We start from the raw sequence: 72,089 nt of genomic DNA on the forward strand, positions 1-72,089 counted from the left end.
ACATTATTATAAAGATTATCTTCTAAAACGAAGACCACTACCTGATATAAAACTCGTATTTACCGGTTCCTGGCGTAATATTTGATTTGCTAATTGTTCTTGATTTGCTAATTGTTCCTGACGCGCTAATTCTTGATTTGCTAATTTATTAATTTCCTGATTCACTAATTCTTCTAATTTCTGATTTGCTGCGCCATTTATTATTTTACTAATATCGCTAGGCATCACGTCGGTGCTAGGTAATTTGACCGGCTCAGGTGGTGGTTTTTTCTTTTTGCCTACTAATTTTAATATTTTGCCCTTAATGGCATCATAACCTTTACTTGTTAAATCACTGACTTCGGAGAGAACTTTTTCGCCAATGTTTCCCATGGCTTTCATTGCTAATTGCTTAGCGAGAGGTCCAATTTTAGGGGCGATTCTTGTAACAAAACTTGCTACGGTATCGCCTAATCCGTTGCCATGAACGTATTTGTATACGGGCAATCGGCAATTCACCACACGAATTTGCGCTGGTCTACGTTGATATTTGTGAACGATCATTATTTATTTACTCTAATCTAATCGCTGTATTCGTCGACGAGTTCATCAATGAGATTTCTGTAGATATGTACATCTATGATACCACCACGAAATAATCGTTGACAAATGTCCGAAGCTTCGTTGATTATTTCACGTGAGTTATTTCCGGCTCGTTTTCCCCCGATAAGTACTTCTAGTCGAGATACATCGTTGACAACGCTATCAGGACAGATTGTGTTATAACCACTGCCGGTTTTGGGAATAACTTTTCTCTCTCATTCTGAGTATATATTTTCTGAATCTTTTATATCCTATATCTTCAAGATCAACTTTTCGATTTTCAGAAGCAAAATATAACACAGGAATCCAGTTATCTTCACCAATATTTCGTCTTTCCTTCAGATATTTATGTTTCTCCTGATATCCAACTATGGCAGCATCTTCTAAATTGTCTTGTTCCTCTCTAATATGTTTGAGAGCCTCATCAGTAAAAAATTGAGCGGCCAGAGAATTATGTATCGTCGAGTTATCCACCGGTAAATCAGAAATATTTTCATTCTCATATTCTTCTTCTTCTTCTTCTTCCTCTTCTTCTTGTTTTTCCCGAGCTTCCTTTTCTTGTTGTTCTTGTTGTTTTATTTTTTTTCTAAAATTTAAGTAATCTGGATCTTCAAGATTAACAGATTGTTTCCTAGAAGCAAAATATACCACTGGAATCCAGTTGCCTTCTCTCATTTTGCCAACATGTTCTGATTTTAAATATTCATTTTTGTGATTGAAATCAATATTAATTAATTTATCCTCGTTTTTGAGAACCTCAAGAGTATCTTCGGTAAAATATTTATGAGGAAGAGGCTGAGATGCTTTTTTTTCAGGTTCAGATAACATTGGTTTTCGTTGAATTTGCACAGGTGGAGGTTTTATTGTTGGTGGGTCAATTTTTACTTCACCAGTTTCTTCCGCTGCTTCAAATTCATCCACGTAGTTGAGATATTCAATAAATCTGGGATCATTATTATTGACTCTATTAACGCCGTGATACACATAAAATATCCACTTCAGTCAAGTATTGCTAGATACAGGTTTATCGATGTATTCAAGTTTTAGAACATCTTTTCGTGATTTATAAGTGGACAAAGCAATAAAAGCTAATCGCCTGTAATGTTTAACCTGTCTAATTTTGGTGATAGTTTCGTCGGTGAATTTATCAATTGCACGAACTCCACCAACAGCTCCTTCTTCCTCCTCTGCTTGCTGAGGCACACCTTCGGCAGGTATAATTTGAACCACAGGTGGCGGCTGAAGTCGAATTCGTTCCTCAATATATTTTAATGCCGGAACAACACCGCGTTTTCTCACCTCAGGATCTTTAATATCTCCAAATATAACTTTCTCGGTGGTTTCAGTGACAGGCTTGAATATCTCCGTGGATAATTCACTGAATCCAAGTTTTGCATCTTCATATGCTCTTATTTTTCTCTTGACAGATTCTCTCACAGGAAGATACGCTTTTATCGCTGCTAATTTTTCTCGTGCTAATCTAGCAGAATGTGGCTCTCCGACGCTCATTATTATTTATGTATTAATTTATAACAATATTTTTTTTTCTTGACCGAATAAATTTATTCGTGCGCCATTTTGTTTCAAAAATAATTTGTCTGCGCGGTGATGTTTTTTATATACATAGTGACTGCACGTGGGTCTGTTAATATCGAAAAATGACCCTCGTAGCAGCCTTCAGAAATGAAAATAAAGGTCACCACGAAATTATTTCCTGTAGAAGTTTTCATTTTGGACGAAGAACCTGGTCTGTGATTACTTTCTGCTGCTTGATGTCCCTAAGCTTGTTGCTTTGAAAGAGTCATTCCTGACAATGATCGTCGGGATGCAATAACAGTTACAGAAATATAATTTCATAATATGTGCATTATGCCAAATCTTTAATGTACAAATACTTTTTGCAAAAATGTGCATATGTGAAAGACTGCTGACAAACCAGTTAATTAGTACGGTCAAATATTGTATTTGTGGTGGAGATGATGGACGTAGGATAATACTGAATGAAAGCGACATCATTTCAAAGAAGTTTTATCTAAAATTAAACATTAGCCTAACGGAGTATAACTTTGTACCAAATGTCAAAACTGATTACTCTTAAAATACTTTAGAAATATGAAAATATATATAAAAAATTGGCTTTTTAGCTTGAACTATAATCAGATGATTGATTTCAGCCCATGTAAATTCAAAATCATTATATGTTTCTACTTATTTGTGTATCCATTTCCTTATGTGTCTGTTTATTGATGGATCTATTTTTTATGAAAGAATAACAAAGATGGTTGAGATTTCAATGTTTTTCTTGAAGACAAAATGGGAAAAGTCACGCATTTGGTCTCGTGCAGTTGACATGTACAAGATATTGTGATGTTATATTATAACCTTGTGCACAAAATGAAACATACCTTCGTAATTATGAGGGATAAACAATGTTGGTAGTTGCTGTTTGGCGTGGCTAGACAATCAAAATGGCAGATATGAAAGTACACATGTTTTGTAACATCATGTGAAAACAACGGATAAATCAAGGACTTCATATCAGTGACCTAATTTTATCATTTGTATCAAGTCTAATTAGCTCAGTATCAATTCTTTTTCTTAGGTTGTTCATTCACTTTAAAAAATCTTTCTCAAATTCAGTCAGATTGTGTTCTTAGATTGGCACTGATTTAAATATATGGCACCATCAGTTTTCTTGATTAAACTGTAGCAATGTAAGCACCTTTGCTACTTCAATACGAAGGTATAGATATAATGATACATTTCTGTAATTAACTTTGCATTTAATATAACAACATAATTTCTAAGATTCTACTTAATGGGACATTTCATTCTAATATATCAATTTCAATTTTGGTGTTTTTTTAATCACAGTAGTTTTGTTGGATTCCAATAACAAGAAATTAGATCATTTGGGTTTTGAGGGTAATAGTAATATTTTGATTTGCCATGAACTGATGTTACACATCATAATAATAAATTAAGGTTAAGTAGATACAATATTGTACCACATAGTTACATAATTATTTCATGGATTTTGTTCTGCATGTAGAAATTTATATTTTATATGGTATTAAAAGTAAGGCAGTCATATTAATATCATCAGTAGTTCCAGGTTCTGATAATTAGAGCATAATTCCTACTATCCATTTGTTTGTGATCATAATTGCCATTATTATTATTATGGCATAAACAATTAAAGTCAGATGAAGCAAAAATTAGAACCTACATTTAAACAAACTCAGATAACACAATTATTTATTGATGCAAAAATCAAAATATAATTCTCAGAGCACACAATAAAAATAGTAACGTTTTGATGTTTAACAACTGAAAAAAATCCAGATTCTACTTCATCTTACCAAGGTTACATCTATCTGAGGAAATCTTACAAGCATGCATCTTAGAGGACAATTAGACAGCAACAATTTCAAATATTAAATAACAAGATGAGATATGTAAACAAGATCACTTCTTTGAAAAAGTAGATAAAAAACAGGACTTATATGTTATATGCACTCATGTGTAGCAGACACACTTGCACACGACCTAGTAATTAATTCTTATCCATGTTAGTGTGTCTCCTACACATGAGTGAGTAAAACACTGACTCAGTAGCATCATTTATTGGTGATGTATGCTTAGTCATGATCGAATATGGACTGGTGTCTGCAGGCAAGGCAACGGGTGCCGTTTCCCAGTGGACCTGGGTTCGAACCTCCATAGAGTATGAATTACAAATTCTCTAACTTGTATGATAGTATTATTTGTATTAAATATTAATTATGCCTGCTATTATCAAGCATTCTCCTATAGAATCCAGGGTTAGCCCTTTCTGTTCGGTTTGGTGTATATATATATATATATATATATATATATATATATATATATATATATATATATATATATATATATCTGATTGTTTGAAACTGTTACTTTCCAAATTGGAATTTGTTGCAGGTTGGTAAAGAAACTTATATCATGATGGTTTTAGGATATATATATATATATATATATATATATATATATATATATATATATATATATATATATATATATATATATATATATATATATATATTAATATGCTGATTTGCATTAGATCAAATTAGTTCACTTAAGGCTTAAGGCTATAATTATTATATAATTATGGTAAAACGTGTCTGATAGGTTTCTACCATCAAGAGCATGCTTAAATTCAACTGAGTGAGATATATGCATATTAATTATGCTTTTGTCTCTGAATATCATTGGCAAGGAAAGTGTGGTTAATGTATACTTTTAATATTGTCAGGACTAGAACTTTTGATGCTCTAAGGATATGTTCATTGACATATCTATCTATCTATCTATCTATCTATCTATCTATCTATCTATCTATCTATCTATCTATCTATCTATCTATCTATCTGTCTGTCTGTCTTCTGTATGTTTGTCTGTCTGTCTGTCTGTCTGAGGCATGATGTCATCTTTCTTAAGGCCAAGGTCATGGCAAGAGAAAATATAAATATTTGACCTCTTTCTATATAAAGGTATAATATTTGTGCCGCTAAGAATATTTGAATGAAACTTTACTTGTATAACTTGACTTGAAGTTTTCTAGTTGATTCACATGTTCTCAATGTTAAGATTACAACAAACCATAATGTAAAATCATTGGCTTGTTTCCTTATCCTGGCTTTGGCTTTATAACCGTAATAGATATTATGATGAAACTTTACCCATCATGCAGTTATGTTATTAACCCTTAGGGAAATGTCACAGGCAGTGATGGGTTCACATGACAAGACTGTCATGTACCCATCATAGAACATTTATATAAAAAATGTGTCACTTCATTTATATTAAGTAATTGATGGATAACCCTAAATATTGATTTGTTATTTCATTTCAGTAAAGTGAGTCCAGCTTCAGATGACCATTCAGATAGCAGTTCAAACAATGATGAAAATAGACCAATCCTGACTGTATCCGAGAAATTCCAGACTTTCTACAGAGCACCGATTATTATTTTCATGCATAATGTGGTATGTATTAAATATACAGTGTACAACTGGATCACTGTAGCCTCATTCTCATGAATGCATTTTAATAATACTGATGACATGACAATGTGTTTCATATCATAGCCATGCCACCAGTTACAAGTTCAAATCCAGATATATTTCTGTGATCTGTATCCTTGTCTTGAGAATTACATTTAAAATACTGTAGGCATTTGAATTAAACTCCAGCTGATTATGTATCATGTTTAGATGGTGTTTGCACCACAACCCCATCCTCAAGGTCATAGCAAGGGACATTTAGATATGTGACTTGTATTCTTTTATCGACTGTCAGCCTTTAAAACAGTGATAATAAAAATCTTTAGCTAACATAATGCCAGGAGTTGAAAATGTATCATGTACCATACCTACTCTGTCTGCTTCACAGTCGAGGTCATGGAAAGAGAAAATATTTCTTTGTCTTCTATAACTATCTTGAGAATAAAATGAAACTCAATAATCATAGTATAATGAATTTTTAGTCATTAAATGTATAGACATTGTGCTGCATGTCACATTGTAGCCCCTTGTCTTAAAATGAATTGTCAACTTGACTAAACATACTATTTCAACCAGTGAAGATGTTTTTCATGAAATGAAACTTTAACAATTTATATAACATGCATACGCAGTGTATCATATACCTTGCATTGATTTCTGTGGATATAACTTTTGATCCAGTGTGTGTGTGTGTGTGTGTGTGTGTGTGTGTGTGCAGTGGAACCCTGCTATAACATGATAACTGGGGTCCACAAAATTGGATCGCATTAATATCGGGGTCAAGCTAATGCGGGGTTTTAGAGTATTTTCCTTTTTTAGAGAACAACTCATTGGCACATATACCTGTATTCACGTCTAATGTATATGATGAACAGGGTATAAATACCATTTACTATCATGCCATCGTGGCATTCATTTCATCTATAATGCATTAATTCCATGGAAAATTTGCACACAGATTTACAATTTTCAATAATTTTGTCCCAGATCATTGTGTCTGAATTCAACATCTAATATACAGCATGAACAGAGTATCAACATCGTTTACTTGCCGTCTGATATCGTATCACCGAGGCTTGAAAATGATCCATAATATATGTAAATCCATTGCAAAAATTGCATACATATTTAAACTATTCTGTAAATTTGTCACACATCATTATGTGTCTGAATTCAATGGAAACATTCACAGCAAAATAAGGTTAGGAAAGACAAAGCACGTGTATGGTTCATTACGTTCCAGGATCTATGAACTGTGTCTGTACAAATTTCATGCTGCTAAAATTTTCTCATATTCGTTCCCGAGTACATTTATCCATTGCAAATTTCCAATAATTAATGTTTGTACGTCTATTCATTTGAACAATTACAGCAAGAATAATTACCAATCAACACATGCTTTCAGCATGCATATAACTTTTACTTCAGACTTCTATAACAGTAAATATTTTTTAAAAGAAAGGAAATTAATACCGAGTTCATAAACAAACACCATACCTATGTAAAACCCGAGAACTAAGTGCAGTAGTCATGCAATGGTCATGAGTCACTTTAACATAAAAAAAAAATAAGCTGAATGCATGTACAGTTTCATACCCTTTCAATTTTCAGCTAATAAAGAAGACATTATTTACTGGTCAACTGATTGCATCTAATAACACCGCCAAGCCCAGCAAACATGTTGGCGGCTCTTGTTTTTATGTTTATTAAATTGTGAGAATATTTTATTAATAACAAATAAATAATAATGTTTTTGTTGCGCAAAGTGCAGAGAACGATTTGCATTTGTGAACTTGCTTTTCCATAATGGTAAAAATTTTTTTAAAAAATAAGAAATTAATAACGAGGTCATAAGTAAACCCCACATACATGTAAACCCCGAAAACTAAGTACAGTAGGCCCGCAATGGTCACGAGTCACTTTAAAAATTTTTTTTTTTAAAGCTGAACACATGTACAATTTTATACCCTTTCAATTTCCAGCTAATAAAGTAAACACTATTTACTGGTCAACTGACTGCGTCTAATAACAGCGCCAAGTCCAGCAAACATGTTGGCGGCTCTTGTTTTTTGATGTTTATTAAATTGTGAGAATATTTTATCAACCACCACATTGTCTGCTGCTTGGTTGTATATGCATTTAAAAAAACATATGTTGGTTATTGTTTGAGTAATGATTGTATACAGAATTAATTGAAGACAGTCACAAAGACGACTTACTGGCTTTACGCATGTACCAGTAATTAGTTACATTTCCGATAATTTTTATTTTGGCATAACACTTCAAGAACCTGGTGATATTGTTTGATTTCAGAAACTACGCCACTTTCGTATTATATTAAAATTCATATGCGAACTCTTCCCCAAAATGATAATAAACGTTTTACACACTATTTCTTGTACTTAAAATTTCTGAATGGATGGTCATATCGGCATTGGGGTTTTCACTGAAATAGTTATAATGTCTTTTTGGTCCTAAATGAAAATGGTGCCCCTCAGATATCAAATATGGCTGCTACAGTTGCCCTCCTGAAAATCTTGCTATTAAAACTTAAATGAATGATCATATCAGCATCATAAATGAAAGGCTACTTACGATGTCTAGTTCATTATACATGAAAGTGGTACTAATTCTGTCATTGCAATTACATCATGGCCACCATAAGCATCATCTAGAAAATTCTCTCATTACTTCCCCTAAACGCTTGAAGAACCAAACCTTTTTGTTTTTACGAAAAGTCCTATGTTGTCTAGTTGGTCCTAAATTGAAATAGTGTCAGTTTTACATATTACAGTATGGCTACCATGGCAGCTGTCTTAACAATCTTAGTATCATGATACTCCCTAAAAACAGGGGCCCCGAGTGGCCGAGTTGCCAGTAACTTCACAAATGTCGGTGGTTCTTTCCGGCTTTTCCCAGGTTGTTCCTCCACCATTAATACTGGTCGCCATGCATAGCCTATTGTGTGCCGAAAAATGGCGTTAAGCCCCACAACAACAACAACTCCCTTAAAACATAAGGTCTATAGGTACTTATTAAAAACAAAGTCATATCAGCATGGAGCTTCTTCCAGTCTTATTATCATATAGTGTCTTGTTGGTCATAAACTAAAATGGTGCCAAAGTGACATCCAATATGTCCAACACAGCAGGGTATTGGAAATCTTGACGTTGCTGAACATTATAAGAGATTGTGTCATCCCTCTTTGAAGAAAGGAAGATAGGGTGTGCTTCTGAAATCCAGGAAATTCACTTCGACCCGAAAATCATCAGCCACGTTGAGGGACTCTTTATTTCTCCCTTTCTTGAACTGAATAAAAGTTTTAGCATCATGTTAGTGGCATGGCAGTTCTACCATATCAGGCAGTTACTTGGTAATGTTTCAATTAGTAGTTTCTATAGATTGTGTAAATATTTCCTCCTCTTCTATCAGTCTCTTCTCGAAATTCAAATGACACTTACATTATTGTGAATTAAGTCCCAAGTAATCTTAAATATCCTATCATTATTTCCGGGAAAATTTAATGTTTTGAACAAATTAAATTGGTCTTGAATGTCCTGACGTACCGCATTTGTGTAATCCAAAATATCTTTCCATGAGTTCTCAGTAATCCCAATGTAGTGTTTTTAGTCCAAAAAGTAAATGAGTACTTTGTGATACCAAATTCATACAGCTTGTTTTAAACTCAAAGACAGTGATAATATTTTTGTTTTATTATTTTCTTAACAAAGTAAAAATAAATAAAAGGATAATAATCTAGCAGGTTTAAAAAGAAAATAATTTAGGCCATGTACACTCTCTTTAATATTTTCAAAGTAGAGGGCAAGAAGTACTTGTCTCAATAGATATAATAAGAAAAGAACTATCTTATTTCAGATATCCTTCATAGCCTTTCTCCTCCTGTACAGCTACGTTCTGATCAGCAAGCTGAAGTCACAAATTTCAGCGTCAGAAATTATTCTCATTACGTGGGTAGCTTCCTTCTTCATTGGAGAGGTTATACAGGTTTGTACACTCTACTGTCTCACCTGTAATTGTTTGTGTGATTTATAGTTGGTTATCAAAAGCTGCAATACCTGTATAAAGGTTTGGATGGTTCGGGTGAAACCTTTCGTATAAATACAGTATATAGATTTGGTGCCTACATACTCATGAGTATAGACTGATATGCATCAATGTATATTGTATATGTTATCTACCTTATAAACATTTACACATGCATTCACTCATTATAGATCCTTTTCAATTAATTTACAGTTATAATCACAATTGTATGTAGGAACATATTAAATAATTGGTTCAATCAAGGAGAAAAAACATGATAATAACAAGCCATTATTAGCACCAGTATTTGGTTACATCTATCATCAGTACATGATATCCTTGATATTTTTTCACACAGTGTTTCAATATTTCTAATATTTTCTTCATTTTACCATTTGTGGAAAAGCTCCTGTACATGTGATGAGTTCAATTTCCAAAGATATTTGTTTGAGTTTATAATCAAGATTCCCAAGTTGACAGGCTTTTTCGACACAAGTTCCAATTTGTTAAGCCTCAGATATGTGAACTTTTGTACAAAGTTTCACTAATAGTACACATGAAAAGCCATTGTCCTGGTTTCTGGCATGACTAAAGTCTCCTGATTTTGTTTCCATTGATGTCATAAGATGCATTGCATCACTACAGATATCGATTAGCTAATGCATTATATTTGTTGCGTAAGGTCTCATTTCAGTCACCATTTGAGGGCATCTACATGGTCTATCTCCAGGTCGTCTACTCCAAATTCCTTTTTTTTTTTCATTTTTCATTTCTTCCAACTTATCTGTATCACTGTAGTTCCTTAAAATATTAGTTTACATGTCTCCAATCACCCAGGGAAAGACTGTCTCCACAAATAACAAATAATACAAAATTTGGTAAAATGCACTTAACATACTATAATGAAGGTGTAGGCTACCTATATATATATATATATATATATATATATATATATATATATATATATATATATATATATATATATATATATATATATATATATATATATATATATATATATATATATATATATATATAAACAGACAAAGAAATGAAAAGATATAGATTTACCTGATTTAATAATTGATTTTAATTTTAATGCTACTTCTTTGTACACTGTACATTTTATTATTTCAGGATAAAATTTTAGATTAAAGCTGATGATTTTAAAATATGATACAGATATGTTGAAAACAAACTTATATATGAAACAGTTTTAGTTTAAAGTCATAAACATTTTTACTAGAAAACCCATTGATAGCATTGCTACAATTAAAGACGTAAAACATAGTAGTAAAGTTAAAAAGTTGGGAGTAGAGATACAGACACAAAAGAGAAGAGTTTGGTTGAGTTTGGAAGCAGACCACTTTTGAATAGACAGATTGTCAGTAGACAAAATAAGACTGATCCAAATGTATAACTGCAGCCATTTTCCTTCCTCTGGGTATTGGTTATTATTTAAGCCATTTTGCAGTCTCTATGTATTATAACAGTGAATATTACATTTAATGTAGAGACATTTGATATAATATCTGTATCTGTGAAAATTGTCTTTTGTAATTTTTCAAAGCTTTTTTTCGTACAGCTAAAACCCATTATAATACGATTTATTATAATGCGATGGCAGCATGGCTCCTATTTTTCAATTTAAGGTGACCTCTCTTTTTAACATCCTAAATATATGCTCTTGGAAAAGCTGAGTATTTGTATCCCTAGCACATTTTTAATCCCAGCACTGATTTTAATACTGCCTTAACTTCCGATATTTACCCAAAACAAACAAGATATGATCAAGTGGTTAATTTCAATTTCAATGCACATTTTATATATATGGTGAAGCTTTTCAAACAATATGTTAATGCAATCATCATTATTTCGTGATGTTATTCCTTGGACCCTGAGCATTGCGTTAAAACAGGTTTTACCTGTGCTTTCAACTTCTACATGATTATGATTTCCATATTTTTTCCCATCAGGCCCAATTACTTGGTGCAAGACATTTCACTAAGGCGCATATTTACATATCTCTCACTGTAGGAGTGTCTCGTTTGATAAAAATCTACCACAAATCAACCCATTTTGAATTGCTCAGATTGCTTGTTCTGACTTCATTGAACAGTGTGTTGTGTGTTGGGTCATTTTGTACACAAAATAAACTTTATTATCTCTTGCATACACATTAATACAGATGCAGAATAAAAAAAGTGGCCAGATCCCTATTGAGAAATGTTTGTCATATATTATATACCAGATCAACAGGTACTATTGTTGGTCAATATTTTCATATAGAATAGTAATAGTACTTTAGGAAAATCAATATGACAATAAAATTCATATTTTTCTTTAACGCTGACTTTCTTTTGACAAAAGAATTCCAGATTTTAATTGTTATGGTGACCAATTAACTGATAGCACTGACTTTTTATAATATGACCGTAATTTCCCTTTGTATCATGAATTTCAAAACAAATATATTTGTACCTTAGTATTTTATCTGCCTCATGCAAATTTGAATTGATCATGTCTTTTAAGTACAATGATACAATTTTAGAGTTGCTACATACATTTGCTTTACAAATAAATTTATTATATTATAAAATACATGACACTGTTTACATATTATACAAAAACACTACGCACATTAATATAATAATAATAATAATAATAATAATAATAATAATAATAATAATAATAATAATAATAATAATAATAATGACCTTATTTAAAGAGGGTAACACAATTAGCTAAAAACTATCTATTTATTTAAGCTGCATCTCTGAAGCCACTGGATATATTGGGTTTGGAAGAAGGAAATAGAGTGGGCATTTCTAATCTCAACTGGAATACTATTCCAGATCAGAGTTCCAGAGTATTGGAAACTTTTTTTTTAAATAACTCCTTATTTGGTTTGGGAATTTTATACTGTTTGTAGACATGGAGCACTATTATGAGATATCCTGTACATTAATTTGGCTTTTCTCAAACATATTCGGTCTTTAATATGTAATATTTTTAACCTACCAGCTAAACGTTCCTTGCTTTCGTTCTGGATTGATATTAGCCCAAATGTTCTTTTTTGAAGATGTGCCAGCTTTGCTATGTTTTTGTCATTTGAATTACCCCATACTGTACTACAGTAGTCCAAATAGGGTTGTATGTAACTGTTATACAATATTTTTATGTGCTTTTCAGGGAGAAAATGTCTTATCCTACTGAGAAGCCATAAACTTGAATTGACTGTTTTACTGATATGTTTGATATGTTCAGTCCATAATAGGTTATTATCTACCAGAACACCAGGTAGTCTATCATGACAGACCATTTGCAGATTTGTATCCTTCCATGTCATAGTTCATCACTATCAAGAATTGTCCTTCTTTACCGTGCTGAGATAAGTAATATTTTAGTTTTACCAGTATTTACCACCATGCCATTACATGTGCACCAGTTTTGCTGTTTGCTTATGGCATTCGGTAAAGAAATTTCGAGTTCATGCTTTGTGTTTTGGATGTCTGACAATGTTGTATCATCTGCATAGAGATATGTGGATGATATTGAATCTCGTAGTAAAAGTGGTAGGTTATTAATAAATAAAATGAATAGCAATTGACTTAGAATTGAGCATTGTGGTACTCCATATCTAATTGTTCCAGGTTCAGACAGAACATTATTTATGTAAACATGTTGTGTTCTCTCATTTAAGTAAGAAGTAAACCATCTAATTGTTCTTTCATCACACTGGTAGATTTTCAGTTTCTTCAAAAGGATTTCATGATCCACCATGTCAAAAGCTTTCCTGAAATCTACAAAATCAGTACTGTTCCAACTATTCTACCTTGGTAAAGTGCTTGAAGCCATTTATCAGTTAGGGAGATCAAGGCAGTCTCACAGGAATGGTTCTGTCTAAAGCCTGATTGATTAGGGTGTAACACCAAGTGTTTGGTTAAATATGACATGAATGAGTCATGGACATGTTTTTCAATCAATTTTGACAAGTTTGGTAGTATCGGGATTGGTCGGTAGTTATCAGCATCATCCTTAGAAACAAATTTGTGAATAGGATTTACTTTTACAGTTTCCCATATTTTGGGGACAGATGAGGTTGCAATACTTAAATTAATTTTGAATGTTATGCTATCTACAATAGCAAAGGCAGAATATTTAATGAGTTGTGGACGAATCTCATCAAGTCCTGTAGCTTTCTTGGTATCAAGTTCACTGAGACTTTTTTGAACAAAGTTTTGTGACACTGGTGGGATAGAGAAACATACCTCCTTAGAGATTTTGCTGCTGCAGAACTTGTTCAGTTCATTAAAGTTGTTTTCTATCACTGGTTCTTTTAACTTTGTGGTAATGTTGGTGAAAAAATCATTGAAAACATTTGCAATGTCAGTTTCATCAGTGACTATGGTGTCATTTACCAGAAGTGAGTGAATTTTATTTGTCTGTTTTTTGTGCATTCCTCCAGTGAGTTCCTTGAAGACTTTCGAAATGGAGTTTATGTTGTTCGTTTTGTTTTCAAGCAATGATTGATAATAAGGTTTTTTTTTAAGCTTTTTTAATCATACTTGTTATTTGATTTCTCCATAGTTTATATTGTGCATGGTTTTCCATAGCCTTGAAATTGTCTCGTGTTTTCATAGCATCTAGGATTTCAGTAGTCTGCCAATTAGGTTGAATTTCAGTCTTTACTCAATGTACTTTCAGTAGTGCATGCTTAGATACTACATCCATGAATAGGTCAGTCCACACCCTCATGGCTTCATCTATGTCATCCAAATTTTGGATCATATTTCATGGAACTTTATATAGGTCATTGAGAAGTTGTTCTTCATTAAAAATTTTAAACCATCTGTAAGTGATCGTTTTATGTTTATTTTTCTTATTTTTCTTGCATTTAACCTTTCTTGTCAAAAAAGTAGGATAGTGGTCACTAAGACCAACATTCGGTACATTAACACAAGCCACATTGTCTGGTAGGTTGGTATAAATGTGATCAATAAGAGTGCTCGATTTTTGTGTTACCCTTGTAGGCTCATTTACCAGCTGTCTAGGCCTAATGATTCAATAAATTCCATCCAGTTGTTCCTTATTTGAGTATTGAGAAGGTCCTTATTTATATCTCCTGGTATATTTGTTTGTTTCTCTTGTGCTAGAACATTTTCCATTTGTTTAAAAAAGTTATCATTCCAAAATGCTTTGGAGGAATGTGGCCTATAAATGAAACCAGCTAGGAATGATTTTGCATTATTTTGAGAAATTTCCACCCAGGTACTCTCAATTTCATGTGACTCCAAGTCAAGTCGCCTTTCTGCATTTATATCTTCCTTAATGTATACAACGGGACCTCTCCCTGCATAATGGTTTATTGTAGCCTTGACAGTGAAATAGATTATCATTGTGGTTAGCATTTAATTTGGCTTCAGTGAGTCCTAAACATGTATATTAGTTTCCTTGGAAGACAACATTAACTTAATCTGGTCTATCTTTCCCACTATACCTTATACGTTTAAGTGACCTATGTTAAAACCTTTTGTATTTAGTTTCATATCAATTATATATATGTCATCATGCAATGGGGGTACTCACTGAGATTGTCTCCATACTACTCTCATCATTTTTACATCCTATTTCTATATTTAAATGTTCATATATATTCTTCAAAGTCACATACTAACCCTGAAATTCCATCTACATTTGCATCTATAATAGTGTCCATTGAATAGTTAGAGTCAAGAGTCACACTGGGTACATCTAGATTTTTTGTAAATGAAGCGTTGACATTCTCCTCTTTGCCAGCTTCCTAATATGTATACACTGATGGACAAAGTCTTTGTTTGTGTCCATATTTATGGCACCTGAAACACTCGATCTGTTTGCCATGATGGCATACCTGTGTCATGTGCCCAGTTTCTCCACCATAGAGACAGCACTCTTCATTAAAGTGCCTGAAAATGGGGGCATACATTTTAATATTTCTCAGTAGTTCAGATGTTCCTTTTCTGCTTAGATGAATTTGTCTCTGTGGTAGAGACTAAGGTTGACATCCTGATTCTGAAAAGAAAGATGTGTATTGTGGAATGTACGTTGAAGTCTTCACATAGGTCAATTATCAGATCATTGATTTCTTTGGCCTTGGTGTCCACACGAGAAGGTAGTATCATTATTGTACATGTATCTGGGCTGCAATATCTAGCAGCATACACTAAACTTTCAAAATCTGTTTTGATTTGATTTAGTGAACATTATTCATGTTAAAACCTGAATAAATTATTCTTCTCTATTATATATTTGATTATATATTTGTAGGATTTTCATGTGTGTCAGTACTCTTATTTGCATAATGTTGCTAATAAGTGCCAAAACAGTTCACTTTTGTGAAGTTCTAGGATCCCTAAGTACAACATGTGAATATAATACTGATAGTTGATAGATTCACGTCTCAGTTATGAGTATATACGTTTTTACTTTAATGTAAAAGAATGACAAAACAAATATTTCATTATTTCAATTGTGCATATCTATTACAACTCTATGGTTACAAACTAAATAACAGAAAGATGCAAAACCAAGTTTTATAAAACTTAACAAACAATTTAATTATCAAAGTTGTAAATGAAAATGTGAGCGAAACTTAAGGTATTATGATGTGAATCCAGAACAACAGTATCCAGACAAAGTTCTCTGAAAATCCTAAATGAATAAAGAGTTCTGAATAAATTTAAATAACATAAATGTCCTTTCTTCACCAAGAATCATGACATTATCTTGATAGCATTGCCCAGAACCCCTTTGAATTAATTCAATTCAGTTCCAGAATAATATTATAGTGCAAACAATGAGCACTTTTTATTTCCACTGAACAGTCCAAACAAATGTTTTTATTCTCAAATAATATCCAAGTACAACATAAATCATGTCTGCAGACTTACAACAGGAACAGTATAAGTGTGTATGATTCCAAAAATGGAATGAATCAGATAGCACAATTCTCTCCAAGACAAAACTGGGTAAGACTGAGGAACTAAATTCAAGCAACGACAATTGTTTTCTTGTATTAAAGACCTGCCTGAGTCTCTTCAGTTTAACATTGGGACCAGGTCAAACAACAAAATGTTGTTAGTAGTTCATAAAATGTCTAACATTTTCAGTTTGGATATTGTGAGTTCATTCTTTGCTAGTTTGTGAATTTAAATGATTTTTTAAAATAATCATTTCTCCAAAAATTACACATGCTGAAATTTATCAAGCTGGTTTGTTTGCAAATAATCTATAACGATATGATCAGTTTAATTGTGTTCTAATCCCCACAAAATGTGGGCATATATTCATATTCTACATTCCATTTTAAGTTTCTAAGTACTTACTCTTTCCAAACAGGTTTCGAGAAGACGGGAAACATCTATCTGCAGAAAGTTGATACTCTATATAACAGACGGCTGGAATATTTTAGACATGCTCACAATTTTGCTGTTTATAATTGGAATGGCATTTTTGATGATCAACCCTCAACCCCTTGCATTAGAAGCTGCTGAAGTCATCCTGGGAATAGATCTTGCATTCTTTTACCTGAGAATTCTTCATATTTTTCATGCGCAGAGACAAATAGGACCAAAGTTAGTGATGATCATTAATATGGTATGTAGTGACTATACCAGATTTTCTCAAATAAGTCAATTTTGTATCCGCAATGTTTTTTTTATTTACCTCACAATGTAGTCTTGGGATATAACAAATGTTATAACATCTGTCTGCTTGTCTTTGATATGTTTGTCTGTTTACCATGTGCAAATATTTTGTGTCAGCAGTAACTATGAAGTGTATTTCAACCACACTTGGTCTGTATGGTAAAAGAAGTGGTGTAGAGGCATACATTACATGCTAGAATTTTCCATTTCTAATATTTTCTCTGCAGACCTATCATGCAAATTTATTTTTAGGTTTGAAGCGAGTTTGCTGTGAAACTTTATCTTAAAAACTGCTCAGTAGAGATCAAGGATAACGAATATTTTCTGCATGATTCTTTGAGTTGTGACCCGTTATCATTCAGCATATGTACTGCTCATGCACTACAATGTGAACACTTGGCTTCAGTATTATTATTATATTTAACCCAAATGTGTCCTGAAACTTCATCTCAACCAGAGCTTGGATGGGTTTGTACAGAAGCACAGTTCTGCACATATAAAGTTATGTCCCTTGATCACATTAGCTCAGAAAAATTTAATGCACAACCATAGAAACATTCTAAAGCACTAATTTGTCTTTTGATTTAAACTAGATTTGATATAAAGCTTCATCTTATCGAGAGCTCATTGGCCTGCATTGCTTACAGGTATTTTGATCTCGATCGATTTTCGATTGGGCATCATAATGGATTGTGAACACTCCATCATTTGAACTTTTTGTTGGATTTCATTCATATTCACCCTGAATCTTTGTCTTAACAATAGCAAACATGATCTCACTGTTAGTTACATTTGTATATATTTACATTGTTAATGGCCCTTGAACAACTTTGATTCATTGATTGACTGATGGCGGATTTAACAGTGCATCAGCACTGTAGACTTTCTAGTGCCACAAGAAAGGTCATTTGATTAAATAGTATGTCTAAAGATTTATTGCCAATGAGCAATAAAAGTACAAGAACAGTGATGAAACTAGATGAAGCTTACCAATCAACGGAAGATGTGAATGGTGTGTATAAAGGGTAATTAAATAATAAAAGTTAAATTATGGTGATTAACAGTGCAAAGGCTGATTAAAAATACTCAAAGTAATCAGCATTGTACATTAGCAATATTTAAGAATAATTGTGAATTTCCTTCAAGAAATTTAAGATACAAGACTTATTTACTGTATCAAAAAGCCCTTTCTTGCACTTAAAACAATCTAGCATAAAGTGTTTAGCAGTGAATGGTTAATTGCAAGAATTCCAGTTGGGTGTGTCTTCGCCCTTTAATATATAGGAATGGATTATACAACTGTGACCAGTTCTAATTCTTGCAAGGATTACCTCGTCCTTACAGATGGTACGATGGAAAGAAGACCATTGGTGTGTTTGTTATTTTTAGCATCATTCAATGTTGCTGCCCAGTTAATAAACAAGGATTTGGTATATTCGGTTTAAAATAGGTGATGCTATTTTTAAATCAGTTGTTTGTACAAAAGATCTGTTTTAGCAGCATGGTGTATTTGATGAGAATATTGGTCAGTAATGGATTTTTCAACTCCTTGTTTTATAGTGACTGAAGTACTGATAGCAAATGATAGCATACGAGTTAAAGATATGTTTGCTTTCGATTGAATGACTGATGGATTTTAGTTTGATGGCACACCTGCACTGTAAGGCTATTTAGCATCACATAAAAGGTTATATGCTAAATGAGATTATTTACAGCTAAAAAGAGGATCATTTATGACCAGCGATAATAAGACCAAACAATTCAATGCAAAGCTATGAGATGGTGAGGGTAATATATGAAGATTCTTAATCAACATGGAATATACATGGTGTGTCAGTGAATAATTAGATAAATAAATGTATTTAAGATGAATGACAGTACATACGTTGGGTGAAAAATGCTAAAAGAGAGAGAACAAAAGCTATATTTTTGAAAAATGTTTTTTTTCTTCTAGAAATGTATAATGAAAGAGACACATTTACCGTATCAAAAATCTCCTTCATGTGCTGAACATTGTAGTAGCAATCACGTGTAGTTTAGATATCAAAATAATCTATTAGAAAGTGCCTTACGGTAAATAGTTCATTGCAAGTAACACAGTCTGGTGGATCATCACCTTTTATTATGTAGTAGTGGGTTATGCAAGTATGGCCAGAATTTGTGCAATAACCATTTCATCCTTATAAATGATTAAGGGAGGCCATTCCCCTAAGTAAGATTTCACCACGTGGAGCTTGTCATTGACAGCATTATTTCATGATGCCTGCCACATACTAAACAAGAATTGTTTGATTCCTAGTTTAAATGTTATTATAAACTCTGTTTTAGAGATAAGGTTAATTTGGCAGCACAGTCTGCTCTTTCATTATTTTTCATACCGACATGAATGGACAACCAAAGGTATATGATACTCTGAGAGTCACAAAGCTTGGTATGTTTAATGAGGCACTGGTCAGTAATGTGTTTTCCAACTTCTTTTGTGGAATGACTGAAGTACTGATGGTGAATCTGAAAAGATGAGTTTACAATATTCTTTGTTTTGATATATTTCAAAGCAAAGTCTATTGCTTTGCTTTCTGCTGAACATACTGATGCACCATCTGGTAAGGTAAGGTTTGAAGTTTGGTTTCCACCAGTGAAGGCTGCAGCAGCCGTTTCACAATCCATTGAGCCATCAGTATAAATTCTTGTGTATTGGTCAAATTTAGAGAAGACTTAATTATAAGAATTATTGAAAATGGAAGGATTTGTACACATTTGCTTGCCTTCATGCAGAGTAAAAAGTATTTAGGTTTGTTTAGAAGCCAAGGATATGTTTCAGGTATAGAAGATTTTTGTATTTTAAAAGGTCAATTTGTATATTGTCAATGTCGAGAGATATTCTAATGCCAAAGATAGGAATGACAATTGGTTTATTTTTGTATAATGTTTTTTTTATTGGGTTGGAAAATTGACACAAAAGCAGGGTTTAAAGGGTTAGAGGCAAATTGAAAAAAATAATGTTTCTTTGCAATATATAGAGGTGGTTCATTTGCTTCAGCCAGAAGGCTTTCACATGGGGATGTCCTAAACGCTCCAAAGTGAGTTGTATTGCCTGACGGTGAATTGGGCCAAACATCTTTAAATATGATTTTCTTGCTGAACCATAAGTCCATTTCAACAGATCTAATACGGGTTATATATAGATTATGAACTAATTTATATCAGATCCCCAGTCAGTGTGTACACCTTATAGTAGGTCGAGGGCTTTCAAGCGTTTGACTTTTAATTGCCTAGTGTGTGGAAAGAATAAGACTTTTCTATGTTGAAGACAATGCATACAAACTTTTTTCCTCAAGAATCATTATAGGTATTCCATCCAGCATGAGTTTAGGATCATGATTTTGTTTTCATAGCTTATAGAAATGCATGCATACTGTTCATGTTTTTGAGAAGTTAAAATCATTGGCTGTTACCCAATTTTGAAACTTGTTAATATTTTGTTGGAATTGTCTTTCAGTTGTATGTATATTTTAGGATCAATAACATTTGTAAGTCATCAACATGTAGTGAGTCATCTACTAAAGGAGACAAACACTTTGTGATTTTATTAATTATGGTGCTAAAAATCACACTGGAAAGAACACTGTCCTCAGGTACAAACACCTCTTCTTCATGCTTATCAGAGGGGGTGGAGCCTACTTGTACATGAACTTTGAATTCCTTATCTGAAACAAAGTTAGATATAAAAGTTGTTAGATGGCCTTTTAAAACTAAATGGTGCAGGTCATTCATGATTGCATACTTCTATGTTGTATCATAGGCCTTTCCAAGTTGAAGATAACAGATACCAAATGTTCCTTCTTGATAAAATCATCCGGGATGAATGTTTCCAGTCTAACCCGATGATTGTTGGTACAACAGCTATATTGGAAGCCGCTTTGGAAAAGTGATATTAAATTGTTAGTCTCCACACAAGCCTTGCACTGATCATTTGTTCCATCGTTTTACAAACTCATTTTGTTAGAGGTATGGGACAATAGTTCATAGGATCTGTGCCATCCTTGACTGGTTTAGGAACAGTTATTACTGAGGCCTCTTTCTAAGGTTGTGGTACGTAACAAGTCATCCATAACTTCTTGAAGATTTCCAAAACAGCAGTTAGTGAGAGTTCTGGTAGATGCTAAATAAATTGGCAATGTATCTTATCTGTTCTGGCACATATATCACGGGCCTTGTTTAGAGTATCCACAAGTTCCAGATGTGCAAATGGTTGATTATAATTTTCTGAATTTTTTTATGTGAATTTTAAATGTATCTTCTCTTTTTAATTTTTCAGTTTTTGAAATTATGTTGAACAATGAGACAATGATTATTTATTTTGGGCTTCGATACCTTTCAGGGCATGGTATACTGCCATGATTTTGGTTGAAAATATTGATTTACCATTTGGCAAGTGTATTTTGTTGTGTGATTTCCACTAATAAAGGCTGCATCAGCCTTTTCCTGAGTGTGCTACAATGTTGAGTGTCTAGCCTGAGTGTGCTACAACGTTGAGTGTGTAGTCTGAGTGTGCTACAACTTTGAGTGTGTAGTCTGAGTGTGCAACAATGTTGAGTGTGTAGTCTGAGTCTGCTACAATGTTGAGTGTGTAGGTGTAGTCTAAGTATGCTACAACATTGAGTGTGTAGTCTGAGTGTGCTACAACACTGAGTGTGTAGTCTGACTGTGCTGCAATATTTTGTGTGTAGTCTGAGTGTGCTACAATGTTGAGTGTTTAGTCCGAGTGTGCTACAGCATTGAGTGTGTAGTCTTAGTGCTACATCGTTGAGTAAATATTGAGTAAACCAAAGAGTATTCAAGATTTTTATATGTGGAATGAAGGTGTGCTTTTATCAAAGACAATGAATAAAATCTTTGTTTCTTCAACTGGTATAGGTGCAGCTTGAGTTTAGGATCATCATGATGTCTTCTTAGCTGACAAAAATATATGCATACTGTTTGCCTTTTGAGAATTCGGAACCATTGGTATTGGCCCAATTTTGAATCATGTTTACATTTTGTTGCAGTTACTTTTTCAATTTTAGTATGTGTTTTGATCGATAACATATTAGGAAATCATCAACAGTTAAGGAGCAATCCACACCAGGAACCAAACATTTGGCAATATATTAATTTTGATGTTAATGAGCATTACAGATTAAATACTGCCCTAGGACACACGCATCTCTTGCTTGTACATGTCCTGAGAGGGTGGAATCCACTCTTACCTTGAATTCATTTTTTAGAGAGAAAGTTAGATATAGAAGTTGGTAGACAGCTTTTAGACCGAGATCGTACAGGTTATTCATTAATTTTTACTTCTATGTTGTATCATAGGCATTTTCCAAATCAAAGAAAACCGTCATTAAATGTTCTTCCTTGATAAAAGCCTCATAAATGAACGTTTTAGGTTTAAACAGATGATCATTGGTTCTACAACCATATTAGAATCCACTTTAGAAAGGAGATATTCAATTATTAGTTTCCAAGTACCAAACAAGCCTTGCATTGATCATTCATTCCATTGTTTTACACACACAGCTCATCAGGGCAGTGGGATGGTAATTTGTCAGATTAGTGCTATCCTTACCTGGTTTGGGAATACGTGGCCTCTTTCCATGTTTTTGGTACATTAACAGTGGATCAAGTTAGAAATTTAAAGGTACCCTTACAATCTTTTGAGGAATATAACATCCACTCTTTATGTTTTATTGCAATAACATTGACAAGGAAGGCCTAACATAACGATTTTTATGTAATTTGAAGAAAACCAGACTTTGACCTTAAAGTCCTCAAATAACATTACATTGACCTAATTAGATTTTCACACCATTAGATCATCTTTTTATAATTTATTTACATTTTAAAAAACTTTTTGGAGCTTTTAGACAAAATCCATATTAAGTAATTAAGTTGACAATATAAGGCAGAGAAATGAAATTTAAATGGCTTACCTGTATTAACATATAGATACACTAGTTATAATTTCGGGGGCTGTACAACAGTTTTTATTTATTATTTGACATTTGTGTTCTTTCAGCATTTTAGCAAAACAGCTAAGTTGTTAGCAGAATTTATCAACATAAACAAATTAGAAAAAACTACATGTATATATATATATATATATATATATATATATATATATATATATATATATATATATATATATATATATATATATATATGTACACATAGATGACCTGATTAGATTTATATGACATGGCATCAATTTTCATAGTTGTCTACAGTGATGATTTGAACTGACTTGGTTATATAGTATAATTTTAATAGGCTAAGTAGTGTCATTTTATTTGGCTATGTAGTATAATTTTAATTGGCTATGCAGTATCATTTTAAGAGGCTGTATATTATCATTTTAATTGGTTATGTAGTATCATTTTAAGATTAAATGTAGTATCATTTTAATTGGTTATGTAGTGTCAGTTTAATTGGCTATGTAGGATCATTTTAATTGGCAATGTGATATCATTTTAATTGGCTATGTGATATCATTTTAATTGGCTCTGTAGCAGCATCATTTTAATTGGCTATGTAGTATCAGTTTAAGAGGCTATGTAGTATCATTTTAAGAGGCTATTTAGAAATATTTTAATTGACTATGTAATATCATTTTAATTGACTATATAGTATCATTTTAGTTGACTATGTAGCATCATTTTAATTGACTATATATTATCCTTTAATTGACTACATATTATCATTTTAAGAAGCTATGTAGTATCATTTTAAGAGACTACGTAGAATAATTTAATTGACTATATAGTATCATTTTAATTGACTATGTATTATCATTTTAATTGGCTTTAGATTACTTCTCAATAACTTGTTTTTAGGCAGATATATCATCTCAATGGTGGCTGAATGATGTAGCATTAATATTTTATTTGCAAGTGTATTATCAATTCAATAAAAGTTTCAAAAATAAATTATCCTCAGCACAGTCCCTTGATAAACTGGATCATGTGCAAACTCAAATTTATTTTATAATCTTATGGCTTTTGCTTGCCTTAGAATACTTTGAATCTTTTGAGACCCGAACAGCTCATCTCCACTTCTCTCACAATCACTGTCTCATATATTGTACATACAGGATTGTCACTTGAGAAGACCACTTGAAACCAACAGTTAAGCCATGGAATATGTGCCTTAAACACTAAAACAAGAAGATAAAAGAAAAGTTTGAAAGTAAACATTTTGTGACTGACTTGAGTGAAGTTTCATTGCCAAGAAGTTTGCCAGTTATTACTCCACCCAAAAGTAGAATGCATGAATCAACTATTACTTCATGATTGAATATTTTATACCATAAAGTATACAGTTTTCAATTCACAGGGAATCAGTGAGTCCTTGTATAAACAAGAAGTTATTTATATATCTATTTTCAGTGTTCACATTCAGCTAAAAATTATAGTACAGTAAGTCATAGTAGGACTTCATAGATAAATCAAGCACTAGATGCAAATATTGTGATGACCTCAAATGCTTGGAAATTCAGGCTTGTGCATGAATACAAATGTACAGATGTTATCACTTCAGTAAATATTTTAGTTCTGATCTCTTTGGAGGAGGACATATTGTAACAAAATACAATATTTTTTCCTGTCTCTAAAGTGTGCTGAGTATATGTAAAAATATTGTCATTGTGATATTGTTACAACACTTATTCTCTGCTCTCAAAGCAAGTCTAGTTTTGTTGTACATAGTAGATTTATATTATCTCATAAAAAATAACTAATGAAATTGTATTTTTCCTGCTTTGTTGTACCCTTATCATATGGGATGAAGGTCACGGTCACATTATTCCTTGAAACAAAATCATCAGGCATTCTTCTTACTGCAATCCTTCACATGTCAGGAACAATCTTTGGGACTGACTGTTTATCACTAATATGCTTATCATAGCATGAAGAGTAATCAGGGTAGCCTTATTGCTAAGAGTCAACAAAATTTAAACAGGTAATCATGGTTCAAGATTGTCTAATTGGTTAAATGTGTGCAAAGTGAAACCATCACAATAATTACAACCTGGCTGTACATATTCTGAGGTTTCTTGGGAAACCTTGGACAAATGTCCCTAGGAAAAAAACCTCGGGATATTGGTTTCTGTGGTAATAGTCCAAGAACATGTTTTTTATATAACAATGTCCAAGGTTTTTATTTTCAAATGTCCGAGTTTGACCTTGTATTTCCAAGGATTTTTGAAACCATTATTCTGAGGTTTCCTAGGAATCCTTGAACATCTCCATGGTTTTCAAGCATTCTGGCAATTCCTTAGACATACCACCCGATGATTCATTTTACATATTGTCCGAGGATTCATATGACATATTGTCTTAGGATTCCTCGGATATATCATCTGATGACACCTCACCACATCATCCAAGGATTCCACGGACACCTTCCTGGCATAAAGCATCAGACCAAGAATTGAAGCAAATATTATAGAACACAAGAATACATTTTATTTTTAATTTGTTCAACAGGTACAAATAAAATTTGAAAAGGTTCAAATATCAAGAATGCCCATAAGTTTCCTTTAGTGCCAAATTGTCCATTTAATTTTGAAAATCCATTCATTTATATCCTTGCTTCTTGATGGTTTTAACACTTGACTGACTTTTTTGTTCATCATCACCTCTTTGATATTCTGCCATTTCTTTTGGACCAGTTCTGCAAAAAAAAATTATTGGTTGAAAATAGAAAATCTGATGAGTTAATAAAATAAATAGTACGCATATAACATAACTGTTGTTGGCAGCCTTAAATTTACAAATCATGTTTGGAATCATTTAGTTCTGAAAAACAGAAAAGGCTACATTTCTATAACGGACTGTTCTTTGAATTTGGGACCATCAATCTAAATTGTTGATAACAAATAAAATCAAGATTATATTCTGTTCCACATTCAAGGACTTACAAGTTCAAACTAATGCATTGATTCAGTTATAAGATCCTGATGCATCCCTTAAAATTATTCAGAATTACTACCTTATTATTTCATTGTACTGTAATCAGCCCTTAAAGATATGACACAATGCTTGTTGCTTAAAAAAGTTTTTAGAAAGTTTGAATTTGCTGCATCTTTTTACCTCGGATTTTGTTGGTGTTACCGTTGATGTCTGTGTGGGTGTTGCCATCTTGGTGGTCTATTTTTTGCTACTGTCTTAGCTGTTTTGGTGGTTTTGGTAATTGTGGATTCGCATGTTTACTTGTTTCAACCCTAAATTTAAAAACAGTGCAAACTTTTAAAATAATATGCAATATATTCCATGCCATTTACTAGCAATGAGATTTGATTACTTGTGAAAAAATACATATATCCATGTTTATTGCTGAAAAAAAAATGGTTTAGCATGTTGACCTTTAAAAATAAAAATGATAATTCATTTTAATTATTTAACCTGACATCCTTTATAAAGTTAAGAGATCACTGATGCTTGCATTTTTGCAAATTCGTATGCAACAGGTAAAACAGAGCATGAGATTGGTATCATGGATGCCATATTTCCTTTTCAATTAGACAAACAAAAGAAAACCAATTGAAGTACTATTTAATATCATCAACATGTGACATGCATGAGCATTACTCATTTTGATATGGTGCACAAACTTACACCCAAAATGAAGAACATATACTCTCTAGGTTTGCAAGGTCAATAAAGTTGTTAAAGAGTGGCCATCATGTGATGTCATGAATCACTTGTAACCTCGTATCTCAAAGTTGAATGCAGCAGCAATTTCAGACAAACACATGATAATATGGCAGGCTAGTACAGTTTTTTAAATTATAACATATTGCAGTTAAAGAAAATGGATAAAGTAATATTGTTTTTATCAGTATACTAAAGTAGTAATAGATCTGATTTATTGCTTTGTAGATTTTAATGCTGCATAACAACCTAAACATATGGATGGTCTGTCCTAGTCTTACATGTCTTTAATACTATTCATAAACCTATTCTTCTGATTTAATGCACTATAATAATTATGTTCACAGTTATTCTAAGATCCATTTTTGATTCATTAAATATTTTTCAGATTTTATTGTTCTTTCAACGACTTTAAACATAAAATAATTAAAACCATTAATTCTTTTCTTCTAAATTTAATTAATGTTAATGGGTTAGTTTGCTTTACTCTATTCAAAATGGGTATAGTTAATAAATGAATCATTACTATATACTTAAGTCTTGTAATTCACTTCCAAAGAAATACAACTGAATCATGCAAAGGTAAAATTAGAATAACAACAACAATAATGAGAGATTATTATTATTTTTATTATTATTATTATGATTATTATCATGATTATTATTATGATTATTATCATAATTATTGTTATGATTATTATTATGATTATTATTAAGATTACTATCACGATTATTATTATTGTCATGTATCTATATGGATAAATCCGATTAAACAATACATAGAACCAGAAACAGTCCAATTTCCATACCATTGTTTCGGTACAAATATTTTAATTTTTTTTTTAAATCCCTATTCGATAATACACACAAACTATCAGTGAGATATAGATGAAAACAACAATAAGGATTACTGAACGTTGTAGGCCTACATATTTGTCTGAAAACAATACGGCTGATGGCGCAGTGTCTAGTGGGTTGATGACTTTATACAGTATTTATAGCTTGCTAAACAACCACAATTGCACCGAAAACAGGTGCAATTGACTGATACACTGATGCAGTGTACAGCTGACCATTGAAAAAAGAGACAATAAATGTTCTTATCTGTTTCAAATTTAATGTAATATAATTAAAAAAGAAACAAACTTACCTCCAATCATTCCTATAATTCCATCTGTAATCCCAAAACTCAAGAACCTTGCAAACACCAAATATTCTGACTTTGCAATCTATGATTGCCTTTCTCGGCTGAACAATATTTTAAAAAATAAACGATCCTTCATTTCCGGTAATAGGATCATCATGTACATATGCAAACAAGTTATGGTGATTGATGATCCACTCCTTCATAATCCAAATTTTTCACGAACCAGTTTGATTTCAACAAACCACTTTTGAATTTATCATTATGACACATACAAGATTGATTGATGAATAAGCTGCTGTGATTGGATAATTCCATGCTCTGCAACCTATCTAAGAATGCAAAAGAAATATTTCCCAGAACTTTCCACAATTTCTCAGTATTTTTTAAATTTAAAAGAGGTAAGTAGATAAGCACCAGTTACGAGCATTATGTAGGAGCCTTCAATTATAAAAAATTTGTTCTATAAGATAAAATTATCTCCCAGATTCCGATCATCGCAGGCTGGAAGTACCATACCAGACCAAAAAAAATAAAAGTTTCCTATTGACCAACCATCCCCGTTTAAGCTGCCAACCCTAGCACTTTTTCCCTGGGTTAAAAATAAAAAAGTGAAAATATTAAAAATAAAAATGAAAATTATATATATAAACAAATACACTATCAACCTACCCATTTTAAAACCAATGCAATAGGAAATACACATTGGGTGCGAGGGGGGTGGTCTCAAACATTCATATAAAGGAGGCTTTAAAAAAACACAGACATAATGAGTGTTTTTAAGACAAGAAAGGTCAAGAAGCAGAATTCATTTACAATTGCATTTGAAGAAAAGAAATAAATTGGAGAAGTAACTATTGATGTTCAGAGATACATCATCCACAGATAAACTTGCCATGTATTTGCAGTTAGGAAACTATTTGTGTCCAAAGGAAATATAAAGGGAGGAGTTCATCTTCAGGTGTTAGAATTGAGGTGTATAAATTAAAATCGTTATCAACTACAAGTACACTAACATAAGCTTGTGTTTTAATTTGATCCTTTACCACTCATAATTTAGCTACATTTAACTATTGACATACATTCTTGCTTGATCAGTGAAAGGATATATGTGGCTTTGAAAGCTGTTATTGTGCATTTAATGAAGAATCAGCTGAACAATATATGTTTTAAATGAAATTTGTATCATTTCACATGGATAAATAAAGTTGCTCCATAAAGAAACAGTCCTTGTCACAAGAAACATCTCAGGAATGAAATACAGTACTTTTATTACTTTACTATAAGTTCAATGGAATTATGAAATTACTCCAAAATGTCTAAATATTCTGTAGAATTTATAATGTTCACAGTTCATACGCCTGGCTAGAATAAGGATTGGAGCATTGTCTTTTGTTTCTTACATCGCTTTATCAATAATGTAGCTTGTGTTAAAGACTCCATTTGTTGTGCCATGGGCAAACAACAGTCATCATTTGCAATCATGACAGTTTTTAATCTCTTTATAAACTCTGAAATTTCAGAGTTTGTCATATCCCTGGCATATGGTACAGAACATACAATTGTCATCATCATATTCATTGCTTTCTTCACCGGCTTGATTCCTTTCACAAAACTGTGAAAGAAGTTCACTCTAACAGTCATCGGAATTATATTCAACAGGAAGAACATTGTCAAAATTATCTAGGCGCTCAGGGTCGATTTCCAGTCATAATTCATCCCCACTTATCCCAACAACAGCATCCTCCACCACTACAGTGTCTGTAAATATAATTATTGCTTGTCAAACTGAGCAGATTTACACCATTGAAAACCTATAACATAGTCTGACAGTGAAGATCTAAATGAAAGGTCCTTAAAAAGGAGACAATGGTGAGAAGATTTATATGTTGGTAATTTCATACTTTGCTTTAGTTTTAATTAGGATGTTAAATTTTTGTTAGAGCCGAGTGTCACTTTTCATGTTGCACATTAAGATGCATTGAAAAATATTTTTTGCAACTTGTTAATCACTATAGTCAGCAGTGTGTAAAAATTAGTTTTGTATGGGTGCATATCTACTTTTACAAACATTAATTCGGGTTGTGGTGTATTCTTAATGACTTAAACTTATTTTTCCTTCCACAGGTGTCGGATTTGGGATTCTTGGCTGCAATAATAGGGGTTTTCATTTTGGCATATGCAATTTCTTCCTATGCCATCTTGTACCCTAATACAGAACTCACTATTTACACTGTGATGGCCATATTAAAGCGACCATATTGGAATATTTATGGAGAGCTTATGTTGGAAGAAATTGAAGGTATATTTTGTTGCAGTGAGATGGCTTAGCATTTTATTATGTATGTCTGTGTATGTATGTATGTATGCATGTATGTATGTATTGTATGTATTGTATGTATGCATGTATGTATGTATGTATGTATCTATGTATGTATCTATGTATGTATCTATGTATGTATGTACTATGAAATATTGTTCCCACCATTAGCAGAGGGATGTTGTGATACATACCATCTGTCAGTCCATCAACCGGTCGATAAATCTGTCATCGAATTCAACAGATAAAATTCATAACACATACAAATGTGGTGAATGTAGTTAACTTCCTGCCAGAAGGATTCCTGGGATGGGGTCAAAGGGAAAATTAAAAAGTGCAAGTACATGGATAAAAATGACATTTAACATTGATTACCAAACTTTATACAGTAAATACTTTGGTTTTTTCAAGGCATAGCTATTGCAAGCCAAAGGAGTACTTGTAACACTAGTTTTTTGCGTGCAGTTTAATATTTTTTTTTTGATACAGATAACTTTGACTCACACATTTGCAGCCACAACAGAGATTGGGTATGAAGAGACAGGCACAGAAAAATAAAGAGAAAGATAGTGTATTTTGGAAGAAGTTCACTTGGCTTGTACAATGATTTAAGTAATAGAATGGGAGTATGTACATATGCATGTCTCTATGGATGGGGTTGACAGTACATCAGTACAATAGTACTGACTTTAAGCTCTACAAGTATAAGGGAAAAACAAAAAACAAAAAAGACATTTCAGGAAGATTAACCATTCCAAGTTAAGGTATATACAAACAAGTTGGCTGCTATCGCTTAACCGGCTTGAAGCAGCTGTTCCGTTTTTTTATAGTGCCGATTTCATGATATTTGTGCTTGTTGCCAGTCTTCATCTACGTTATTTTGTTCATTATATATTGGCTGTTGAATTCGTATGTGTTTCTTCATATCCTTGTTTTGGAAATGAGAACAATTAGACTTTTACTCAGCTGTCTTGCTCCACTGTTTTTGAACAAACCGCCATCACGTGATAGCCGCCAGTCACCCCGTTTGTGCTATTGATGGATCCTCATTAATTGCTTTTAATGATCACTCCTTGGCTCTCCACACTATATTGTGCTCTAGACAAAACGAACTGGGACTACAGTCATCATTACCTAAATGTAAACAGAAGCGAAAAAAAGAAACGTTGTTTCAATGCTGGCTGGCGTAGAACAGGAAGAATTCCAGTTATCTCCTTTATTTCGGCTCAACAATTTATAAAAAAGATTGACCATTAATTTAGATAACCTTGCTCAAATCCCTATTAATTCGTCAACCTTTGTGTCAACGATCCAAGAGATACCCCTGCATATTGCATTATTCAATGCGCAAAGTCAGTAGGACCACTGGAAAAGTGCACAGAAATAGTTAATTTTATCAGCGACCAGAATATTGACGTTTTTTCCTAAAAGAAACATGGCTAAAAACATCAGGCGATGATCCCAAGTGTGTGGATCTAACACCCACTTGTTACTCCATCAAGTCGTTCCCCGTAACTTTTACGGGGGTGGAATTGCGGTCATCACAAAGAACTCCATGCTCATACGTCTTAATCACACCACAACATTCAGTTTTGACCGCACATCGTTTGAAATAGTCCAAACCACACTCACACTGGAGCAAAGTCAGTCCATTTTTTCTGCCTATACCGCCCTCCTCCTAGTAGAAAAAAACAAGCTGGCTGAACCTCTCTTTTTTGGAGCAGTTTCCGAATCTCCTGGAGTATGGAAATTTATTAAGTGGCAACCTGATTATTCTTGGAGATTTCAACTTTCACTTTGACTGTCCCGGAAACACAAACACATCAAAACTCATAGATTTCATTAATGTTTCCAACCTCAAACAGTCAGTTAACCAACCCACCCATAAACATGGTCATATTTTAGACTGGACTTTTCATAGACCTGATGATAACATTCTACGGTCCTCTCTGGTATCGCATGACCTTGCATCAGATCTCATCTGCATTACATGCCATCTTGACGTATCAGTCCCTAACCCTCCACCTCTATCTGCTACTAAGAGAAACCTCCGTATGATAAATTGAACCAAACTAATGCACGACATCCAAGCAAACCAAACAACTTGCTTACGAGTCCTACAGCAGAACAACTCGATAACTGCCTGCGTTTATTGCTCGACAAACATGCCCCAGCTACCAAGTGCAGAGTATCAATTCAAAAGTGTTCTCCATGGTATAGCAGTGTTAAGGACCAGCTTCGCTCTGCTAAAAGAGACCGCAGTAAAGCTGAGAGGCTTTGGCTTTCCACCAGACTCACTATTCATAAGCAAATTTATGAAGCCACTAAGAAGAATGTCACAAATATAGTCCATGCAGCGAAATCAGCCCACTACACAATTAAGATCATGGAAAGTTCCAGCTGCAAGAGCTCTTCGAGATTACTAACAAGCTAATGTCAAGGAACAAATCTACACCACTTTCAACTACCTTCTCTCCAGCCGACGTTCCGGACATGTTTGCAAATTTCTTCCGTGACAAAGTACAAACCATTAGAGATAAGCTTGACACCACAATTTCAATTGACTCGTCGTCACCATACAGTTGGGATACAGATGTAAGCGGCGACCATTAGCAGCATTTGAATGGATTTCGTACCTACAGGCCTGATGTAGAGTGCACCAAAGTCATGTGAACTTGATCAAATTCCAGCATCACTGCTACTTGCGTGCTTAGATCCAGTATTGCCTTCGCTAACTGATGCTTTTATACCTCTCTCTTATCTGGGGAATTCCCATCCTTTTTCAAAACTGGCATTATAAAGCCTCTTCTGAAGAAACCAACACTAGACCATAACGGGTTAAAGAACTACCGCCCAGTTTCTAATCTCCCATTCATATAAAAAAATCTCAGTAAAGGTTGTTTTATCCCAGCTTGTATCTCATCTGAATTCAAACAGTCTTTTTAGCAATGTACAATCTGCATATCGCTCTTGCCATAGTACGGAAACTACTCTTCTAAAAGTAGTTAATGACATTCTCTCTGCGTTGCATAACGGAAAGAATACAGTCCACACCCTCCTTGATTTGTCTGCAGCATTTGACAAAATAGACCATGGTATATTACTTCACCGTCTCCAGCATGTGTATGTCATTCATGATACAGCCTTACTGTGGTTCAAGTCCTACTTGGTCAACAGGACACACATTGTATCTGCAAATGGAATACACTCCCGCCCAGTTGATCTATGTTGTGGTGTTCTACAGGGGTCTGTTCTTGGATCTGATCTCTTCATTATATACACTCGGTCTCTCTCAAGTGTCATAGATCAGCATCCAGTGTCTCACCAACTGTACACTGATAACACCCAAATATACAAATCTAGCCACCCAACTGAAGTTGATGCTACCATCCAAGGTGTAGAGAGGTGCATTTCTGATGTGAAATCACAGATGACATGTAAAAATCTGTAGATGAATGATGATAAAACTGAGGCCATTCTGATCAGAACACAAAGACTTTCTCATTCACATCCTTTACCTCAACAATAAATATCGGCAACACCAACATTAAATTCACACAATCAGTATGAAACCTAGGTGTTACTCTGGACAGTACTCTCACATTGCACCAACATGTCATGAACATGTGCTAGGCTGAAGATCTTGAGCTGAGACGCATCAGCTCAATTCGCAAATATCTTTCAGTTGATGCCACTAAAACACTTGTGTGTTCATTAGTACTTTCAAGACTGGACTATTGTAACCCAATTCTGTCTGGTTCATCTCAATATCTGCTCCAGAAACTTCAAAAAGTTCACAACACAGCTGCTCGGACCATACTTAGAGTACCACGATCAGAGCACACCTCCACGCTGTTCTGTACCCTACAATGGCTATCCGTTCGATCCAGAATCAAGCCCAAAATTTGTTTTCTGTGCTACGTTTCACTGTCGGACTCTAGTCCAACATACCTATCCAACCTCACCCATGTGTACACACCAACAAGATACTTACGCACCTCTTCTGACAATTGTATGCTCATTATTCACACTACATAAACAAAGTCATATGGACAGCGTTCTTTTGCATAGCAGGGCCTAGCAACATGGAATGAATTGCCCACTGAACTTAGACACAAAGATACATTGATCCCATTCAAGACTGTTCTCAAAACTCACTTATTTCGACTGCAAGAAAAAACGTAAAGACCTAATAATGTCTCCTACCTGAAATATTCTCAGCATGTTTTTCATGTTTTCTAATCTCATGGTGTTTGTTTTTGTAATCCTATCATTATATGTTTTTATCTAATAGGTGTTGTCTAATGTTGTATTGCGCTTAGAGCTTCAAAAGATTAGGCGCTATACAAAGTTCTCATTATTATTATTATTATTATTATTATTATTATTATTATTATTATTATCATTATTATTTATAACGTCATCCTCTTAGTAAGAGGAGTGGTTAATTGGATTTGGCTGGTGTTATCTAGAGGATGAGCTCCCTCAATATTATAGGCCAGCAGGACTGAAAGAAGAATGGAATTTCAACAGAGAACTGAGTGACAATTCTGGGAAGAAATAAAACAAAACGAGCCCCCTTTTGACAAGATAATAAATTAAATCAGAAAAATTAATAATGGGAATACCAGTTAAAGTTAGATTATATCAATAGAATTTAACAGGTGTGTCTAATTTGGATTTATTTCGTCATCATAACGAGAGGTGAAAAAAAGCACAATGTCCACGACCGATTTGCATCAGCTTCATGTCTGACCATATATCAACGTCTCCTAGTTCGTCCTTCCTAAGGTGTATGCTTTGCCCCTTCATGGACTTCCTGGTCCTTTTATTCTGACCTCATCCTTCTTTCCTTCATAGGACTCCTGTCTCCAGACTGTCTCATTTTTCTCTTGGAAAGCTGTTCATTAAAGGACAAAATTGCCCCATATTTCTGTATACCTCACTCTCTAGAGCTACATACAATTCACTTATGTTATTCAGACCATGTTGCTATCCACACACTGCATAATTTCTGACTTAGTACGGTAGGACATGGACCTCGTTTTCCAGCGGCAAGTCTTAAATTACTGTATTATTTTACACAAGCTACTACATGAGCTCTGTTTCATCCTAACATATAAAGGAAGTTATTTCATATAACGTTATGAAATCCTACACATATGAACATTTGGATTGCATGCGATCACCTCTACCAATGAACTAATCACTGTGTAATTAAAAGGTAAATTGCATGAAAATTATGTCATCAACACTTTCAATGAATTGAATAAACGATACCTAATATGGAAACCTAGTCATAACAAACACATTTGCATAAAACAAACAAATAATAGAATATTACATGAAACTAAAATTGCATACATTATTGCTGTTCACTTTCAGAACTTGTGCATCCTAGCACTAAACATGTCTTTCTTTTACAATGGTAAAACATGAAACAAATTTGGGAAATGTCATATGAACTAAAACAGATATGACGAAACGGAAAATCGTTAATGTATACAGGAGCCACAGTAGCTTGGTTGTGTGTTCTATACCCACCCAGGTCAGTGCAGAAGACTTCCGTTGTGACTTTTATGTGTAATGGGAATATGCTTTTATAACCAATCAGCCTAGCAAGAATCATAAATGTTGTGTGGAATGTTGGAATATTTGCTTAGAGCCAATGATTAGCACACGTTTTATATGTTTTAAGTGAAACGAGCTATGCATTACATGATAAATAATTACACCAGTTTGACCAAAAACACTGCTCAAGTTAAAGTGATGATTGTCCCCCCCCCCGTTACATCACTTTAGTCAGGTAAGCTTAAGATAATTTTTGCATCAAAAAGAATCATAAGCGACAATTCAATAGTAGCAGGAAAAATCAAACTTAAACTCTTGCCAGATTCACAGATTGGGACATACTCAGTCCATCTTAATAAAAGCTTAATACATTTTCAAATTCGTGTCTAAATTGAAGATTCATGGTTATTAGAAAAACATTCAAAACATTTGTATTCTTATGATGAAGTGTTTTAAAATTTAAACTTTGTCCTTTTAAACAAGGTGCTGACAACTGTTCAGACAATGAAGCTCTATATGGAAATGGGACTTCGCCTCGCTGTCCGACGAAGGCTGGACAATATGTTGTGCCAGTGATGATGGGCATATACATGTTGATGACTAACATATTGCTTCTTAGCTTGCTGATTGCTACATTCAGGTATTATAAATCAGTTTACAACATTTACAATGGATTTGATGAGAACTAATACAAGTTTTTAGAATGTTATTTTATGTTGCAAATTTATTTTAACATTGCCTTACCGGCATGCACCAACCCCCATACAATTTCAACCATGCACACATCACCAAACATGCATCTGGTGTTGGGGCCCCGAGTGGCCGAGTGGTCTAAAGCGCTCTTCGTTACGGATCACTGCCATCTCACCTCTGTCTGCCGCGGTTCGAGTCTAAGATTCAGCCAATGTGGGTATGTGAGAAAGCTTGCCAGTAGCTTCTCGAGGGTCGGTGGTTCTTTCCGGGGTTTTCCTGGGTTCTTCCTCCACCATTAATACTGGCCGCCATGTATAGCCTATCGTGTGCTGAAAAATGGCGTTAAACCCCACAACAACAACAACAACAACATCTGGTGTTATATCCTGTTGACCTGTGTTCGAATCTCTAACCTTTATGATAAATATGATTCATATTTAAAAATTCTGTTAATGTTAACAAGTATTTTCCTGTAGGACTAGGGATGGTACTTTCCTTTCGTTTGTTTATATATATATATATATTATATATATATATATATATATATATATATATATATATATATATATATATATATATATATATATATATATATATATATATATATATATACCAACAAAAGATAAATATTATCCCTATATATAACAGGGCATTACAAAGAGGACAAATAATAGCATAGTGTGCTATGCTATTAAAATAGAGATGATTTTATTGGCATTCGTTAGTCGTGAGAGATGATGGAAGTGTGCCTATGAGAGATGTCCTCGTTGGTGGTTGTGCAGGGTCTGCTGTAGCTATGTAGTCCAACACAGGAGTGGCAGTCCTTGCTGCACTTGAAGGTTTCGTCTGGTTTTGGTTGGAGCTGCTTCTTCTTCCTCTGCGATCGTTTTCATCAGCTAGCAAGCATAGCTTGTCCTCACTGGCTTTCAGACCAGTGATCAGAGCATGTCGCCAGCTTGATCTGTCTAGAGCGAGCTCTTCCTAGGTGCTGACATCGATGTCAAGGGCTTTCATGTCACGCTTGCAGATATTCTTGAAGCGGAGATGTGGCCGTCTGATTGACCTTTTGCCAGAGGCAAGTTTCGAATAAACAATGTCTTTGGGGATCCGTCCGTCATCATCCGACGTACATGACCCAGCCATCTGATGCGACGTTGTCGGAGGAGTGTGACCATGCTGGGAATCTTGGCACGTTCAGGAACCTCATTGTTTGTTATGCGATTGCTCCAGGTGATCCCGAGTATGCGTCGGAGGCATCGCATGTGAATGGCGCTTAGTCTTTTCTCTTGTGAGGCATATAGAGTCCAGGTTTAACTGGCGTATAGGAAAGTGCTGAGCATGCAGGCACGGTACACTGTGATCTTGGTGTTCAGGGTCAGCATGCTGTTGTTCCACACTCTCTGTGACAACCTTGTTGAGCTCAGCATCGAGCGAGAGGTTGTTGGTGATGGTAAAGCTGAGGTACATGAACTGGCTGACCACCTCAAGTTCGTAGTTGTTGATGATGATGCTTGGGGAGTCCACGTCCTGAACCATCAAGTTTGTTTTCTTTAGGCTTATGGTCAACCCAAACTCATCGCATGCTTTAGCAAAGCAGTCCATCAGGCACTGAAGCTCAGCTTCTGTGTGGGTGTCTAGAGCAGTATCGTCTGCGAAGAGCATGTCCCTGATGGTGACTTCACACACTTTGCTCTTTGCCCTCAGTAGTTACAGGTTGAACAGTCAATGTCTGATCGCGTGTGCAGGTAGATCCCTTCTGTGGACGTCCCAAAGGCAGGCTTGAGCAGGACTGTGAAGTAGATGCCGAAGAGCGTGAGGGCAAGGATGCAGCCCTGTTTCACTCCACTGCGGATGTCAAAGTGGTCGGATCTTGAGCCATCGTACTGCACTGTGCCTTTCATGTCATCGTGGAAGGACTTGATCATGCTTAGCAGCTTTGGAGGGCATCTAATTTTCGCCAGGATTGTGAAGAGTCCGTCTCTGCTGACCAGATCGAATGTCTTGGTGAGGTCTATAAAGGCCAGGAAGAGGGGTCTGTGTTGTTCTCTGTATTTTTCATGCAGTTGCCTGACGGAGAAGTTCATATCGATTGTGACCTCTCTGCGTGGAACCTGCACTGCGACACTGGATACACTCTGTCAGCAAGCGTCTGCAGTCTGTTCAGGATGACTTGTGAGAAAACTTTAAACACGATGCTGAGAAGTGATATGCCCCTGTAGTTGTTGCAGTTGCTTCTGTCACCCTTATTCTTGTACAAGGTTACGATGTTGGCGTCTCTCATTTCCTGAGGTACAGCACCCTCATCCCAGCACTGGCAGAGGAGGTCGTGCAGGTGCGTGAGCAGCACGCTACAGCCGCACTTGATGGCTTGTGCTGGGATGCCATCCTTCCCTAGGGCTTTACCTAAGGACGGTTTCTCTCAGGCTTTCTTTTGTTAGGCTACAGTAGGTTTCTTGTCTAGTTCGGCCATGAGAGAGAGGTTTTCAATGGCGCTGAGGGCATCATTGGTCACGTGGTTCTCTCTGGAGTATAGTTCAGAGTAGTATTCCACCGAACGCTCCATCTGCTTGCCGTTGTTGTGGATGGTATCGCCTGTGGCAGACTTAAGCGGTGCTGTCACTTTCTTCGTGGGACCCATTGATTTCTTCATGCCATCGTACATGCCACTGATGTTTCCGATATCTGCTGCTGACTGGATGCTCTGACAGAGCTGACTGAAGCCAGTATTTACTGACACACCGCCGTGCTAATCTCGGCACATTGCTTCTGGTAGACCTGTATGCCTATAGTGTCTTCTGGCAGGGGGAACGCTTGTATTGCAGGTGAGCACTGCGACGCTCTTCTATGGCTGGCATGAGTGTAGCGGGGTTAGTCTCAAACCAGTCATTGTTCTTTGATTGCTTCGCACCAAAGATCCATGTGGCTGTGCTGTCCGCAGTCTCTCTGATGTGATCCCATCTTTCTTTGGTACTGCCGTTGGGAGGTTCTGAATCAAACATCTTGGAAAGAGGTTAGGTGAATTCCTCAGCCTTGTCTGGGTATGACGTTTTGCTCACATCTATGCATGGTTTACACTCTTGCCTAGAACGGTGGATCCTCTTCAGCTGATGCTTCATTTTGCAGCACACCAGCGAGTGGTCGGTGTTGCAGTCAGCACTGTGGAAGGTACGGGTAAGAAGCACACATTTCATGGCTGAACGTCTTGTAATGATGATGTCCAGCTGGTGCCAGTGTTTAAACCGGCGATGCCTCCAAGACACTTTATTCTGTGGCTTTGTCTGAAATAATGAATTGGTGATGCTGAGGTCATGGTACGAGCACATTTTTAGAAGGCGCTGCCCATTCTCATTCATCTTCCAAACGCCAAACTTGCCAAGACAGAAGGGCCAAGAGTCATGGTAGGCACCCACCCTAGCACTGAAGTCACGTAGCAAAATCAAATTCTCTTCCTTGGGAATTTTGTTGATGAGCGAGATTAACTCATCGCAAAATTCTTGGTGTCTGCTGAGGCGCTTAATTTGGGAATGTAAACACTGATCAGGTTTACAGGCCCGTTTGTGGTGTGGAGGCGGAGGGACAGCAGTCTTCCACTTTTTGGCAGGGTTCTGTTATCCCCAGCAGAGTGTTCCTGATAGCAAATTCGACACCAAGTTCTCTGACTTCGTCGGCGCTCTTTCCTTGCCAGAAGAATGTGTAGTTCTTTTCTCTGAAGGACCCAGAATCTGGTAGTCGTGTCTCCTGTAGCGAGGCAATGTCAAACTGGAGTCTTGCAAGTTCGTCGTTGATGACTGAAGTCTTTCGAACATCGCTGATTGCCTGGAGATCATCTGAAAGCCCAGTCAGCATGGTCTGGACATTCAAGGTACCTAGCATGAGGATTGGAGGCTTCCTTACTGGTTTTCTTTTGTTATTTCTTGGTGCAGTAGTTGCAGTCCGCTTGTCAGGTACTTACGCACCAGGAAAGGCAGGGAAACTGTGGCGGGATGGCACCTTATTGGCTGGGGGCTGCCCAGTTTGAGGCAGGCTGTAGCTGTCCAGTGAAACCTGTTGGTTTCTCCCACCATCAGAAGCAACCACTGGCATCTGGCTCTTCGCCAATCGAGCGCAAGGCAGCAAAGGTTTGAAATTGGAGTTTACCTTATCCTAGATGGGCGACCACCCAAGGCTAACAAGTCCCATCTGCCTTTTGAGGCACTGGAAACTCACCTGGCATCCCTTCTCCGGTCAGTTTAAACAGGTTGCGCCACTCGTGAAGGCCTGGGGCTGGATTTGGTTGTCAGAGGCTCTATCAGCCGCAAGCCATTGGGAGCTTTCCAAGGGAAGTGGGTGCTTATCTCCCACATCCACTCCCGGCGATGACAACCCTTGGAACCCAAGAGAGAGAGAGAGAGAGAGAGAGAGATGCTGTAATGAGTTGACAAAAAGATTATTTTTGCTTGTTTTAAAAAATGATTGGACTTTAACTTTGCTTCAAAAGCTAATATAGTGCATATGTTGGAACCATATTTTGAAAGATATTTGCTTCAAGTAAACTTGTGATATCAGCTATTATGGCCACAAGTGGATGCAAAATTTGTGCATCAGTATTTATCTTGATTAGCCGCTATTCACATATATAATACACTCGTAACATATTGAGTGCATCATATCAAAATATGCAACATATAAAATTAATATGGGCAAGATTCTTTAATAACTGTATGTTTTCTTGCTTCTAGCTGCACTATTCAGAGTTTGCCTTTGTTGGCTAGGATGTGTATTGCTTTGGAATAGGTGTAACTAAACACAAATACTTAACCCATGGAGGTTTTTGCCATTTTTGCCTGAAAATCGAGTAGGAAACACATTTTGAAAGCTATTTCTGAATAGACTAGAAAAACCAAATCCCCGGTCATCTTTCAATAACATTCTGCTTAGTTGTGTTAAAAACATCGTTTTTCGTTGGCTATTTGACTCGCGCATGAGCAGAAGGGTAAAAGTTGGGCTTGTTTTGTGCTTTTGATTTTATTTGCTAAACGGAGCCATTAATTTCGTATGGAGACCCCACTCTTTATTACAAATGCCAATCTTATCCTACTTTTTGCAAAGGCTCATCTGTCTGCTTGCAGTTCATACCGGTTTGTCTTAGATCTGAGAGCAAAAAGTCGAAAATCCGGAGACAAAATGGGATTCCGACCACAGGCGAATTTTGCGTAAAAATAAGTCTGGTCCAAAAAATGAGGTTTTTCTATCTTTTTTTTTGTAGTGCAACTAGATATTCCACATTATTTGGTATCATTGTAAAGCTACATCTGTCTACCTTTCTATAATACCATCCACATTAGTGTATCATGCATAACAGTGACTCTATATGGCTCGGCAGTAGGCTACTACCTCCTGCCCGTAAAGTCGTCATTAGGGCTTAATGTGTTAACATGAAGACAGTAAAATGTGAAATGTAGGTCATCGTTACTCTCTTTTGTAAGAAAGGGCATAGTGCTAATATGTGTAAAATCATCCAGCTTGATTATTCTAGCCTGGCATATGACTGAGAAAAAAATAACCAACATCAATAAAGCATAAAATGTGGGTTGATGTGACCTATTTTGGTGATAGGAATTCAGTACTCATCAAAGTGCATATCCTCATCAAATTTCTTAAGTCCAAGTGTTGCAATATGTATACATGGTACCAAAAATCTTGTGCTAAATGTAAAACCTTAACCAAGAATATACAAATGATGTACATGTATGTACACCACTACATGTAGCTTCATTAGGCCATTTCTCATGGGGTAGATGCTATGAAACATGAAACTTATATGCGCCTGCCTGCCTGCAACATGAAAATAAGAATTCTTGAGATATTGTAATTCTACACTTATATGTATGAGTTTATATCTTTATAGTGTGCACATCAGCATCGACATTAATAGGGGCCCCAAGTGCTCTAAAGTGCTCACCGTTATGGATCACTGCCATCTTTCCTCTGTCTTTGTATATTTGAGTCTTGGGTTCGGCCTATGTGGGTATGTGAGAAAGCTTGCTAGTAGCTTCTTGTGGGTCGGCGGTTCTTTCCGCAGTTTTCCCGGGCTCTTCCTCCATCAATAAGGCTGCCATGTATAGCCTATAATGTGCTGAAAAATGGCATTAAACCCCACAACAACAACAATAAATCCACATTGATGCTAGAAGGACTGGGTTTATTGTAATATCTGCTGTCTGCTTTGTAGATGTGAGATGAAAAATAATATATGATTTTATTATGTTTATATTTAATATTTGATCAGTCATAAATCTCCTGTAATTCAATATTTGGTTCAACACTTGTGGTCACATCATATCGCAAAGACTGACACATTTTCCTAAGATGTCATTTTCACATTTTTACTGATTTCCAGATGTTGGTACTTGTGTAAAACATAAGTATCCTCAGCTTTATATGTTAAAGAAAAAATAATTTTGGCTAAATTGTTTATTCTCGAAGACCCCACTGATGACTTTCGTTCCATGAAGGTCTGACAGTTCATACAATATGAATGTATAATAAAATAAGATTCACTCTTCTTTAGCAATTTTGAAATTATATTTTTTTTTTGCAGTTATTCAATCGAGAAGGTAAAACAACACACAGATTTGCATTGTAGCCTTCATCGATACAACCTGATCTGCGAGTACTGCACTAAGCCATGGTTGGCACACCCCTTTGCTTTATTGGTTTATCTACTTCAGATTATGTTTTTAATATGTGAAAAATGTTACAGCAAATGTGAGAAAAGTAACAACAAATCTGAAAAATGTCAGAACGAATCTGGGGAATGTCAGAACAAAATACAATGTGGGAAATGTCAGGATGAATCTGGGCAATGTCAGAACAAAATACAATGTGAAACATGTCAGAGCAAATCTGGGGAATGTCAGGACAAAATACAATGTGGAAAATGTCAGAGCACATCTGGGGAATGTCAGAACAAAACGCAATTTGGAAAATGTCAGAGCAAATTTGGGGAATGTCAGAACAAAAAACAATGTGAAAAATGTCAGAGCAAATCTGGAGAATGTCAGACCAAAACGCAGTGTGGAAAATGTCAGAGCAAATCTGGGGAATGTCAGAGCAAAATGCAGTGTCTCAAACACTGTCTTCTAGCAGTTCTCACTCGAAGAGGAAACGCTTTCAGTAAGCTTATGTTACATTGTACGCTTTTATTAAAAAGATATAACTTTAACAGAAATATTTCATTGTTAGATACATACAGACATGCATGCATGCATGCATACATACATGCATACATACATACATACATAAATACATACATACATACATACATCACTTGTCTGTTTCCTCAAGATAAAAACTTAAGTCACTCCTTCTACAAATAATAATGGCCTCATGTCTTCTTTTACCAAGAACCACATCTCATATTATACCATAATGATAATAACTTAAACCGTTACTTTTCTGGCATTACAGAGTGGCTGAAGGTGATCATTTTATCACTCACCAATTACTATATCATTTTCATTGTTGGTGATGATCCAATTTAACTTTGCATCAGAAAAGTCAAAACTTTCTGTTATTAAAGACCTGCTGTTTTATTGTGCTGGATTTAGCCAGAAAAGTGAGTGAAATTCTCAATAAATTGGTTATAATTATTTACATATGACAGTAAATGACCTTTCTGAGGAGTCCAGTTAATAACGTTCTCCATATACAAGGAAAATTGCAGAATATAAATTAAACCTTTGGGGTTACAAATAGTGCATCATCATATTTATATTTTCCTTTTGACTTATGACAACTAATGCATTTAAAGAAGTTATGTTTTTAAGCTTAATATTCTTTTGAGATTATTTACTAACATGATCTTCATAACACTGTACCATAACCAGTCTGTTAAATACATTAAGCCTGACAGACTCTTTATCTTAAGTTCATACGTATCTGTGTGCGAGGTGTATATAAAATAGTTGTGCACTGTAAAAGAAAGTTACCAGTGAATCCTGCCAAAGTAACCATGTGCACCTCCACACACTTTATCAGTATAATTTTTTAATTGTTAAATGCCAATTTAGATTAACGTTTTGCTTCGTTATTTATACACTGGAAAATTGCACTTCTGCAGAATAGCAGCTTCGAAAATCATTTAAGTATCAGCAAATCTGTGATAATGTAGTGGTGACTTTTCTTCATTTTAAAGTGGATTTATACATTTCTCCTTGCATGAATATGATCTTCTTCATTACGGTCTATTTTTTATCTATCATAATACAAAAAAAATAGTATCTTGAATTATCAATAGAGACACAAACACAAAAAGTTTGAATTTAGGTTTACAAAAGTGTTAGAAATGAGATGGCTTTCTCACAAAGTATGTGGGAATGTAGTTGGTAAATTTTTAAAGAAAACTGAATGCCAGAGGACTTGTATTAAGTGATCTTTGCCAGAAATATTAATTACTATTGACAGCTGTGCAGCACAGTAGATTCTAATGTGTTAAATGAGAAAGAATTGGACCAGTATGATCTCAAAGTTGGAAGATTCCATTCAAACATTTAATGAGGGGCAACTTATAGATCACTGGTGAGCAAGTGCTGACAATGTTGCCACAGACCTTGGTCTATCAAAGATGCGCATCCCTTCTCTGAGTTGTTTTCATGGTCCACACATATAATCATCCTCAGTGTGTTAAGAATGATATAGTTATTGATTCCAAAGCAGGGAAGATAAACATAGAAATCTAGAGTTCCCTACAGAACATCAATTACGATCTGAATGTATGGGGGGAAAGTGCAATGCAGTGTTTTTAAGAAAGATTTTTATATGAGAGGAAAAAAGCAGCCCTGTGTTAGAAATGTGGTCGGCATGTAGACAAAGCATTGAGGAACTCAAAATAAAAGAAAATAGCTGTTGTTGAAAATGAACTGAAAAGGTTGAACATTAAGCCCACAAAATCAATGGCTACAAAAGGAAAGCAAAAAAATAAATATTTGACAAGGCTGCAAAATAAGCGGGGATAGCACATCAGTATCAACAGGTTCTGTCCAGTAAAAAACAAGTGAATTTATGTGAATATTTTATACAGTTGATGTATATAATTAGAACTTTTACTGTGAAATAATGGGGGAAAAATTATGAGAAGAGAAGAGTGTGATATACATGTAATATGTGCTGCAGAAATTATCATATCTTTGTGAATGAATTGTTTTGTGATCAACGTAAAACTTATACGTGTAACTGGCTTTGACACTGGGACCCATTCGTTCCTTGTAGAACTTAGTTCCCGGTCATTAATTATAAACTTGTTATTTCCATCATTATAACTACATATACAGTTACCTGACAGGGAAAGATACCTTTACTATCTGGGCATGAATAGACAAATGTATATATCCAAACAACATTTGCTCCTGGGGCAGTTCTTAATTCATAGGGCTACAAAAAACTTAACAGACGTCAGCATACAAGTCATAAAAGGGAAGTGGTAAAAGAAATATGTTTTGTGAACATAACAGTCTCGATAATAACCCAACTTTTAAATCATGAATTCATTATCTCCAAGACAAAGAGGTGGGATACTGTGATAATCTCCATCTGCCATCAATCTGTCCAGACATCTCTGTCTCAGCTATCAAACTTGTTATATAGGCTGCTGATGTATGTGTTTCTTCTTTCATTAGTAGCCCTTAGCTGGTTGTTCACATGCAAATGCACCTTAGAATATGGTTTATGTTACTAAAATAGAGAAACCTCTAATCTTCTCAAACACTGCATAGCAGACATTGGACAAATGTTTGGCCCATTTGCTTTTCAAACAGTGAAATTTGAAATTCTGGCAAATTGTTGCCTTTTCAGTTGTCACATGAATCAAGTATGCCATCCAATATCATGGGAGTTGTCACTAAAAACAAAAATATAAGTCTTACAGACTTCTTAAAACCACCCGTCAGAATTTTATCAGATTTAACAAGATAGAGTATAGCATGAAGGCCTTTTAAATTACTAGAAGTTAGGTTGGTTCACTGTCTAATATGGGCATGGTTACCTAATACTGATCATGATCACTGTATATCTGCTAATTTAAGGTAGTGAAGGTTGATTCTATACTAAAACACTTTAAAATGGCCTCTACTGTAACAATACTCAGCAAAAATATAAATCATACTGAATGCTTCCTAATACAAATGTATCTCAAGTATACACATACAATACCAATCAACTATAGCATGTAGCAGCGGTTGCTATAGACAAAATAAGCCTAAAATGGCCTTAAAACTGCAGAACAGCCAAGACATTGTACATGTAGCAACTGACATACAAGCCTTTTCAGAGGTTTTTGAATGGATTACGCTGTCAGATATGACAGCTGTTACAAAATTTAAAGACTGTAAAAGACTAATTCCCAAATACTGCTGGCAGACTTAGACCAAAATTGCAGAGCTTTTGCTACATAATACTTAACAAAAGTATGGTCTGTGATTCAATACAGTATTTTGATGGGCAAAGCAAATTTTGTCTGCAGAGATGAGTCATGCCAGAATTATACATTTTGTTTTACTTTTCAGCTCAATTATTGTAGCACTCAATAATGCGCCATTGTACTATGTTCTGGTAACTGTATGTAATGAGTAAGGTAAAGACTGATGTTTTTAATGAACACTTAAGAGATATAATATATTGTTTGGATCTATGATTATTCTTAGTAACAAATGAAATGCCTTATTATGTATGCATAAACGCTTACAAACTTTAAGAAGCCAGTTATACAAACTCACAGGATGGTACTAATTGCTCAGCTTATAGAAAGCACCATATTTGCCGACCTATAAGATGATATTTTTTTACTAGAAAATCTTAGTTTCGTCTTATACTCCGAATCTACTTATATATGGATTTTGTCGTCCAAATCACTTTATCAGATGACAAATAATTTTCGGTATAGAAACAATTCTCCAATAAGTATGAAAAAAATATTTCATTTTGGGGAAGAAAGCATGTATGAAAAAGTATAGGACCCCACATTAATAAGGATTTTAAACAATTACATGATTGTCAGCATTAAAAATTAATGTACATCAGATGTAATTGCACTAAAGCAGCATGCACTAGTAATATAAGTTTGAATTTGATTATATATATGTGTGTATGAATTGACATGATAGAAGATGAATAACTATGACAAAGACAGATATTTCATGATATTTTTCTTCTTGCACCTTGTGGTCAAATAAAAATCATGCCCTTTATGAGAGAGAGAGAGAGAGAGAGAGATAGACAAATGTCTTGTCTTTCACTTACTTAATGACTGATCTTATTGGATGGTTTTTGTCCACAAATTCTTAAAATTGCTGCACCAGTAATAACAAAATCATTAACAATAATGAGTGGCAATTTTCCAGAAACCTTGAAATGTGTAAAGGTTACACCTATCTTTAAGAAAGGAGAAAAGGAGGATCAGGGAATTGCAGACCATTATTGATTCTACCTGCATTGTCAACATTATTTCAAAAGCAAGTAGCCATTCAGGTCTATATATTTGTATATTTAACTATTAAAGTTGGTTACCATTACTCCCAAAATTTAAAGAACTTTCCTCTAAGCTTCTCAGCATAATATATCTCAATTGTACTGAAAACATCCCACTAGCCCATATTAGGTGGTCATTAATGTGGCAGATCTGAGTTATTAAAGGTAGGTATTGGGTTCAACCGAAATAGGGTTGTTCAAATTGCATAAGATGCCTAAATTTTTTCATGATTTCACTCAAAAATATATTTTTTTCTTCTGGAAATGGGGTGAATTGATATCCTAAGTTTGCCCCTGAATTTCCCTCACAATATACATTTTGGTTCATGACATTCATGTCATAAACGTTGACCCCATATTTGCATTACAGTAATTTTTGTTTTAAAGTCATGAGTGCTTCTTAACATTTTTTACAGAGCAAACATTTTCCGAAAAGTATTTAGAAAAATTACGCAAGTTTGAAAATGAAATTGTTGTCAAACTTCAACGAAGGAGGGAGGAAGATGATGCAAAAAGCAAAGCAAACACCCCAGACATACGGTAGGTCTGCATATTTTTGGTTTTTCTTGCAATCATAATTTGTGTTGTTCAACCTACCATCTTGGTCCTATCCCAAAACTGCCTACCCTTCTGCACATGAGATTTTTACATGAGCTCTAACTCAGGTTAGTCTCACGTGCATTTAACATGCAAATTACGTAGAACTCATGTGAGCAAATATATTCTAATAAGAAATCACATATTTATGAATTGTTAACATGAGCAAGATCTTACTAAATGACATAGTCTGCTCATGTGAGCTAATAAATTCTAATAAGAAATCACATGTGCAGGAATTGTTACCATGAGCAAATTTTTGCCCACGTGAGCAACATCCGGCTCACAAGAGCGAAAACAAAAAACAACAATAGTATTTAGTTTTTATTGAATACATCTGTCTTTTACAAGAATTGAACAGAAGAAAATCGTATTTAAATATATAGTCTGATAATACAAACCCGTTTGTTTGTACCCCCTACCGATTTAAATAATGGAAATCTTTAATGTGATAAAAAATGTAAGGAATTTAGTCAATTCATTCATTGATTTATAGCTTCTAACCTGACTCTGAGTTGAGTGGCCCTAACACCGTCATCTTATGCACGTTTCATGCTTAACGGAAGTTTTCAGTGTAATAGACGGACATGCTCGGATCTATTTCCAGTTTCTGGACAAGTCCATTTTCAGCAAAGGGGTGTATCACAACTACTGATGTACATACATAAGTCGTCTGCTTCCAATATTTACAATGTCGAATCAAGCAAAGGAAAATAATGACAACTACAAATTTGCTTTTCATGTGGATTTAACACGCGGTTTAATTTCTATGTTCATGTGTGCACAGGGATATAATTCCAAATTCTCAATGTTATGTAATTTACGCAATTAGTCAGCAGTTGCCGAACAGGATGAACTTCGTCATTATGTTGTCTGATGGAAATACATTAGCCGATAGTGTACGCAATATGGCGCCGTGTTAGTATGGAAAGTCCGTTAAGCATGAAATGGTGCAGGGGATGCCAGCATTAGTGCCATTCTGGTCATTGTTAGAAATTATAAATCATTGATTCAATTGACTTAGTTTTGTGCACTTTTTATCACATCAGACGTTCTCGTTTTTGAAATCGGTAGTGGGTTACAAACAAACGGGAATGTAGTGTACGACTATAGTAAGCATCAGTATATTTTTGTGCAATTGGTCTTTTAATAAAGTTTCTCACACGAGAAAAATGAATACTAGTGTATGTATGTATGTACGTATGTATGTATGTATGTATGTATGTATGTATGTATCTGTTATATTTAATTCATCACATTCATTCTACAGACTTTAAGGTCATAATGAAAGATACTGCAGGGAATTTGCTTCACATGAAAACCATTCTTCACTGTTCCAGAAAATTCAAAGCAAACAAAATGTGTAATTTAAACAATGACTGCTTCTGAATTTCATATTGTATACACATTCATATGCCAGTCTACAACAATTTGTTTATTTGGAGATTGTTCCCTTTGAACCGATGCACCTGTTGACCACTGAATTTAAGTTAGCAGACTCAGCTTTGAACTGCTGAAAAATGAAACCTTAAATGGAAATGAAAAACCTGGTACAAGGTTTGTTCTGATCACATCATTTGAGACATTCTATAAGGAGGATTTTTGTGGATTTATTTGACAGGGTAAAGGCAAAATGCATAATTGTTGTTGGATTAGATGGCACTTTTAACACAGTCTATATCTCACAATGTGAATGTAGGAACCAACTGTTTTACCAAGAACACACTTAGGCAGCTGACCCAGCCTGAAAATGCATCCTTTGGACTATGAGTCTAATGGCTCTTCGAATAGAGCTACCAAAGTTCAGTAGCAAACATAAACTGCATTATTGATGAGATACCTGCACGTCACATCACATATTCCATATTTGACTGCTTCTGGATAAAGATGCCAATGGGTATCTGGGTAGTCTACAATTGGTAATAACACGAACTGGGTTTTCCAAGTTCAGATTGAAACAGAGTAATGATTACAGTTCAAGGATTGTGTCAGATATGCAGTTATTTATCATCACAGGAGCTTGTAAGGCTGCTTACAATTTACTTGCCATACATGTACTATATAATAATACAGTAGTACAATCCTTTATCACGCGACCTAATTAAGAATCAACACTAATCTTGTACGCTCGACCGTCCTAACTTCGTGCCTGTCCATGGTTTATGTGTCCATTTTCTCATGACTTAAAGACTTTTGTTTTGAGATCCTGATGACATTAATTGAGTCAGTACCTTTCATCAACAGTGACAGTAAGTACTGATTTAACAATATTTGACAAAATAAATATTAAATATGTACTACAATTCACATAACAAACACAATATAAATGTACGGTTAACTAATTACATTTTCGCCTCCAGTTTGTGGCCCAGGAGTGAATATTAGCTTTTCAAGTCAGGGCCACTGCTCACATGTTTGTTTGCTGGACCCATTTTATTAGTGGGAAACCTAAGACATATATTTTGTCATGGCAAAGGCAACACAAAAACTTGGCTACCATAACATGCACTTCTTATACTATGATAGGAAAAAAATGAATGAAATGGACAACTATACAGACTGAAATTTTTCACGGAAATATTTAAGTATAAAGGAGAAATACCTTTGTTATTTAATAACATTGAGAAGAAAAAAAAAAATGAAATAGAATTGTACATGAGTAAATGTGGTAACTTCTGCATGAATTTTACATCAAACAGTTCCAAGTAAACAGGTCTTGAATGTGGAACCACTTGCCCTAGATTCATTCTATTATGATATTACACAAATAGCAATCTAGCCTAAATTGAAAATAAAAGGTGCCAGATATCATATAAAAAAGTACAAAAACAATAAAGACAATATGGGATATATCGATGTGACTGATGAAGATAGATATTATATGAATGAAAAATGTTAGAGAAGAGGGATTTAGTTACTTAAAAACGTGTTGCACTGGAGCATTGTGATGGGATGAAGCATGGCAGGCCGAGGATAATACAACAATCCTGATTTGTGGACTTTAAGATTATTTGAGAAAGTTGCTGTAGGCATGTAGACTAGTCAAAGTGAGTCTTGTTCATAAATAATTTCTCAAATTCTTTTGTCGCCCTTACTACTAGTCCACATGAATTTAGCCGATTTGTGACAAAAATTTTAACTGCAGATCCAGGTAAGACTCAAAATTATATGAATGTCTTTCATACAGTTTTCAGCAATTATCACATGTAATATATACTCTTTTTATGCTCAGATTATGGTTTTTGCCACTTATATTAGTAATAATTATGCTTACACATCTTTTCCAGTTTGACACGTGTGAACCTGAAACAAAGCTGGTCAGGTTCATATTTAATACAATTTCCTTTTGATCATGTACCCTGGTAACTGATCATTGGGACTCAGGGGTGCCAAGCAGAAATTTCCCAAAATTTTAAAATTTCTATTTCTGGAACAGTCCTCAGAATGATTTCTTCTAAACTTTTAGGATACATTTTTCCAAAAATATGTACCATTGCAATTTATAAAGAAATTAAAAATCTGGTTTCCAATTTTTATAGTTTAAAAAAAAAACTGTATGGGGGTGTCAAATTTTAGAGTCTGAAATGCGTATGTATCATTTGTATTACATAAACAAATTTGAAGCATCTTATACATACCCTTTACTGGAGTTGGAATTTCCTCTAGCATGGCAACTGGGTTTTGTCTGAATTCTTCCTGTTGCTGACATTGTTTTGCACTTCTTTCAAATGATTGCTAACTTTGTTGCATTCATTAAAATTTTCTGACCTTCAAGAAGTTTTAATGCTGTTTCAATCCTGGCATAACACATAATGATATATTTAATACCCAAAATGATACTAACGGAAAACAAAAGTCTAAACAAAATTGTCAAAAATCCTAGGGTTAGGGGTGATACAGTGTTGATCTATATTTATTTGCTTATGGAGACAGCCAAGTAACAAATTATTTATTGGCATGGATAGAACAACTATGAAAATATGTGTAGTCAATGTATTATTTTCTTATCCATTTATATTTTCAAACAAGAAAATGTCATAACTGAACAGAATTTATTGCTATAAGTAAAGTCTGAATATATATATGTTGCAAAAGCAATCCTTGATGGACCCACTGTGCATACGATGAAACTATTCCATCTTAATGTGTAATGGATAGAGAGTAAAGTCTTAATGCCAACAAAAATCCAGGATATTTTGCATATCATATTATGACATCCATTGGTTTGTATGTGAATCCTCTCACCTGTTTCCTATTTCATTCCACAATAATTTGAGTTAGCTACTATTTACAGTACCATTAATAAGCTTTATAAATAGCCTGCCACTTTCAGAGTTAGTGTGTTTATCCTCACTGTCAGGCAAAGAAGAAAAAATATGGTGTTGGTACAATAAGATTAGTTCATCAATGACCTGAACTGAACTTTGTATATGGTATGAACATTAGACAAGGATGAAACCTATTTTTTTGGAGGCAGAGTGACTAAAGTCTAACAACTGTGGCTGAAAGAAGGGAACTGGTTTCGGCATGATAACATTAGATTTACTTCAAAGACTTAAAATAAAACCTTTGTGGTGGAAAAGAGATAAAGAAAAGTTTCATTTTTGAAAATTTACTTTTAACAGCATTTGTGAAAGGCTGCCACTTTAACAAAAAAGAGGCCTATTGGTTTTAAGGTCATGATTACTAAGATTGCTGTAACTGAAAGAAAAATGCAAATATGCATTGCTTGACGAAAATCACTTGCCTGACTTAAATTTCACAAGACTGACAAGGTCATATTTTTAACTATGATTTTGACCTAACTCCTTCAAGAAATTAAATAGTTCTGATAACAGTGACAAGACGGAACCCTCATTTACATTCTGCTATAGACGGGTTCATAAATAATATGATTTCCAACAATTTCATAGTGTATGCATGCTCAGGTATGGAGTGATGAGTAATTGTGGCATACACCTCTGTTGTTGCAATCTTTGACCACTGGTATATGCCATCGGTTTTGCTTTCAGGTTGACGTGCAGTCTGTGTATTTTACCCCAGTCGACAGGGAGAGTATTTGGGGTTATTGAAGTTTTATTTTATGAATGGTGCACAATCTCAATGTTTTTCAGTCTACATTGAAAACAGAAAAGAAGTCAAAGTGGCATATTTTAAAATGTTAATCAGTAATAACAGTAGTTTCAGGTTTTATAAGATAGTACAGTGGATATGTAACAATTTCGGAAAACAACTGCTTTGTATCATTTAATCATTGGCTACAAACTCTTTGAAGTAAATGGATTAAATTACGACATAATTTTATTAGTTCCTGAAGGATTTAAAACATTGTACTGGAGGCTGTTATAAGTAGTTACCAATTCCGGATCATCGCTTCATTTTGCTCCATCTTATATATTAAACCAGTGGTGCATTACCAAATCAGATTCAGTAAGGGACAGGTAATTGATATTCATGCAGAACAAAGTGAGCACTTCCTCATTGTCTATGTTGCTTGGCCCTTTACACAAGAGTATAGCTTTCTATGCAGTTGAACAGGTGATATTCATAAGTTGGATTGACCTATAAATGGATCTCTAACATGGATCTTAATAATATTAATGTTCCAGTGTCTGTAAAGATCTTTAAATTGGAAGTGCTAAATATCATCGGATCACTCAAGGTTTCTTTCTTTTAAGGTATTACATGATTTGGATTGTAAAGGTCTAAGACCAAGGTCATTGTGATCTAGGCAAATTGGATTTTGCAGAATAAATTTTGTTGCACTTAGGGCAGTAGAGACATCAAACATTTTGGAATCTAAAGGTCCATGGTTAAGGTGATTTAATGGTAAGTGTAATAAGAAAGAAGTTTTATTTCTGCATAGTAAGTTTAGTTTTAGACCGCTTAACTTGATGCAACAGAAATAAATTTCATTGAGACCATTGGGACCAGTAAATACATAGATACGTAGAGGAATAATAAATGCAGGATGGTCTTATAATGGGCTGTTCACTCAGTAATAAAATTATATGAACACAACTTACTCCACAATGAGTATGCTGATTAAGTGTTGTCTTATATGCTTAAAAAAAACAAGAAATTGTCTACCATGAATGTATACCCATGGATGTACAGAATATTGGGTTTGGCAGATTCAAAATGGCAAATCAAAGACAACGATTAAGAAACTTGCATTTAAGTTCAGTAATATAAGTTCCAGAGTAAATTACATCATGTATCAGTTTTTGATTTTGACTAATGCCAAGAAACCCATAACTAAGAAATTTAACAACATTTATCAAACGGAATCCTTGCACAAATGTTAGCTACACAGAACAATTGGCACAAGCTAGCAGAAAAACTTAGAACTATATCTAACATATGCATTGCATAACACAAAAGTTACACTTGTACAGTTACATTGTACGTCACAGAAATTACACTTCTTATGCTGGCAGTGTCATAGTTGTCAACAATGTTAAACTTTTGATTTGGAAAGTAATAAGTTCACTACTGTGTTGAGTCAATATCACTTGCTTTGTCTAACTTGTATGCCTTGATATGCAAAGAGTTCCTGTCTTGACATGTCAGCAGCTTAAGAAGAAAACATTTATACAATGTTCAAGTTATGTGTTAATAATTTGAAAGTCACATCTCCTCCATATCACAACATAACTTTTCGGAAATTTTAGGATAATATTACTGCAAAGCTGATTTTCATATGTTGAAAAGTAGTTCATGTCTTGTTTGTCTTGCCTGCCTAAGCAAAAGGATTGGATCATTATCACCATGAGCAATATTAAAGACTTTTTGTTGTTGAAAGTCTTCTACATTTGTTATGTTATCTAACAGATATTGTCATATAATGATACCATACCACAGGTTTACATGCTAATCTGCTAGGAATGTATGCTTAGCCTGTCTTGCATGTCTCACTTGTTTAAGTACAAAGTATGTTTCATTGCTTGTTGTTATTTAGTCTACTCCTTGTTGGATTAAATTATGGCCTATGATAGTTACTTTTAAATCGTCATATGGAATAATGTTGTAACCATCAAAGCACAAGAATTGTTCAACATATCCGGACATTATTTGGTATGCACAATGTCGCACAGACCTTTCTGTGTTGTTCTCATCAACTCCTTTTTTGGACAGAGTTGTAGCTCTTGTTGATCAACTTCCTATATTTACATTGGATGTTGCTTGTAAACAGTGTAGCCTAAGGCCAATTAAATATATTCTATTTGTATCTTAAATATAGAAGCACCTTATTGTTTTGTCTTATGTACTCCATTTTTGGATGGAGTTGTAACCCTTGCCAATCTCCTACACATCTTTATATGGGATCTTACATCTGACGAACATGACTCCAGAATCATTCTTTATATTCTGATGTAGATTTGGTATGAAAAGTATCTTAAAGTTATCCCTTCCATATGGTGATTTTTTTATATTTTGTCATGTGATTTTTGCTTTTAATCAGCATATCATAAAAACTGGTTCTAGTACATTTAGATGGAAACTTTGTTTTGTATACCTAAAATGGCCTTTAGTTAAAAACATTCTGTATGCTTTGAAATTATTACCCTTTCTACCAATAATTATAATCATTGTCATCATTAGAATCACGTTAGAGCAGCTGGTAAACAAATTCGATGAGCTGCAGCAAGCTGTAACAACAAAGCAAGACATGCCTAGCCCCAGTCAGAAAATAATGACTGTTTCTGAACCTAGTTCAACAAATTTAGAAAAAAGGGTGGAAAAAATAGAGAACCAGGTGAGTAAAGCAGTTTACTTATTATTGATTAAAACTTAATTTGCTTTTCAGATACATTACTTGATCATGATCATCAGTAAATCATGTTCTATTTTCTTTCTCACATTTTGCTCTCTCTACGTTATCTACCACTATTTTGCAGACCCATTGGCTGTTCTGTCACACAATAAACAACCGGTGCCATCTTACTTATCGAACTCTATAGTCAATAATATAGCACCTCAAGGTACTTGACCTTTATTACATATTATTCCAAGGAAATTATGATTTGATTCTCAAAAATATGATTAATTCTGTAATTTTCACTAGGTTAAAGGGCCATCTACCTACTTTTAATCCATTTCTGAACAGTAGAAATTTCAGAGTTTAAAAAGGAAGCACACTGCATCATTTCAATCTTAAATTAAAAGCATTATCAAATGACTCAGTCCAGGAATTTCTACATCTGATGCATTGATCTGCTGTATGTGAAAATAAGTCCATACAATTAAACATCAAGTACACATATGCTTAAATAGAGTTCAGAATGATAAGAACAGAACATGTTTGTTAAATCTAAAACTATGCATTTCAATGAATTACATCAAATTCATGATGACCCAAAAACTGTGTTGTTATCCTTCCTTATTTCCATTGTGACAAAGACAAAATTTGAATGACTCGTTTTTTGTCCATTTGGAAGGTTTCCTTCCACATGTTAGACACCTCAAAGAACAAAAATGTTAAACAGCCTTGGATCGCAGCTGCAGATGTTCAATCAATGGTCAATCAAGTATTTAAACTTTGCTAGCATGTAGATTTTCAGAAGGCTGTGATGTTGAAGCAAATTAATCATTGCTTGCATCACAAATATAATTCGAAATCGGCTCCTTAGTATACTGTCAAGCTATCCTCTAATCCATCGAACTCCACATTTAATTACATCCAGATGCAATCAAAAATAAATGCTGAGTCTACTTCTAGGCATATGCGTTTATTTATCCTCCTGTAGAATCAGCAAACTTATTCCTGCTAATACTGCAGAATTCTCTATACTACAATCACCGCCATGGTTATTATCTCAAACACCAATCTATTCATATTTTTTTTCTTGAGTGCTCCATTTTGTGTGTTTGGAAAAAATGGAAATCCGTATGTTAAGTTAAGTTTTCCATCTTTTAGGCAGGAACAGAGAGAGATCAATAGGTGTAATATTTCGTCTTATCAGATGTGTGCTTTAATTAAATTGCAGATGCATAATTTGCTAAACACAACATACTTTATGATTAAATAGTAATTACAGCTGCATTATATAGTTGCAGAGTATTTGTCAGTACCTTTTATTATTTCATTTTTTAAAAAATATAGATATTTTTAGTTTATGTCATGGCCCTGCACATATCTTGTGTCAGTCAATATTTTGCTTTTTGAAACTTTTCAACGGCATGTAACTAATTGTGACAACATTTGGCACAAAGTAACCATGAACTTTAGGAATTAAAGTGAATAACTTATATAATTTAAAACAGAATAGAAACAGTTAATATAAGAATAAGAAGTAACTCTATATTTATATGCAATTAGTTATGAATGAGATTATCTTGGATTACACTGGATTGTATGCAATAATAGGATTGCATTTGTTGTATTGTTTCCTTTCATGATCGAGATTCAAAGGTCCTTGCTGTATCTTATTCCAGTACCAGTCATTGTTGTTTCTCTTTCCTGGAGAGCTGTTATATATCTCAAAGCTTGTATGTTCAGGAAAGACAGTACCAGGAAAATAACATTAATTTGACACCACACATCTTTAACGTTAAAGACACACATTTATAAGCGACTTCCCTCCAAAAGCTTATGATATCCAGAAGAGTTTTATATTTATGCACATGAATCAAAGAAATCTTCTGGATGCGGCCTCCAGAATTATTTTCTCATCCTGCTTCATCGATGAAATTTGGCATATGTTGACCAGTCTTCTCTTGGAGAATTACAGTTCTTTTGTCTCACAATGATGACACTAATTTAAATGTGGCTTTTAGCAAACAGAGTCATGTCAGTTTTCTATGCCAAAGTCAGAGGCATCATCAGAGACATTGCAGGTCTGTACACATGGACACGAAATGTTCCCTTGGCAGACATCAACTCGTTTGTAATATGTTTGCTTTTTATTCTAATTTTACTAGTCTCCATGACTATATTTCGGCATCACAAAATATTGCTTACCTAACTGTGTACACTACATCCAGTTCAGCACATGGGAATGGAGATTTTCCGTAACATGTGATGCATCTACTGTATGTTACCATCTACATGTTATAATAAATATAAACTGGAAGTGGTTAGTTTGCTGGACTTGCAACCAAAAGACTGTGTATGTTTGAATCCTACCATTATTAATATAAAACAACCATTTTGTGTTCTTGTTCCAAATCTCCAAACCAACCCCCCCCCCCCCAACTCAGGATAAGTCATTCTTCTTGACATGGACTTCCAATCCCATCTCTAAATCTTTTTTTACCTCCCTCAAGAATATCGCCTGTTTTATATTTCAGTGGTGTCTTCCATCTAATCGGAGAGTGGAATTTCAGCTTAGGAATTGCTTTTGCCTTCTGGGTCTTTTCAATGCAGTCATGGATCTCTTTGTTTTCTGCTGCCCATTCATACACCATTGCAGAATATTCTTCTGTCTCATTGGCTGAAACTTTACTCACTTTACTAAATGATCATAGTTTGGACTAAATGTGATTCCAAATAGGACGTCCACTCTTAGTTTTGTTCAGACATCCCACTTGATGATCATTATCTGGGAATGACGTTCTAAACAGGTTTCATCAAAACTGAGGTGCCAATATCTAACCCTCATTACAACAGGAAAACAGGATTTAATCTCAGGAATGTTTATTGCATATCAGCCTATTGGAACTGAAAACCCTAGTAAATTGAGATGATGACAGGAAATAGCATTTTGATTTTGTTTGGAAAATTCAATTCTTGTCAGTTGGTCCAGAAGGCAAGCATGTGAACCAAATCCCCATTTTCTACCTTCTTACTTGACATTCTATCAGGTGTTATCCATGTTGACAAATTCACATTTCAAATTTGCCACCTGACAGGCATGCTCAGTGTCCAAGAGAACTTGATGGTTAATACAGCATTAGCCAATACACAAATAGTGTTTCATTTGCATCCCCTCCCCCATCTTCAATTGAACCTGCTCTCAGTTTGCACCTATGGAAAGATGGAATGTTAAAATCTCATCATGCATCCACCAATTACAATCTGAAAGCCTAAGAAGCATATGACTTTTCATGGAACTGGAATAGTCTCATTACATTTACTTTTTGTGAATTAATGGGGGTAATGACAAGGCTGACCCACAATGACTGACTTTTTGTATAAATCCTGCTTACTAGTCACTCTAGCATTAGTAGGCAAAGTCAGTAATATTCATGCCTTGATTGAACTACCAGCAGTTGTGCCACAATAAATTAGTTTATTGTATGCTAGTAATTGGTTGTATTACGTAGGGCAAGTTATCACAAATGTTGAAGTGTGCAAAGACCCATTTAAGGCATTAAATGACATAACATATAATGAACTGTTTATAAGACTGAGACCATTTTTGTTCTTATAGTGCTCAAAGAACAATAGCACAATATAATATTTCTACTCACGCTGTTTTGTCCTTGATCTGTAGGTTTATTCCTTTAAGCAACAAACAGTTAACTTAACTTTATTTGTATCTAATGTACATCTCAGTTCAGTCACCACTTGCGTAGCATTCAACCTAAGCGTTTCCTAGACCATCGTCATTCAAGCAGTGGGACTGAAGTTTAATATGTCATTACCTATCATCTTTCTGAGAAACCACATATCCCATAAAGCTCACTGTGACGTGGTGGGACCTATATCAGCAGATAACCTTCCCAGTTAAGTAAATCAGCAGTATTTTCATGATGATGGGTGATTCAATTTATGCTAAATTTGCAGAGGATATTACAGCATCCATTGATTTATTTGTGCGAAGCCAAGTCATGAGGTTTGAAACCAAGGCAAGACTAGAATAAGGGTGTGTAAATATACTCCACCACTTAGCTATTTCATAAGAAGTTATTTTGGGTAAGGTGCTTTTACGATTCTTTAAATTCATGGGGTTCCAATTCTTTTTAGTTTTCTTGGGAGAGCTTATAGACCACAAATTTAAAGTCAGAACCAAATATCAAGCAAGCCGACACTAATCAATCTACCTCTGTAATATGCAATGGCATAGCATCGCCTGTTTCTTTGTTTTAATACCATGCCTATCTATAGGACGAGACTGTGAATAGACATTATGTTAAGTTCATGAATGATGAGAAATACTGACACGTATTGAGTACAATTTCATTTGATCACAAGGAAAATCATGAACATATGTAACTTATGTAAGCTTGTAATGACTGTACCCGATACTAATACCTGGACATGTATACACCAGTATATAATCTCCTCTGCATCACTGTTTCATTTATTTTTCTGTATTGTTATTTGTAAGTGATAGATCCAGGAAATTAGTTTTTTTTACCTAAACCATGTACACTTTAATTAGAAAACAATAAAAATAATGTATTCCTCATTATTTGAAGATGAAACTCCCCCCCCCATAACCCTCGCTGTTTTTATCTCTATGGAAGGGCTGGCATTGCTCATGCATTAGGGACTGACAAATGACAGGACAACCAGGCCATATATTTAATGGTTACTACACCTATCTGATATCGCTGCCAGGAAGAAGCAAAAATGTAGCAGTTTTAATGCAAAAATGACCAAATGCTGTTAACGTATTTTTTTTTATCTGGATGGGCAGGATTTGTGAGGTAATATATGTCCTCCTAATACATTGTGATCATGTTAGATATTATAGGAATAACATAGTTCAGTCTGATAATTGTTTTTTGTGTTCAGTACTTTTTAAAGACAATGGGATAAGGTACATGGTGAACAATATGAGTCATGGAAAGTGATACATATAATTGACTATTGTAATATTTATATTTGAATGAATGTACATGATATTTTGCGTATAATTATTGAATGAAATCGTGTGTAATTTGTACAAGGAAGGTCATTCGGAAAAATTATTTCTACACATTAAAACAATGCCTAATGGATACAGAAATGTATTACTGTAGATAATTGGAAAGTTGCTTGTGGATGTTAGATGATAAAGTAATTGTTTTTTTCCCTTACAGTTGAATTCCATTACTAATGTGTTGCAGTCAATCGAACAAAAACTTGGAGCCAAACAGACAATCCCTGGGGAAACTGTAGAAGTAGAATGTAATGTCCTTTTCGTTTAATATTCTTTCACACTATTTATTCCTGCTGTTATTCTTTCATTATTAAAATAATAATGAATATTTATAAATAATATTAATTCATACTCACGTTGCATATGTGTTGTTAACATGGTTAAGATACAACAAGAATATTAATTTTCCAAGTTCTTTGTGTTTTAGTGTAGGGTGTTTTTTTTCCCATCTCGCATGATGTTTATACAGTTTCACATGTCATCCATTTTGCTTGTTCAATGTTACTCAGTGTCACAATTTAATGAACTCATTGCCTTCATTAAGCCACAAGCATTTGTCACATATCCTTATCAAATATGTTATCTGGTCATGATGTCTTAGGAAAACTGCCAATACCTTGCAAATCAATCCCATCCAGCTAACATATTTAGCAATGGAAGCTAAATCTTGTATGCCATGTGAATGGCAGTCAGCCAGAATGATCTTCCGAAGATATACAGGTTGGTGACAAACTTGTGTCATAATTCATTTACTGCTTCCCCCTCATGCTGAACAGCATACTTTGCCCTGTCATAGAGACCTTGCACTCTAAGGTTATCTGGAATCAAGCTTAGATGACTTTCCCTCTGACATGGAAGTAATTTCCATCTCTGTTTTCAACTTTTCTGGTTTCTTTCTGTCAGTACATTTCTTTAGTCAAAATTACTGAACACTGTCCATAGACTCCAACATACCTGCAAGGGTCGCTAGTCCTTTCACTCAAATTTGGACTTCAAGCAGAGCTTATTTAAGGTGCAGGTAGGCTATAGTAAAGTTTTGTTAATTTAGATGTATAAATATTGTGGTTACAGATATATACAGGTAAGTTTTTTATATATATGATGAGATAGAAGCTCTCTAAACATATAGGCAGCAGTGATGCTTCATGAATGTTTCCTGTATAGGCTGTTGTCTAGTTATGTCTACAGATAGCTTATTCTAAGTTAAAAGTCCAGTTATGGTATATATATATATATATATTGACGATTTCAGTTTTTTTCTATAGCCTTCTATGAACTTGTGACATACAAGTATTTGTTTTTTAGTTGGAACCTCAGTCACAGCCACTCACTAAGTTGATAAACATGTTTGCATAGCTGGATACTCAGGTTAATATTGTCTGGTTTGCCTATTTTGCCTATTAATAAAGGCATGGCAAAGGCAAAACTGTAAACATTGGAAATACACGAATGACAATTACTCCTCATATTTTCTAGAATATCAATGGGTAGCATTATTGGCATCATCTGCACAAGGGAAGGTGCATCAATAATCCCTTAGTGACAAGGACACTATTACAGTTCATGCAGTGACTGCCATTCAGTAGATGATTATCACTCCTCAGAGGGTTTGTCAGCCATGAACCATCATATAAACAGGTTTTAGGGACAGCAACTGCAAAGGTTCTCACCCTCATCGCCTTAGCGCCATACACCATTTTGGTGGAGCTTATGGGTCTAATATGGTCGAGTGCAATGGCCATTCATCTTCATTGGTAACTCTTAAGATAGATTAAAATAAATCCATGACAGAAACTTAAGTAATGTCTTGCTTGTCACAACCATGGACCTGCTCTATGGAACACATATCCTAGAACCCTTCTCCGCTAACATCTCAACTGCATGACCATAGAAAAGTAGCACTGTTCTGTCAAGATTGGACTCTGCCATATTTAGAAGGTCGTATGTATTAAATACCATAGTTGATCTCACCCTTCAAGACACATGTTCCCAAATCTTTGTCCAGTGTGCACACTTAATCAGGCACTCACATGGACAAGTTACCAGTAGAGTGACAAAAGACTCGTGATGCATATAGTGAACATCTCTGAGTGCACCAGTAAACAAGAAGCTTGTAATGTCTTTGATCTTCAAGCTTTGAGAGATACACTTAATGATTGCTAGGCATACACCTCCCTCCATCAGACAATCCCCTCCCGCTACATCTTGGATTGCACTTAAGACTTCAGATTCAAATTACCCTCTCTTAGTGATGAAGACATGTTCTTACAAGCTTAAACTCACAGTGGCAGAAGAACAATCCACCTATAAAGCCTTGATTTAGGAAGCCTTTTGGTTGTCATCCCAGTCCTATTCCATCTTCATGATTAAAGTTGATTTCATACTCAGAAGAGTCATTCACCTAATGGGTCTCCAAATATATTACCTCAATGACTGCAGACTTTGGATTTTGCGAAGTCATCTTCCATCTAACTTCAACAAGAGATACTATGGCACACTTACCGATGCACTACCAATACAACACATACAACACATAGAAGCAGATAGTGATATTGCTTCCTTGTAAATGACAAAGCCATATTCTGCTCATGTGGACTGGAAAGCCTTTAAGGAATCTCAGCAACTTGTCAGAAACGTTGGACCTCATGTTTACTGCGACACTTCAACAAGAGAAGAACTGTCTGTCACTTCCCACCTTGAATGTCACAGGACACACATGTGGTAGTCATTGGCATAAATAACTCGTCCACTTAATAGTGCTGCTTAACACTTGCTGACCAATGCAACATCACAGCAGCAATAAGTCTAGAACTGGCAGAAAGAAATTCAGTTTTCTCCACTTCTTCCTTCCTATGATTACCACAAATACAAGATCAGATCACAGCCTTTCTCATGCAGGCTCTTGTTTAATGACCAGGTGGAGAAAGTAGCTTTGCACAGCCTTAGCGTTTAAGAAGTGTTCTAAATAGTTCCCGAAGGGACAAAGGAAAGACTACTAAAACACTAAACACAACAAACCAATCCTGTACCCCATGGAATAAATGGTTCTCAAGAACTAAGGTGGATAAGAAGACAAGATAAGGCGATCATTTTCACTATTGTTCTATTCACACCACCTTCTTGCTAACAAGAAATGATGTCCCACTAATTCCACCTTAGCCAGACATCTCTTTGAGAAGAATATTGTTCTACGTGGCTGAAAGGGACAATCTGTTGTACATATCATTGGAACAAACATATTTTGGAATGCCCAATTATCATGTTCATCACAGCATTACCAGAATCCAGACTGTTTATGATGTCACTAAAGACCCATTCAAGACAAATATTTCAATAAATGATGGGAATGATCTTTAACAAGGTCAACATCACTCTGTGTCCAGTATTAGATGTAAGTGCATGCAATTGTTTCATTCATTCCCCCCGATTAAGAATTGAACATCATGGCTTGTTTTAAAATGTAGTCCAGTAAGGGAGTCTCTGACTTCCCTAACTTGTTGGCAGACATATCAATGGAGATACCACTGAAAAAAGATATACTGTTGCAGCGTAGAAGGTCCCGCCCACATAACAACCCACATATTCTCCACATTTTGGACAGGCATATATAAAATTGTCTATCTACTAATGTCGGTTTTAAAGCAAGGTTGCAGATTGTAATGCCAGGCTAGACGAAAATTAAATTCCAACACTGACAATGCCAGCTACAGAACATTGTATTACTAGTCTAGAATGGAAACATGTTGATCATTGGCCATTGACCAGCTCAATGAGTTATGCTTGATACCAACATCGTTCCTATAAGATGATCTTCCCTCTTTCCATGGCATCAACGAGAATACAGAATGTACTTAATGCCTTTCCAGTTTTGCCTTAGTGCCAGCTTTCCTTTCTGGTCAGTACCTTTAGTAACCTATTAACCGTTTGAACCATTAGATTAAGCAGCCTATTGTGCTAGGGATAATCAACATGGACCCGTTGCCTGGTTATTTATTTTTTTGGCTAAATCAAAAGTTGAAGTACACAAGTTTTCATTCCTCCCAAAGGTACATACGATAGTTCAGTAGCCCCTACCTTCATGTGAATTATTCCATCAAAATTAACCCTCTCATTTTCTGAGACATCTTTCCTTCATGAGAGTCGATGCCCACGATGTAAAATTATTTTTGCATTTGGGCCTGTTTTAATAATTCTTTTCTGGATGGTGTTATGTACCTACTGTCATGTGTCTCACTCAACCTTACTTTGTTCGCTGTGGCAGCAGCACAACAACATCTTAGCAGTATTGTATGTCCCAGCAGTTAGTCCAACCATCTTCTGGTCTGCAGCATTCAGCTTCCTGCTGACAATAGATGCTATATTCAATTTGGGAGCTAGTTATGGGGCCTATCAAACCCATTTAGTGCCGAAAAAGTCAGCAACATGATGTCAATAATCAGTGTGCCACTACATAGAAAATGAGAGCAATCTATTAATAATAAGTAGGTGTTACATAATTATTAGTCCCTAAACCCACCCATCAAGAAAGAGCAAACTAGATTTTATTTAAATATGCTGCTTGATCGGTAAACTTCATTCATAATTTAATTCTCCAATATATCATGTGCGCTAAATGGCTATATAATGTAAATATTTAGATGTCATCAATAGGTCATAGTAAATGTCCTTATTATCGATGCCAATCAGAGAATATAATAAAACATGGTAGACCATATACTTGGTGTGTTGAGGGAAAACATTTTGTTAATGTCTGCAATCATTATAATTTCATCCATCCTTTACAAACTCAGTTCATGCAGCAAAATCATCCCACTACAGCACTTAGATCACTGAAAATACCAGCTGCAATGAGTTCTTTGAGATTACGAACAAGCTAATGTCAAGGAAGAAATATACACCAATTCGAAGACCTTCTTTCCAGTCAAACTTCTGGACCTGTTTGCAAAGTTTTTCAATGACAAAGTTCAATCCATTAGAGATAAACTTGACAACACATATTCAACTGACTCATTATTACCATACAGTTTTGACAAGGAATACGTACAACAACCTTTAACAGCATTTATCTACGGATTTGGCCCACACAGCTGTGATAAAGATTGTCCCAAATGATGTGAATTCAATATGATTCTGATAGCGCTGCTGTTTCTTAGATTGAATATTTATCTTCACTAACCAGTGTCATCAATAGTCCTTTTATCTGAAAAATTCCCATCATTTTCAAAACTGTCATCTTGGAAACCCTCTGTTGAAGAAACTGACACTCGACCATAATGATTTAAAGAGCTACCGCCCTATATCTAACCTCTCATTCATTTCAAAACAATTGTTATATCCCAAAATGTATCTCATCTGAATTCAAATAGTCTGTTTAGCAATGTACTATCTGCATTTCGCATCACCATAGTACTGCAACTGCCCTTCTGATGGTAGTTAATGACCTCTATGCTGTGGATAGTGGAAAAATTACAGACCTCAACCTCCATGATTTGTCTTCAGTATTTGACACAATAGACCATATTATATCACTTCACCATCTCCAACATGTATTTGGTATTAACAATACAGCCTTACTATTGTTCAAATTGTTTTTAATCAACAGGACATATATTGCATTTTCTTCTAGGCTCTATTCTCGGTGCTATTCTCTGCATTCTATACACTCAGCAGCTCTCAGTTATCGTTGATTGACATCCAGTGTGTCACCAGTTGTACACTTATGACACTCAAATATACATATCTAGCTGTGTAACAAAGTACCCAAGTTGGATTTCAGATTTATAACAGAACACTTTTGATGGTGATACAAATACAATGTTTATTGATGAATGACTTGAATGAGAAAACAATTATGATCAATATGTTCATGTATAAGATCCAGATATTGGGCAAATTAACATAATTTGCACAAACCTAATAACAAATGAAAATACAAATAAAGACCTTACACAGTACAAGGACAAAGGTGAATGATCCTCAGTAATTTCACATGATAAAACGAATGTGTTTTACTCAAATAGTAAAATTGAATAGACTCAGATATTGACAAATTAGGTATTTTACTAAAAAAGTACCATGATGAAAACAAAGGGACAGATATCATACAAAATATCTTTACAAATCCAAAACACTGGGTATTACAAACCCTAAAATTAGCCCATGGCTAAAAGATTACATGTATGGAGTTACACATTCCATCACCAGCACACTTAGCAACCAGTCACACTGGTAAATCAATCAGTCAGTATTCCAGGTAGTCACCGACAACCATTAAATTCCTTGGTCCATCAAGCAATCAGCGCCCACCAATCAGTTAGCAAAGCCTGATCACCTGCTACTTGACCAGCAACACTGTTCACTACGGCTGCTATGGTTCATCTTCTACAGTTAGCTCTATAGCTGGTACCACATCGACTTCGATCAGCTGAAAATACATCTAAAAACACGTATTATGCATGACATGGGCATATACAATAAAACGTAATGACATTATATACGGTAAACTATACAAATTACATTATCAGCACAATAGCTACAAAACAATAGACAGGTTCAGAAGCAAATCTACCCATGCCCGATAAGAATCATGTGGTACTAAACGTTTCTAAAAAATGGAACGTTTTATTGCTAATATAAATCTCTTGCTAAGTCACAAACAAGAATATAAATATTTGCATTATACTACATAGGCTGAAGCTACATATAAAATATATAAAACTAAATGTGGTAGTATAATAGTTATAACTTGTACACAAGAAATTAATAAATAACTCAGATATCTCTATAGCTGAAGATGTGCAAGTCCTTTAAGTAGACTGCTCACCGACAAGATGTTCCGTAATGTGTAGATTTAGTCTTACAGTAAGGCATGTATACACAGACAATGCAGCCATACATCATCTGTGCACTCGAAACATTCCGTTTTTCCCATCGAAAGCAATTCGTGTATGCAGCATTGGATGAACCGAACTCACTGTTTCAAAATATTGTACAATATACATAAATCACCTTCGGGTGTCGTTGTACACAGAGAATAATCCCGAGTACATGTATTTAATACATAAAAGGATTTATACAATTCCATGACAAGCTTCCCAAATGAAGTTGAGGCTACCATCCAAGGCATAGAGAGGTGCCTTTCTCTTGTGAAGTCATATGACATGCAACAGATGAATGATAATAAAAATTGAAGCCATCATGATCACCAAGAAATGATTTTCCCATTCACATTCATTACCTCAAACAATATGTGTCAGCAATACCAATACTAAAATTGCTTTCAGTATGAAACCTAGGTGTCACTCTCAACAGTACACTTTCATTACACCAACATGTAATGAAGATGTGCAAGGCTACGTATCTTGAGCTGAGATGCATCAGTTCCATTCGCAATTCTCGTTCATATGCCATACTGACATATAACTTCCAATTACTATCACCTGAATCAGCCAATGCAAGTCCCGTACAGTTATGTATCAGAGTTCCTAACACTCTCTCATATCAGTTGAATTATTCATTGCAAATCCTGAACACTAGTGTTGCCTCCTGTCACAACAAAATGTTCAATGCCAATTTTGTACAAACATGGTCAAGGCAATCATACACAGGAATGTGCCAGAACACCTAGAAGTGTCTCCTATCACCCTAATTGGTGCAGACAAATCAAGAATACCTATGTGCTAGACCACCTATTATTATCTACATCACATAAAAAAATGATCAAATCAAGTCCTGTACATATATGTAAAAGAGAGTCTAGCAGTGGTTCCAGTCACCTGAATTGGTCTTTGCAGATATTAAAATTATGTGTCAAAGCATTCCACAGTATCTCCTATCTCCTCAACTGGTTCAAATAATTCCTGTGCAGATATTTACCATATCACCATCTGAATTGGTTCAAGCTATCTTGTACAGATTTATACAAGATGGAGGATCAAATGTATATTTTGCAATCATGATTCTATATGGTAAAGATGGGACTCTGAAACATCACCTGTTATTCTGCACATCAGTACTGTGTAGTTTACTTTGGTCAGTAATTAATGATATAGGACTAGTAGCATCTATTCTGTATTGATTGTAAGTTATTAATAGGGCTGTTTACAAATGCTGAGTTCTGCTTTTGTGACCTGTTTCCACTGTTGCCATTGACACTATATAATGTTATGCTTAATATTGTGATTGTGTAGCCTCACACTAAATAAAACCGCACCAAAGCTGGAGGGATCAGTTAAGAAAATACTTTGAAAATGAGGGAGAGAGCCCTTGATGTTTATGATGTCACTACCAATTTCCTTAGTGGTTTCATTGAAATGCGGATTTTATTTCTTAACTGCAAATAAAACTAAGAGATTTGGCTGATTTGTGCAATATCCTATAATATATTTTGGTATATAATTATGATGTTCATGTTTATAAAATAATAATGGAGTATACATTTATGTGAATATATTACAATTAATAATAATGCAGTATACATTTATGTGAATATATTACAATTAATAATAATGCAGTGTACATTTATGTGAATATATTACAATTAATAATAATGCAGTGTACATTTATGTGAATATATTACAATTAATAATAATGCAGTATACATTTATGTGAATATATTACAATTAATAATAATGCAGTATACATTTATGTGAATATATTACAATTAGTAATAATGAACTATACATTTATGTGAATATATTACAATTAATAATAATGAACTATACATTTATGTGAATATATTACAATTAATAAAAAATCATTCTATTGTGTAACTTGACTTTGTTCCAGGCTAGTGCCCCAGGTATCACCAAAGTGCTCAATATACAAGTTAGTACCTGATGTTGGAGGTGAGAAAGGCAAATGCCGCCTTATGAAGATGCTAAATCTACAACTTCCATTGACTCCCGGTATCTAGTGCATGTGCAGAGAACAAGTCAGTTTCCTACGAGATGTTGACTGGAATGGAACTTGACTGTTACGTTTAGAGGATAATGCATATTAAATGTTGCTACGGATTGACTACTTTATACCTTAATTAAACAAGTCTCTAAGTAGAAAGTGACATATCAAACTTTTGGACATTTCAGATTTCTCAAAATCGTTTCATATTCTCCCTTCAAGTATGTATTAGAAGGGGGTATTTTTGTCCATCTGTCCGTATGAGTGTCAGTCCATCCATTTACATTTTCTTCTTAGAGCGAAGCACTCAGACTTTCAAAGGTTTTTTAAACAAAATGCCTGTACAAACAAGCAGTTTGTATGGGGTAACTTTTATAATTGTCATCACTTAATGTTTATACATTACCGTGCAAGTAAGTCTAGCTTAAGTTATGTATCAACTGAGGGTACTGAACCATGGGGTAACTAATTTTCAGTAGTAGATTTACACTACTTGGGGACCAATATTATAGATTATTGTTTTCATGACTGGTGTACACATAAAGTCATAGGCAATTGAACTTGGTATTTTGGAAGTTTAATTAAAAGAGTGCACTTTTTTACAATTGTACCGTTGTTTCTGGGTGCAGTTTATTAAAAGTCCTTTGAACAAACTTTTTGCCAATAGTCATATCTTTTTGATATATTTGTTTTTGACTCTTAGGAGTCTGCTATACAGTTATTATGTTCTTCTGAGAGAGAGATCAGTACAAGGTGAAGTTGCTTTGCATTGGCAACATGCACGATAGAAAGACGTTTGGCATATATCTATCCTGTTTGCATGTACTGTGACTGAAATTGCTTTCGTTGTGGTAATAATACATATATAAGACAGATAATTCATAACGATGGCTGCTCCCATATGCTTGAAAAATGAACTTGAACTAGCTGAACATACAGTAGTTTTTATGGTTATTTAAATAGGAAAACGGAATTTGGTAAGAGTAGGAAAAATCAGATTCTGAATGTGCAAGAAATGAATTACAAAAGTTATGCAAAGTTTAAAAGTGTTATTGGCTTATTTTGTTTCTAAAGATACATTTGAAGTTCATGATTCAAAATGGCAAAGTGTAGCCAGCAGTCTACTGTGAAGGTCTGAAGGCTTTGTAACTCAGACTACACATATGAATCATACAGTAAAATAAATGAAATTAAAAGTTATTTTGACAATTCTTAAGATATAAAATTTTTCACATATGCAAGGGTTGGGGGTGGGGTGGGCTATATTTTTTGTCTTTAAATAACCACTATAACCAGTGAGTAAAACTTTGGAAAATCTTTATCTTTTAAAATTTGACTAAGTGTGAAGGTACAGAGCTGAACAAATATATCTCAGAAGTTTGAGTTTATAATGCACCTCTTTCAGGATGTTGATAAACTATATTTAGGAATTAAACTGTTTTAGTGTTATGAAGAGAAAATGGAATCATATGATATTGCTGGTTCATTCAAGGTAAATATT

General features: G+C 34.7%; 1 protein-coding gene across 1 annotated transcript; it reads left to right on the plus strand.

The window, feature by feature from the left end:
• The first annotated feature begins 4,229 nt into the window (after positions 1–4,229).
• Positions 4,230–36,775, plus strand: LOC149771141 (transient receptor potential cation channel subfamily M member 5-like). The gene is made up of 6 exons (XM_089948816.1): positions 4,230–4,309; positions 5,477–5,609; positions 9,504–9,632; positions 17,052–17,309; positions 30,323–30,497; positions 36,570–36,775. The coding sequence occupies exons 1-6, from the start codon at positions 4,230–4,232 to the stop codon at positions 36,773–36,775; spliced, it is 981 nt and encodes a 326-aa protein (XP_089804942.1).
• The last annotated feature ends 35,314 nt before the right edge of the window (positions 36,776–72,089 follow it).

The sequence above is a fragment of the Sinohyriopsis cumingii genome, unplaced genomic scaffold (genome assembly GCF_028554795.1).
Source record: "Sinohyriopsis cumingii isolate HCF-2022 unplaced genomic scaffold, ASM2855479v2 utg002106l, whole genome shotgun sequence".
Taxonomy (NCBI): domain Eukaryota; kingdom Metazoa; phylum Mollusca; class Bivalvia; order Unionida; family Unionidae; genus Sinohyriopsis; species Sinohyriopsis cumingii.

Coding starts and splice junctions, on each gene's coding strand:
- LOC149771141 (XM_089948816.1), top strand. CDS start 4,230: ATGATCGAATATGGACTGGTGTCTGCAGGCAAGGCAACGGGTGCCGTT. Junction 5,610..9,503: donor TTATTTTCATGCATAATGTG/GTATGTATTAAA, acceptor ATCTTATTTCAG/ATATCCTTCATAGCCTTTCT. Junction 30,498..36,569: donor TATGTTGGAAGAAATTGAAG/GTATATTTTGTT, acceptor CTTTTAAACAAG/GTGCTGACAACTGTTCAGAC.